This window comes from Pipra filicauda, unplaced genomic scaffold, assembly GCF_003945595.2.
Source record: "Pipra filicauda isolate LSUMZ 115617 unplaced genomic scaffold, ASM394559v2 scaffold81_size6448238_pilon, whole genome shotgun sequence".
Lineage (NCBI taxonomy): Eukaryota > Metazoa > Chordata > Aves > Passeriformes > Pipridae > Pipra > Pipra filicauda.
The window spans coordinates 5,666,519-5,726,313 of NW_024104998.1; the positions used below are offsets into that span (position 1 = coordinate 5,666,519).

At 37.7% G+C, this 59,795-nt stretch overlaps 1 protein-coding gene across 1 annotated transcript; it reads left to right on the top strand.

The window, feature by feature from the left end:
* The first annotated feature begins 4,345 nt into the window (after positions 1-4,345).
* ALKAL1 (ALK and LTK ligand 1) lies at positions 4,346-40,936 on the top strand. The gene is made up of 6 exons (XM_039390426.1): positions 4,346-4,501; positions 5,340-5,683; positions 31,439-31,492; positions 34,945-35,025; positions 37,282-37,358; positions 40,281-40,936. Exons 2-5 carry the CDS (start codon positions 5,350-5,352, stop codon positions 37,344-37,346), a joined length of 534 nt encoding a protein of 177 aa, XP_039246360.1. The 5' UTR covers positions 4,346-4,501; positions 5,340-5,349; the 3' UTR covers positions 37,347-37,358; positions 40,281-40,936.
* Positions 40,937-59,795: the final 18,859 nt, after the last annotated feature.

Sequence of the window (59,795 nt, forward strand, 5' to 3'; positions counted from 1 at the left end):
AGAACAAAACCTTCACTACTCAAAACATTTCAGGAAAAGTAAAAGAAGGAAGAAGGACTTATTTCACAGTCTTACCAAACTCTGCTCCTCCAAGTTTTCTCCCCTATAACCTCTTTGCTTCCTGCTGAACAACTTGTAGGTTAGTTTTCAGGTTATGGCTTAAAATCTATGCATCAGAACCTCCTTCATATTTCCAGCTGAGCTTTACAGAGCACAGGTACTCCAAAAATTACTCATTATGTCTTAATTGCAGGAGCAAAATGCGCCCAAACACAAAAGATGGTGACTTTGTGGTAGAATTTCTTAATGATAGGGCCAGTAAAGACCATTATACCTTTGTAATTAAAAATACTTAGATATGTTGAAGTAATAAAACTAATCTTCTATGATGATCTTTATTCTATGGAATAACCACTGTAAGCTGCTCCCTAAAATTCATTTAAGAACAAACCACAATTCTCTGATGTGCAAAAAATGTTCAAAAAATGGCGTGAAGGCATGAGATGCACTAAGTTTTTAAGTTAAGATATAAATAAAGCACACTGATTCTCACATCTCTCTTAGGAACACTGTTTTGCTTCTTTAACTGCATGGCCTTCCCCCGTCAGACAGCTCACTAGCGTGTCCTGTGCCTTAAAAGCCACTTGCAAAAAAATCTATATATTCATAGAAATAAATGACTGTAAAAGGTATTCAAAAGACCATTTGAAGTAGGATCCAGTATATTAGCCTCAACAGGCATATACATATACGTATATGTGTATGACTATGTAAAAACTCTGATTTTAAGGAAATAGCGTGATCTGAAAACCAGCTGGAATCCCCCGTTACTTATCAGAAATTGCAACAGCCATCTATAAATTACTGCCTTGGCTAATACATTCATATTTTTGATTTTTCACTTCCGCACCTCTCCTTTAGTAACAATCCTGCATTAAATCCCTGCTGAACAAAGTCAACAGGAAAATTCCCATGAAATTCAATAGAATAAGGTTTTCACTGTTTTTCTTCTTGATTTAGGTGAGTGACCATGAAAATCTTTGGCTGACAGATTTATTTAGAGATGGCAAGACACCTAAATTTCAAATCTTTGCTTTAGCCTGTGTGCTTTGGGAATACATTTAGATAATTTTTAAATTTCAGTGTAAATCCTGAGGTAAAATGTCACTACTAAACCAACATTTACCAATTTCTCATTTAATGGATTTTTGATGAAGTGTTGAGCTTCACGAGAAAAATTAAAAGTTTCTTACTGAGCCCTGATGACATAGAAAGAGTTGTCTCTGCCTTGAGGAGCGGAAAGCACTAGATCATCTCTCTGAGTCCCTGTCAACCCTATGATACTTATACATAACTAGTTTGATTTTGACTTCAATCAGAAAGAGCTGTGGCTAAGACAGATCAGAAAATAAAAAGAACATGCCACAGGAAAAATAATGTTATTTACTTGTTTAAATCCATTAGCTACAGGAAGCAAATAACCTGACTTATTTAGGCTCACTGTGAACAGGTTTTCTGTTCCTCAATAAGATACTGAGTGCAGTCTTAAGATGATCTCTTTGATGTAGATCTCATGCTGAGGCTCTTTCTCTATATAATGATGAGGAGGAGCACTAGAGCTACCACCAAAAGGGCCAATAAGAATGGGTTTTCATCCTGCCAGAATTGCCTGGGATTAGTAAATCATCCTCTGGATGCAGTCTGATTGTTCTTCTATCAATAGCTCTCTGATGAATTCAAGTATCAAAACAATTTAAAAAGAGACAAGGCTTTGCAAAATAATAGAAAACAAATCTTGTTTTTGTTTGTTTCTAAAAAGATCTTTAAGGTTCTTGGGCATAGTAAGAATTTGAAAAAGCCACTTAAAACTTGTGATTTAGATGTGCTGTGGTTCTAATTGTTTTTTTTCATTTTAAGATTTGTCCCAACTCCCACAGAAGTGAATGGCAATCATTACACTAACTTCAGGCCTGATAAATCTGCCTCTCAAGCTGCTCCGCAGGGACACTCCCTTGCTTTCTTGACTTCTTGTTTATTCTTTTGAAAATACCAAAGGATAACATACAGAGAAAAAAAAAAAAAAAAAAAAAAAAAAAAAAAAAAAAAAAAAAAAAAAAAAAAAAGAAAAAATCCCTGGTACAAAATGAAGCAACCAACATGTCTGTTTGGCCTAACCTAAAACTAATTAATAAAACAGGTCATTGTCCTCTGAGTGGATATAATGTCCATCCAAGGAAAGAAGGATGCATCTCTTCCAAAAGAGGGAAACAAGTAACAGTAAGAGGTAAAGGGCAAGGGTAATGGCTCATAATGGTAAAGGGCCTAGTTGGTTCCAATACAAAGCTTTAAACTCCTAAATAATCAATATGTAATTAAAGAAAAAAATTGAATGGCCTTAGCATCTGTAGCAGCATCTGTATCTTGGAAATCCACTGCATATGGGTGACAATTTGATAATCTTTGCTGAAGGAGTTACAAACTATCTCAAAACAGCAGCTCTGGCATGTTGTCCATCAAGATTGCATAGTCAGCTACAGCAGTTTGCAGACTTAGATCTTCTTTTGGGATGTGGGGGAGAAAAGAGGGACTATTCACTTGCCTGTTGCAATGCTTTTAATTCTTATGGGGACTCTGCTATCTGACTCAAATCAACACCCCATAAAGACTTTGGGGTTTTTATGAATAGCAAAATCATTCTGTCTTGACAGTGCCACATAGATTTCCTTCCCATGTGACCTGCTCCCAGGGCTAGTAGAGGATACAAACCTAATCCATGACTAGTAATGAAGGTGGGTAGAGGACCTTGAGTTAAGATAATAATTTGGTAAATTCTGGACGAGAATTCAGTTGCATTCTGTGGTGGCAATATGTGTTTCTGAGGGCGAAGTTAAAGCAAAGAAACAAAAAGCAAATGGAGAAACATTGGGATTTATTTTGGGGCTGGTTAATTAATATGCTGCTTTGTTTCTCAGCTTATTACTGCTCCCCTTTCTCTCTTCACTCAGCCTAACCATCAGCTTCACCAAAAAAAACTCCTTATATGCCCCCATAAAGATGTAAAAGCAAGAAATCATGTAGCGACAAAGAGAAGGAACCTCCCTTCTGCTAACCCTGGCAATCCACAGGTCAGACCAGTGTATTTAGTGCAGTACACTGATCTCTAAAAAAATTGTGTGATCAAACCTTTTGTAAGCCTTCATGTAACTTCAACTCAGTTAAACTTGGTTTGATTTCTGATTTTTGTGGCATCACTCACCCACCCTCAGAAGTGAGCGAGGATGACCCAAGCATAGGAGGATGTGGGGAAGAAGCTGGTTCCCATCACTAGCAACGATGCAGTCCCTGTGAGATACAGCCCAGATACAGCCTTGATTGAGATAACTAGAGAAGGATATGAAACATGGAGTTTTGAGAAAGAGACAGAGTTTGTAGGGAAATGTTATATGCCAGACAGATTCAGAATAGTTTAAATCTCCTTCAAATCTAAATTCCCCATTTTCATGTCTTCAAGGATATTTCAAATCTTTTTTTCTTTTTCTCCCACTCTTATTAAATAAATATCTCCATGGTACCTTCTGACAAAGAGTTATACTTGCAAAATCTGTCATAACGTAAAATATTGTCTGGTATAATTTAAAAAATATGTATTGGCTTTCAGTTTACCAAGACCATTCTCTGCTCTCTGAAAGTTGAGATCTTATTCATTAATTTTTTGCTTATTTATTTAGGACTCTAGGAGGCAAGTTTTTTAACCTGTGGGTTTATTGGTTTCACTAGGTCAGTACCTTTTTTGCCAGCTTTTCATTAAGTCTCATTGTCAAAAACTAAAAAAGCTGTTTTAGAGACACAAGCTTTTACAAGGCCCCCAGTTTGTGAATTTGCTCATCAAATTCTACCGCTACCCATCAAAGTCTACCACTGGTAGACTTCACAAAGTCTACCACTTTCCTTGCCATCAAAACAGAAACAAATTTATACACACTTCAGACTCTGCTCATGGCTTCTTGGTTCAATAAGAAAACGGGGGAATAAAATAGTTCCCTTGTACTCCCAAGGGAATCCTGCTAAGTTAAAGCACATTTTAATCTCTTGAGCCGGCAGCTTTATTAGTAAGCGTTTCCCAATCTTCAGGGAAATCTAATTTCACAAATAGATCAGAGTCACTTCAAACGCAGCTTTCAGTTGCCATCCACCGGGGGCCAAACGGGGAGGAGGAAGTTTGTCAGAAAAGACCTTCTCTGAGCCCAAGAGTGATTACCAGAGGTTTCTCCATCGACCGCCACCCACCTAAAGTCGATACTACTCAAATGAGTACGCCGGTGCGGACTATATAAGAGAAGCGCATGGCCCTGGAGGGCGCATCCCCCATCTCCGGGCGCAGCACCGAGCGCCCCGCTCCGCGCTCGGCGGAGCCTCCGCGGGGACAGGGGCTCACCGACGGCGGCACAGCACCTCGCCGCTCAGCCCGCACGCACTCAGCCGGACTCGCCTCCGCCTGAAGGTAAGCAGCCGCCTGTCGGCTCTCTGGAGGGCACTTCGGCGTGGCGAGTCGCTGCCTTGGCAGCGAAACCCTGGTCGTTCCCCGGATTACTCCCCGGGTTTGCCGTGCACCCCGGCGGCGGCGGAGGGAGGGAGAGCCCGGAGCCGTCGGGGAGAGCCGTCTCCCTTGCGGCTCCGATTAACTTCTTCGCCCAAGAGGATTTGCACGGGAGGCCAAGTATAAAACAGTTTGTAAATAACAGAATTTCCCTCCCTCCCCCTTAATCCTACCCGTTTTCTATAATTAGAATAGCTTACTTAGGGGCATTAAGCGCCGCTCTCGAAGACCCTGCCTGTTGTAATTGTTTTTGCCCTTTACACCCTGATTTGCATTAGTTCCGATGTAACTCGCCCCTCACTGAACTCCGTCCAGTTGCCCGTCCGTGCGCTCTCCCTCGAACACCACCGTGTGGCACAACCCGGGGGCGGCGGGCGGGTGGGAAGGCTGACCCGCCGGCGGAGCAAGGAGGCATCCACAGGGGCTCTGGGGGCAAATGGAGCCCAGCAAATGCCCTGCAAAACCCTGTCCCGCGAATATGTGCGGCGGGATTAATATCCTTCCCTTAATCCGTGTCTATAAACGCACCCTCTGGGGAGCCGGGCGAGCGTGGCGGGTCTGCCCGGGGGCTGCCGGGGCCGGGCGATGTCGGTCCGTCGGGTCCTCGCACCGGGAGGGCTGAGCCTGGACCAGCGTGCGGGAGCGGCGGGCGGGGGTGCCCCCGGGCGCGGCATGGGGGGCGGGCGGGCAGGGTGCGGGCCGGGCCCGGCGCTGACCGCCTTCGCTCTCTGCCTCCTCCCAGCGCCGCAGAGATGCGAGGGGCGAAGAAGCGCCAGGCGCTGCCCGCCATCGTGCTCCTGCTGCTGGCCTCGGCCCCGCCGCCCCCGGGCGCCGAGGGCAGGACCGTGCCCGCCGCCGGAGCTGAGCGGGGGGCGCTCCTCGACATCCTCCTCCAAGCCCTGGGCGACGACGGCCGCCCGCTGCCGCCCCGCCCGCCGCGGAGGGACCGGGTGATCTCCCGGCGCTACAGCGGCGGCGGCGCCCCGCAGACAGAGCCCCGCGCCGCCGCCGCCGCCCCTCGGCCACCCCTCGCCAACGCCGCCGCCCCGCCGCCCCCGCGGCTCTTCGCCGCCGCCCGGCACGGAGGTAAGAGCCGCCGCGCTGTCCCGCGCAGGGAGCTCCGGGGTACAGCCCCCTGCAGATCCCGTCTCTGCCACCTCCTCCAGCGGCCCAGCCCGACGGCTCCTTCTGCGGCGCAGCCCGCTGCAGGAGGGGGCGGGCGAGTGGAAAGTAGAGTGTGGGGGTGTGCGCTCCCATGGCCCCGGGGCAGCCACGACGGGGGCTCTGCCTTTGCTGGGTTCGAGCCCCGTTGAGGGCAGCGCAGCTCAGCCCCGCTCCCCGGCTGGAGCTGTGCGGGGTATCCGAGACGTAAGGGAGGAGAAGGTAACTGGGGCTTCAGCATCTTCTGCCGGCAGGTCAGCTGCGGCCACCGTTGATCTACAAACCCTCAGAGCAAGCCTTCCAACTTCCCTACACTGCAACGCAGCACTGAGGGAGTCCCGTTTCTCCTCAAATTTAGTACCATTCCTCTGATTTGCACAAAAGAGGAAAAACGACTAATCTGAGACATAGCTGTCTGGACTTACTCCTTTAAACTTCCTCTTCAACTTTACTGGTTCCCGTGTGATGCATTTTTCTAGTTTTGCAGGGCAGGTGCTGAAGATCCAAGGGCATGGTGGCTTGTTTCACCTTTTGGAGGATGCTCAGACTGGGGCAGGGAGCCCCAGCACTGGCACAGGCCAGGCTGGGCTGTGACAGCAGGGAGAGTTCAGGGCCAAGCGCAGCTGCCTAGTGATACTCAGATTGTCCTTGGCCAGGGGACTGCCACAGCTAGGTTGGATGCAGAGCCATGCAAAAGCTTTTCCTACTAGAATGGAGCTGCCTGAGGAGGTTGTGTAGGTTAGGATTGTGCAGTTCAGAAAAAAGGAGATTATAGTGACTGTCCTTGGCTGTAGCCAAATGTTTTATTCTTGTTGTCTGCCAGAGACTCTACTGGAGAGAAACCAAACTGAGGGAACCCGAGGAAGTTCTTTTTTTTAGGGATTTGTGTCCCTGGAGAGCACTCCTCTGGCTGATGGCTGGTAATGGGTGAAGTTGAGATGCAACCCTCCACAAGTCTCGCTGGTAGACTTGCTCTTTTCTGTTCAGTAGTCTGTTTTAAAGGAAATCGAACCCCATTTTGGAAAAACTTGAAGTTGGATGACAAGTTCAGAAGTTAATAGGTGAATAACTGATTGTTAGTGCAGGCATTAGTGCAGGGAGATTGCTGCTCATTGTATGGAAACCGGGCTAAAAAAAGATTTTATCAATCAAAAAGTAATCACTACTCTGGCCCTGGAAGCTTCTCAGTGTGATCTACCCCAGGTACAGGGTGTACATCGGTAAGGGGTTGTAGTGTCCCAGTGAACTTCAAGATATTCTTGCTTTTTTCAGACTGTTAAGTCTCTGGTAGTTATGGAAAACCAGCCCAAACCAGATTGCCACAGATTTGTGTGCTGATTGGAAAAGGTGCTGCTGGTTCTCCGTGTGACTGGTCATAAGTGTTTACTTACTGGGCTCGAATTTTATATTTGCTGTGGACAAAACCTCAGTCCAGGAAAAAAAAAGTAAAATGGTCTTTACAAGGCAGAATATATGAAGGCTTACCTGTGTCTTCTTTTCAAGTGAGTGAAAGATAGAAAAGTATGAATCTGAGAATTGCTCTCATACCTATACTTTGCAATACTTATTGCAATAATTACTAGTATCAGGTGGCTTGAGGAAAAAGTTTGGTTTGGACAACAGTGTCTCCCATTTGAGATGTTTGCTTTTAACTAAATATTTTTTTTTTAGCTATAGAAAGTGTAAATATTTCATAATATTTATATAACTTTGAAGGGGAATTTTCTTGAATCCATCAGTGCTATACATTGTAAGGTTTTGTTTTCGATTAATTGTTACTTTTAGTAACAATGTTACTAAATACTAATCCTCTTCCTAAACAAAAGGAACAGCTGAACATCCTTAGAGAAATTCTCCAGTTGTCCCCGGCATGGGTGCAGTGTCCTATGGGCAGCCACAAAGGTACCTTTCTCTTCAGCTTAGAAAGGGCAGATCTACAGTTTAAATAATAGTCACATTTTCTTATTCATTCAATTTTTAACAAGCAGCAAGGATACCAATTAGTACCTATCATGACGATGTGTGCTTGTTTTTTTTTGGGCTAGAGAACTGTGACAAGGCTTTTCTTACAGGTCATTAACTCTTTTCTTATAACTCTTGTCACCAACACATTAGTGGCAGCTTTTTACTCCGGCTGATAGTACCTGATCATCAACTGAGAAGAATGGCTTATCTTCCTCTCAGTCAGGAAAGTTGTTGCATTCGGTTGAGTACTCAGCCAAGCATTGAAAACTGGAGTTATATATTTAGACTGTCTGTAGTTGCTGAAAATCAATCCCAAGCATCTGATTTAAAAGACAGTTGAGCAGCTCAATTGTTTCTTCTGTTTGAAACAGAAAGCATCTGGAGCAGTGCTGTGCACAGAACACAGAATGCAAGGCTAATATCTTCTGTGTGTTTCCTCTTTTCTGAGTGTGCTACTCTGTATTATCAATCAGTTGAATAGCAGGAGGACTGAAATGCGCTTCCCCTCCTCTTCTCTCATTCCCTCATGCTAAAGACTCACTTGAGCATTAGTCTAGCCACATCATGAGCTAACTCAACCCACTGAGCCACATCTCCACGCACATCTTTCTTTCATTTCATTTGGGGGCTTGGCTAATTATTTGTATAGTGAGAGAGCTGGCCTAGAGTGCCACTGGGTGAATTCTAGGAGCAGCACAAGGCAAGTGATTAGAGCACATGACCAGGGGTGAGGTTTGAGAGTGGGTGGGACCTCTTCCTTGGACTTAGCTCAGGCCATAATGGAAAAGCACAGCAATGATTCCAATTAGGCAGGAAAAATAAGAGCAAAACACTAACTGTCAGACATCGTACATGTACCTCTCATTTATAGATACATAAATAGGATATGAAAGCAAGAGTGTTTGGTCTGTGATGCCCCATCTGGATGTGGCTTGCAGGTGGTTCAAGGGCAAGTCCTGGGCTAGAAGTATGTCATGGGAATAACAGTTATGCTCTTATTCATGTGGTTTTGTTGCAGGGTAAAGGGGCATAACTGAAATAGGATGGACACTCAAACCTGCCCTGCCATGTTGGGGCATTGAGCTGCTGTGACCTGCCTGGAAATGACTCTTTAAGTCTTTCTTCCCCCTTAATAATCAGGGATATATTCTGTGTTGTGTGCTTAACCATAACAAAATTTGTGTCATAGTTCTTATAGGACCCAGGAGGACACCCATATATGCAATACAGATACCAGTTTCACCATCACTTTAGCTGTCTTAACTTCTTATCTCTTTTATCCCTACATGTTCAAAAGTCTTACCTCACACAGATCTGTCCCTGCTTTTCTTAGTGACCTGAATAATGAGAGTGAGGACTTATCTGAAGAGTACACTTAGAAGAAATTCCAACTAACCAAAAAGCAATCTTCATCTTTTGCTAGGATTTCTGGTAGGATGTCACTAAAAATACAGGTCGTTCCTTTGAATTATTATATCTAGTGGGGTTAAATTTTCTTTCATAACATCCTTTACTTGCCTAATTTCCATGAAGTTTCTACATTTGAGTGTGATTTTTTTTTTTTTTTCACTAGGAAGTGTCTCAGAGTTTTTAAGCTTAGTGATGAAAGCTCCTCAATGTGCAATCTTTTTTTAACTATCTCCTGCTTCTGGTGTATAACTGTGGTCAGGTTTTTATGAAGAAGATGCTATTTTCACAAGGAGAAGATTTAACATCAGGTTATTTTTGGATGTCACGCCAGGGAAACTAGAATAGTTTTTCTTCTTCTCAGATTTTTCTTTGTTACCTTTATCCAAACACTTTCCATAGAACCAGAATAGCTTCCATGTAATTTGACTTAAAGAAATCTCAAGAAATAAAAGTCTACATTAACTGTTCTTTTCATACATATTCCCCATCACAATGGAGAAAGGAGCTATCTAAACTTAAAAGGGTTAGGTGCCTGAAATTTCTCGTTATGCTAGGAGACCAGCACGTTTTAAAACATTCATTTCACAACATCTTGAGTGGTTAATTTTCAAGCATGAAGGAATGAAGATAAATAGTGCTCTCAATTTACTAGTATGTTCAAATTAGCCTCCTGAGAATATCTACTTCAGATTCAGAATAACATGTCCTAGAAGAGAATTTGTCTCTCAAAGTATTTAAAGTTTGAGGTTACGTTTGAATTCAGTTTTATGTCAAAATTTCTTACACTTCATCGGCAGAAAACTGTAAGTTGTCCCATGACATGGTTCTAGTTTAACAATTATTCATAATGAAATAGATTTGAAAGATATGTTTGAGGTTTATTTTAGTTTACAGTTGAATCAAAACAATGTATCTGTATGTAAGGCATGAGAAATGTTTTGTTCTTTTTGCTCACTTGAAAAATCTCCTGTAAGTGTAGTGATAGTTACAGCTGGAAGTCCCTAATTCTGCAAGACCTGTTGTGCCTAATACCAAACTACTTCTGTGAATATAATTACAGATCTGGAATAAAAAAAGGAGACCACTGAGGAACGTAAACCTCTTCTCTAGGAAATTAAAATGTATGGCATAACGTAACACAGAGTTCTTTATAATACTTATGTCTCGTACAATTATTATTCCTATTAATAAAATAGCTTTTTGTTTATTTATTTATTTTAGTATATTTTGTTAATAGGAATTGCTGGGATTTCAGGCAACTTAAAAGTAGACGAGAGTTAATAAAAATTGCTTTCTCCAAAATCACCTTTTACCAATACAGACATTACTTCAGAAATTAGCAAAATAGTAGATGAAATTGATTTAAAAGGATAACTGTTACATTAAAAAATCCAAGTCAATTCTGTTGAATTGTAGTAATCGCTACTGATTCTACAACTAGTTTTTGAATAAATTATTTTTACAGTGAAGTTAGTGGGTAGGCTTTTCTGGAACAGAACCAGGAAAACGTATTCTACTTTCGGATGCTAAATATAATCCATATTCCAAATGTTTTTCTTTATTTTTATTGAGACACACAGGGCATGCAAATAAGTTCTGAATCTATATATTCAAGATCTAGTGATTAAAAGAAAATATATCCTCATAAATTAACAAATGGAATGAATTGTACTGGAAGCAGTGAAGATGCCATAGGGCAATATAGTTCCCAGGCCAGTGGTTACTGAGGAAGGATTAGAGGGGCACTGAGTATCTCAACACATCACGAGGTAGAAATATAAACAGTCCCAATGAGTTCAGTGGAAATAGCCATTATCTCTGCTTGCACCAAGATTAGGTGTCAGCCCTACCCAAAAAATACAAGTGGGCAGGATAGATTTTTGTTTCATAGTGTTTCATTTGGGTGAGGGGAAAGAATCACTTTTCATTAAATATCTTGGTAGTATTTTGATCTCAAGCCATCCTCAAATTTTCCTTGATAAATTCTCCTAAACAAGTTGATACTGTCCACTTTTATTGACCAATTACTTACTGCTTCCTGTAATAAATACATAGTTTCACACATCTATAAGTTTACTTCTGACGTGCGTATTTGCAACTGTATTTGTATTCATAAGAAAATTTTGTCTTTTGCGTAATTTTTATAGTTTTTAATAGAATGAGCCTTGATTTTGCTGTCTTTCATTCAGATCAGCTGTTCTTTTTCATCTGCATTTCCTTCCAGAAGGTGTTACCTTTGTACTAGTTCCTCGACCTGTAAGATGTCCATCATCTCAGTGCCTCTAGTTTGCATGCTGACATTTTTAATTTCTAATTTATTTAAGTCCCAAACGTTGCAGAGATTTTATATTCCTTTATATCCAATTCTACGCAAGTGTTTGGATCTATCATCATGGTTCCTTCATGGTTATGATGCTTTTATGACCTGTCACACCGCTGCTATGTTTCTTTCCTTGACTACTTGGGGTTTTAGGTGTATTGTGCATTATGCCTTTTAATAGCAATACTCCATATCTGGCAAACATAATTGCGAGATAGTAGAGCCAGGCCATTGAAAAAAGGCATCTGAAATCTAGGATAAGCCAGAAGTCTTCCATTTCATGGTGGAGAATGTCAAGCCTATGGACCAACCCTGACAGCTGATGGGGGAGCGAGCAAATATAAAACATTTGTTTCATACATGGAGGCTTAAAATACATTGAAGTCCATCAGAGTAGTCCATCAAATGAAATGATGACACTGGCTCTGCAAGGGACTTTGCTCTCATTCCCACTAATTAAAGTGATGGGAGCTCGATATCTGAGAGTATTGACCTGACATTGTGCTGTCATGGTACAAGAAGGGAGAAGCCTCACGGAACTGCAATATGCCGAGCAGCAAACATTTCAGATGGCAGTGTGCCATTCCAGGAGCAAGATAGTATGTCAACGTGTGGAAGGGCTGTTTTGTTGAGCTATTCCGTTAGTCAATCTGAGGAGATCTTCTGGGTTTTGTTTTAATCCTATTTAATATTCTTATAAAAATTGTATTTAGCATGACAAGAGACACAGTTACTAATGCATACAGCTCTGGCCTCAGAAAAGTGAATGTCAGAATTTTCACTGTATTACACCAGGACTGGGCCTGAAGTACCTGAAGTACACCCAAGGACTTCTCCAATATGCAGGGAAGTGAATAACAAAGAGGACAGAAGTTTTGTTTCAAAGTAGATCTGAATGCCTAACTGTCTCTAATTCAGGAACAGTATGCATTTTGATTTAGTCTAGTTCAGCCCTGAGCTTGTGAGCAAACTGAAGAGTTGATTCATATATTTTGGGGGTGGGGAGTTTCTTACTTTAGGCACAATTTGATTTTTCAATCAAGAAAGAATGGCGGGTCGCTGTGTTTTACTGGTTTATGTTTTCAGGTGTTAGTCTGCCATGGAAAGCCTCTGAGAGATACAAGAATGGTAGTGCACAGGTGTAAGGCTTTGTAATGCATTTATTGTTTCATAGGTAGCCTTTCACCTCAAAAATACACTATTTCTTGTCTGGAGATGTTGATTATTAAATATGCATGTATACAGGGAGAGAGATTTAAAAAGACTAAAAGTTTAACTATACATACATCCATATAGGCACACACATTCCTCTTTTAATTAATAGGGTTTGAGGGCAATTTGAGCGACAATGATGCAGTGTTTCAGACCACATGTGATTTGAAAGTTACAAACGTGCCTTATAAAGGTAAATTATATTTTCCAAAGTGCTTAACACCACATAAAAATAATCGCATAGCAGTAGTCACTGTGCAAAGCTATAAGAAAAACCTCATAATCAATGAGAGACACGAGAAAGGTGCACCATCTATGAAAACAACTACTGGAAGGCTGCAGAGAGAAAGGGGAGAGTGGTTCCATGTCTGAAGTACATGTAGTGCCACTGTCCTCATTGAGATCATTTTATTCTTAAAGAAGATCTCTCCACGTGACCTGAAAATAGTTTGTAGGAGGGGGAAAATATCCCCCTTAATAACACTTACTTGTTTTCTAGAGAACTAAAATTTGCTGTGGTGCTTGTCTAGTACTTTTCACTAAAGTAAAAAAAACCCAAACCTTAAATGTGACCATATCTTGTGTTAATGATTTGCAAGACTTGTTGTAAAACGAATCAAATAAGTATGCTATAATAGCCATGGTAAATATCTTCTTTTTCAGTACCCGCATTTGGCTGATATTGTACTGGCAAATAAATTTTGATAATTTGTTTCTTACATCTGGTTTTGATGATGAGAGAGAATAATTGAGTAGATTGATAAAAAGGAATATAGTGGTTTCTGAATGTATGCACACAAGAGCAGTGTTACATGGGACGAGATATATGCTCTTAGTTGGAAAAGCACGTGTTCTTGGGACATTTTTTTCTTTTGTTTTGACACCTAAGCAATTACATATAGTCCTTGCCCATGAGGCCATGACTGAAACTTAACTCTGGTGATGAACATGGGTCAAAACAAAACTTGCAAAATGACTGGAAATCTCGTGAAGATACATGATAGCGTTTTGCTATAAAAAGTGCAGCTTATCTCCCGTGACAGCTTCAGCTGATGGTTAGGTTTTCTATTCAATTTAAGGATGAATGCTTCATTTTGTCACTTGCGAATTAGGGGTTATTATTTCTGTGGAAATCCCACAGGCTATTTATTCCTGTTTTTAATGTCGGTCAATTGGAAAACAGTTGCTTCAGTGAGGGAATTGATTAACTATTGATTACATACTGAGGGCACAATTCCTTATCTCTAGGTTATAAACAAGATTTTACACATGAAGGATGTAAGCATTTGATTGATTAGTGGCCATTTTTATATTATCCTATATTTTATTGTGTCTGCTGTGCCAAAAATCATTGATGTGCGGTGGTCCACTGATTTCACTAAAACAGTGCAAAAAAAAAAGGTGTTTGTGTAATACAGGCTTTAACAGCAGTGGAAAATGCTATTCAGAGTTAAAAACTGGCTACTTTTTGATTCTAATACTTTGTTTTTCAACATTGAGTTAAAATGTACGTAGTCAAGCGAAAACCACTCATGGTAAAGGCACAATTTTGCATACTAAGAATATTTAAACTTTCTTTATAAGTTGGGTTTTGTGTTTTTTTTTTGTTTAAGTCTATTAGGTCATTCTTTGCCAACTCAAGTAAATTGCTTAGATTGCATTTTAGAACATAATATCTTACTACATGATTTGAAATCTGTCTTTTGTTTAAAGAAAACAATTTAATGCAAATTAAATTTGCATCAGCAAAGCAATTGTTATGTTCCTTGCATGTTTTAGACAGCTTTCAGAGTGACATAGCACAAATCTAATTAATTATGTTCTCCTTTTCACTTAAGGCTGTAAAATAAAGGTGAAAAGCAGATTAAAACCCTACTGGAAAACAGTCAGAAACCTTTTTTCCCTTAACCTTTACTGTTTATGATGTGTTTCAGCAGAAGGAACCTTTGAAATGAAGTGTTAATAAATGCATCCTTGTCAGTATATGTGGTGGTACTGGATATGTGCACTGGATTAGTAAAACCCTTAAATCCCATTGGATTAAAATAACTAAGGAGATAGCTGTGGTGTTATTACTCTAATCATGATAGAGTAATTACTTCTTTGTCTCTTAATGACATAGCATGCCTAATACATGAGAGACTTCTCTGCTATCATTGAAATTTCAGTTTAGGAAATGGAAGGAAAAAGATATTCAAACTTGTCTTTTACAAAGTAGAAAAATATTTATGACCAAAACATACTAATTTGAGGATTTCTTGTAGTCTCCAGAGTAATCTTCTGGGGCAGAAGACAATCTAGAGCAGGCTAATTGCTTGCATTTGATTCTGTGGGCCTAAAATTTGAATGGACCCATTGGTTGGTACTAATTTAGCAAGATACCCCAATTTCTGCTTCCCATTGTTACATGATCAAATTCCAAGTTTGCATGTAAAGTTAATATCTACAGATTTGCCCCTTTATTCAGTAACAAATCACTTTTCAGGGTATCTGGCAATTTTCTTACTTTTGGAAGTGGGATAACTACAAAATAAATAATTCACGTGGATAAGACCTGCAGAGTCTTATTTGCAGCAAATTTGCAACCGTATGTACTTCTCATGAACAGGGTGACTCTACATCACCTGCATGGTGGAGTCACTCCATGTGTATATATGTGATTCAGCTGCATGGGAACATGAAGGATCCCTTAACTAGGCTGTAGTCAGGGCTTTCAAAATCCTTGAAACAGATCCAAACTACATATTATGCTGAAGTCCACTGACCCAGAATTGAGCAGCACCTCCGGAAAAGCCCTGCTTCTCCTTCTTTACCTTTGGATGGGATAGCTTATTCCTTTCCTGTCAGAGTAAGGAGTGAAAAAAAGAGAAAATCTATATATTAAGTTGTGTATATTACAAGCAAGAGAAGTGTTATCTTAGAATAAATAGAAAACCTCTCGAATAGTAGGAGTAACACTTTCTCTGCAGTTACACTTCATCTCAGAATATTATAACAATGACAGTGGTATTAGAAAATAAGAGAAATGTTACACTTGCTCAGTCCCAGGATATGGAAAGATTTCTGGTATTTTAATTTAAGATTTTTTATTAAGCTTATTCTGAATAGTGCCTTTTGGCCCACTGAAATATATGTTTGCATGTATTTCACACCTGTTTATGATCTTTAAAGATAAAACCTCCAATATTAGTATGCCTAAGTAGCTCTGTAATAAATGTATCCTCATGTAACTATGAAAGGGTAAAATGACCTTAGCCTGAGTATAAACCTGGCACACGATCACTGGGAACACCTTTAAAATAGTAGTTTAGCATGAAAGACTTATAAGAGAGAAACCATGGATTATTAATCTATTGTGATAATTCTGTATCTATTCTAATTTGGAAAGAAACAGAAACATTTCTAAAATAAGCACAGGAAATGTAAAGTACAGTTAAATATTACCATTTGCACAGCAATCAACCTGGAGCCTATTCATATTTCAAAAAAGAACAGGGTCTAATTGAACTCTGGCAAACTCAATTCTATTTTCTTTCACACCAACAGAGTTTGCCTATATTTGTCAGTGCTGAGTTTGGCTTGTGTGCAGTTAAGCATATGTCATCAGCTTTCATTCAATTGATTCCACTAGTTCATATATTGCTTTTGATGTATTGCAGCTGTTCGTGTGTTTAATTTATGCAAATATTCCAGAATCTACATTTATTAGCAGCCATGATAGCTAAAACAGAGCACTTTGCATAGAGTCCTGCAGAATTGCAAGATATGAATTTCCTCTTCATATTTATCCATGTGTAGTGTCTGTATCTCATTCTAAGAGTGGTTCTGCCTTCAGTCAGGAGCCCTCCAATAACTTTCCAGGCATAATTTGGAGTCTCTGGATTCATCTCAAATATCTCCCTTGATAATTTAGTGATTTCAAGTAGCTGAATAAATGGAAAGTGTTATCTGTTACAGAAAAAAAATCAATAGGAAAAGATAGCTTCAGTAAATAATACCTTGAGTAGTTTTACCAGTCTTACCTATATGTCTCATTATTTTCAGTGAATTATCCTTTCAGTGAATTAGTGTTGTAATACATCTTTCCTTTTGGAAACAGAGAAGTACATATTCACAGCTTAGCATTCAAAATAGCTAGGGTTTCATAATACCCTACATTTTCTCATTTGTGTTGATGGATATGCTATCATGTTTATTAGACTCTCTTTAAAAAATAAAGAGAGTTCTTTTGCATAAACTCATACCTCATATCTGTAATTTTTTTGAGATTTTTTCATTTACTTCTCAAAATAAATATGTTTTCAGTGTTTTCCGTGTTCACATCTCTGATGGAGGAGAAAAGGAAAAAATGCTTTTAAATTATGCACATAGTGCTTTTCTGTATGTATGTTCCAGATTCTCATAATGCAAAACATAGTTGGTAAGTAATTTTTTACATTTCAAAGGAAAACTTGACAGAATATGATAATCTAGATCTTTATCCATTCTAGTTCTAACTATTTTCTAGAGTGATCCCTAACAGTATTAGCAGAAAAGTAATCATGTACACTATGTTTAGCTTATTTCTTGATCCCACAGAATTTTCTGATGGAAACAAGGATTTACAGAGAGGAAAAGAAAAGGAAATCCATGCTTCTTAATGTTCTTTTGCCAAACAAATATAAAGGTCTCCACAGGCAAGGATTAACTAATACAAATATGCTTTTTGAGCAGCTATTGAAGAATTACTAATAAACATAATTATAGCCGAGTTCAAGATATTCAACCTTGTAAATGTATCCTGTTATAATGTCATTACAGTTGGTTGAAGCCCTAGGAGAAGCCAATGTTTCAATCTCTTTGTTCACGTCTTAATGAATTATTGGAAAGTGGCTGACTAGAAAGCATTGAATCAGAAGGGGCTGCTGCATTCTGAATGTTACTCTCTTTGATGTTGTTTACCTCCCAAGTGGATTCATTTCCTTGGCCAACAATCTTGGTATGTGAAGCTGTGAGCCTTCTTTGTTGGACCATTATATTCCAGCGCATGTCTGGAAGACAAAGTGGTGTGGTAGGTAACTATCTAGCGAACGTTGTGTTTGTTGGAACTCACACCTTAGAATAGAATTCTCCCCAGATATGGGGTATGACTATATTGTAGCTAAAGGGGATACAATGAAATAAGTATGCTTGGATGCCCAAGCAGGCATTCAGTTTCTTTTTAGACTAACCACACTTTCCACACTTACTACTCTTTTTTTTTTTTTTTAATTTGGTGAATCTTCTTGCTACCTGCTTCCAGTTGCTTCTGAAATCAATGCCTCTTCAGCTGTCCAAGGCAGAGTCTATAATGCAAAAATACCTGTTTGTGACACTGAGACCGCTGTGAGCCACTGGGTAAGAGTTGTGGCCTACACTATGTACCAGCACGTACTTCTGGAGAGCTCCAGATTTTAGGTAATCAAAGAAGAGCACAGGCATAAGGGATTACGATGTGAGTGCATCTCGAGACTGGAGTCAAATCCTTGAGTAATTCCTTGACAATGTGAATGTATTCAAAGATGTGGATGAAGTTTGAGTAACATGCTGCCTTCACAATGGCTTAGTATTGTTACATTGCTTCCCACAGCAGTTGCTCACATTCGCCAGCAGATCAGTTCCACATTGTGTCATTACTTAAATTGAACTCTAAGAGCAGTGTTAAACTACATACTGATTTTTTTCATCTCCATTAAACTAATCTCACTTGACGATCTTTTCACTGGATGCATCACCTACAATAATGTAGAAAGAGCAGCCATTAACCATAGGGTTCCCTACTCAGGCAATGGTTGACAAACTATTCAGATTGTTAGGCTTTTTTCAGTCAAACCTGTCTTCAGGCTACCCTTTCACACAACCTCTGCTCTCTTGGGGTGGAGATGAGGTTTAAAAAGTTGGTATGCTTGGATTGAGGGTCTTTCCTTTAAGAATGACCTCGCACTATGGTTAAATTATTAAGCATGGCCTGCCCAGAGAGGAGTGACCCCGATTTCAAGGGTTCAGAGCTTCTGAGATGTCTCATTGGTAACATGCCTTGGACAGATCCTCATTTATATGTCACCTGAAATACTACAGAAGGAGCATCATAACATACTATGGTTTTACTTAAGTTACAATAGTCTAAGAATTATTTAAAATTAACCTGCTAGCTTTAATTTGAAGAGGCAAGTATGCAGGCTAAGAATATTCGGAGCATGGTAATGAGAGATGTAGCCAGGCCTCTTACTCTTTCACGTAAGAAGATGGTGAAGACTCAGAGTGTGCAATGGAGGGAGAAATAACATGAAACCTGGTTTTGCCAGAGAGGTAAAGACTTATTCACGCTGGGAGAATCTCCAGCTGGGAAAATCCACAGTTGTTATAGCCTTTGTGCCACCAGAATAGAAAAAAGGGTTGGCTCAGAGAAGAGAATCTGGCTCAAAGAACTTAAAATAAATATCAGATGTCAGAGCTGTGACTTAATTGTTTAGCTAAGTAGATCATGTGAATTACACACAGATTGAGGACCTGGTTTTGCTCCCATTGAAATCAAGGAGAACAGAATCAGGGCATACTCTCCTTCTAGTGTTTTTCAGCCCTCAAAATGTGTTATTTGAGAGTACACCAGTTCCTAGAATAATTCCTTGTACCAGTTGGGAATCCAGAGACAGTGTTACCTGAAAACTTGAAAGGAATTTTTAGTTACAATCAAAATTAAGTGGAGCTGACTGGCAACCAGGAAGAAGGGGATCGTTTTGGGAGAAGGCTTCACATGTGTACATTTTGAAGTACATTTCCATTGCCTGGCTAAGATCCTTCACATAGTTCTGGTGACAAGGTGAAATATTGGTAGATAGGTGACAGAAAGAAAATTGTTTCTAATGCTAAAATATCTAAAGCCAATTTACAGACTGACATATATTTTTACAAATTCTGACTGGATGATGAATAACTTGATACAACATGTAACTGATGGCATTATAAAGGAACAGAGCATAGAAAAATTATTTGGTATCATATTTCTGGACATACTCAGAAGATACTTTAGGAAATATTTTGATTTAGATAGGACAGTTTTTAGGTGCTGATTTCTGCATTTGTACCACGTCTAGGGCTCAGCTTTCCGAGCTCATGATGATAATAATACCATTACAGCAATTTTTTAACCAGCAGTGAGGTGTGATTTCTTTTTCTGAGAAATGAAAATACAGTGTCTAAGCACTTAGTGAGTAATTACGTTTCCTTCACAAAAATCAAAGTTTGAGGGGAAGAGGAGGAACATAATATTCCCAGTGTTGTAAAACATGAATAATTCACAGTAGACAAAACTATCCTCCCCATCCCCTGTCCACCTATCCTGACACTTCAGACATGATTAAATGTTTCTTCTGTAGCTCTAATGAATTACCTCCCTCCAGCCTCAGGTTATGTCCTTTCCACAGTTCAGTGCCCAGGCTTGGAGGAGCCAACTCTAGGTATAATCTCTTGCCCTTAAGAGGAGGTTGATCGAGAGGCTGGCAACCCCTTTCAGGCCGTAAATAGTCATTGCTCTGCTGAGGTGGGAAGGCCTCCCTGGAATTACTGTTCATGCCGTTAGTTGTCTTCATAGCAACGATTGCTAACTACTCCTGTCACTCTCTGTTCCCTCTCGCAGCTCAGCAGAGACCAGACAAGGCGAGGAGGCCAAGCAGAGCACAAGGGAGGGGAGAAGGCAAGAGTAGGGCATGGGCAGGAAAGAGTGGGTCCTTCCCATGGATGTGAACAGATCTTTATCATCCTCCCCTGATTGCAAGTAAACCTTTTCTGCTGCTAAGACTACTGGAGGGACTGAGTTCAAAATTAGTTTTCCTCCATAGTTTCTGAAGACTTGACCTAAGTATGGGTAAAGATGGGAATGATAAATAGGTGTCCCTCTCCTCTGCCTTGTATCCTTTGTAGAGGCTCCAAGTGATACAAGAGGAACACCACAATGATCCTATGCTTGTTTCTCTTACTTTTGTTCTCTTACCTCTGGATGCATTTTCCAGCCTCCTCCCTTGTACTGTTATAGGTGCTTTCACTTTTGTAAAATATGGTAATGTGGATCACAGAGAGTGGGAAACTGAGACAACTTGAGCTGTTGTGGTGTCTCAAAGATGGTCCTTTAAGTTCAAGTCAGAAAGTTGGGTTAAAAAGGAAAGAGATTCTGTCTCCTTCCCAGGTAGCAACATAATAAAACGAAAAAGAGCAAGGTCAAGTGAAATCATTATGTTTGTTTTGTTTGCTCTTACTGATTTGATTTTGTGAAAGTTTCTGTTTAAAAACTGAACTGAAGCATAAAATCTGGAGACAAAAGTTTGTCTCAGAGGATTTTGTGTCACTTCATCTACCTCTTCTTACATGAAAGAAGGCAGGTTTCCCGCAGGTTGTGCTTGAGATGGACTGTGGTGGCAAGAGTGTCATAATACTAGAGCATTAGCACAGGATCTTTGTCCAGGGCACTCTGCTCTCAATATGTCCTGTGAGGTCTAACAAAGATGCACAAGGATTACAGAACTAAAGGTCTTCTTTCTTAAAAAAAGAGGACAAACTTCACTTTCATTCATTTTGTATGACAGATGAATGGAGAGAAAACTGCAGCAGTGAGGAAAATTTAGAATACAAATGAGCACAAATTTAGAGTATAAATTTAGAATACAAGTGAGCACATAACGCCTTCTCAGACAGCAGCACAATTGTAGCTCTGGTGCTTCAGAAAGAAAAGCTTGAAAAAAATGGACTGCTTTAAAAGTTATCTGTCTCATGATGTACACCAAAGTTCAATTGATTTTCATAAAAACATGGGTGTTTTACAATCGAAAGAACCCAAAAAGGGGCTATATAATGGACATTTTTTTCATAAGAACTGGCTGAATCAGTAGGTTGTTACTTATGGATTTACCCCATGCCAGAAATGTGACAAGGAGCTTGAGACATTTACTTTCTAATGCCATGTACTCCTTTGTAATGTAGTAGTAAGTAAATTGAATTAATTCAGAAACTGTCTTCATTTGATGTTTTGCAGTAAACAAGGAATGGGGAAGTTAGGAACAAAACACTATAGCAAACAGATATATTTCTTCTAAAGTTAAAAGATGTTTTGTGTGGGTCACCTCACCATCATGTGTTTACAAGCTTGGCTTGCTTTTAGATAATGTGTGTCATTTAATCAGAAGGACTTCATGTGAGCGGTAATAGTAGGGATTAAAGGAGAAATTCCTCCCTCATAGGCTATGACCCAATGGGGATAATAGCACGTAAAACGTAACTGAGATAGTGATTTGTTGAAACTGGTATTTCACAATTGGAATCATTTGGTTGAAACTTACTGGAATTATTAAATCCATCCATCTTCTATTTCAGGCAACACATCCAAGAATCTTGTTTATAACCTTTTTCAAAGAACTGGAATGTACCTAGTTAATGTAAGACTTGTCTTGTCTGTTTATCAGTTAGTAGAGATAAATAAATATCCCTCTATTCTTGAAGAAAAGTCCAAGTCACATTAGCTTTTTGTGTTACTATTTATATTTTATTATAGTATGTACAGCATCTTCCATACTATTTATAACAGAGTGTTGCTAAAGTTTACTGCCCCATCGCTCAAATAAAGTTATAAATCCAACTGAAATTAAGTGTTTCTAGTTTGTCATCTATTTCCTTAATACCCACCTGAAGGTCTCCATAATTACACTACAACTGAAAAATATTTGGGTGCAAAATGCCTTCCATAATTCCCTTGCAATTACATTAATGGGGTGTTGATAAGCGAAGGGGACTATACAGCCATTGTGAGAATGGAATTTGACCCTGGTCACTATAAAAACACAGCACTTCAAACTAAATTTTAAGATTATTTTTAGAAATCCTAAAGAAATAATACATGTTCCATTCTAAGTAAAAGGTGAGTAATGAGAAATTTGAAATACTTCAAATCTATTCACATTTGTATTGTGCAGAATGTCAATCCATCAAACAAATGTTATGAGGACATATAAACCTACAGACAGAAACTAGGCATGATGAATTAGGAAAGCAGTATGGCTTTGCTCTTTATATGTTCTTAATGTGATAATTTTCTTATTTTACTACCATTTGTAGGAGGTGTCCTTATCTGTTTTTACTGTCAGTTTTAGAAATACCTTTGTACAATACTTTTTGCATTTTTAACAATGTTCAGTATTTGCAATACTGCAATTTTGGTAGAACCAAACAGATTGCAGTTATGCCCCTGTGAATGCCCTGTGGATATTAATCCCTCTGGGTTTAAGGGAGCAAGTGATTTAGATAAGGCTTACAGAGGTGAGTAAGAGAGATAGGACATAGTTGAGTAGACTTTCTGGGATAAGAATGAGTGGTTGGCACTACAAGTGATAATTGTCAGAGCAAAGAGGACAAAAATAGAAATTGTGTCTAAATGCCAGACTGAGATTTTGGAAGATAGTATTTCCTTTTATGCCCATCTTTAGCACATTCAGGAGTAACACTGACTTCTTTACTGTAATGCTCTTGCCAGTGCTGACTGACATGGTAAACTTTATTAACTATTATGAAAGAAGACCCTTTTAAGCTTTCTCTTTGGGGTCATACCATTGTACTTTTACACTGCCTGATGTCACAGCCCACTTCATTACTCAAGTTCCTGGTGAATGTTACAGAATAATAATTTAAGTTTTATATATAAAACACCAGATATTGTATTTGTAACTAAAACTGTGAGAATTTGAAGATATATCAGTTTATCAGCATTTAAAAAGAGTATTATTTGCCATGCTCACATCTGAAAAATATTATTGGAATGAATACCAGGGAAAGTAAACGTTAAGTCATTAGTTTAAGTATCCTTAGAAGCACTGTTTCAAATCTGGACAAATAATTAAACAGGGAAGCATTTGTTAGACACGTGAGTAGAACTAGCATTTTAGGACTTGACTAATGAGGTACAATCATATATCACAATGTACATTCCAAATATTCTCTATAAATAAAGTTGTAATGCCAAACAAAAACTTTATGGACAGCAAATAAATCCAAAGAGACTTGAATACTGTTTATGTCTACTCTCTGAGAAGATAAATGGACCAAATCATTCATTATGAATTCTTAATTGCCCTCCATTTGTAACCCTTAAGCTCTAGAGTACACTTTGTTTTGTGGGAACTGAAAGGGCTCCCATAAGAGAGAGTAAATGGCAAGCCTAGTAAACTCTCAGGTCTCAGAATTGGAAGGTATGCATGAGTATATTCAACATATTCTACATTCAGTAGATGGCAGTGGTATGCAACTGTAGATTAATTCAGGATTTTCTCTTGAGCAGACACTCTCAACTCTGCGAATCCAAGCAGTGTTGATCTGGGGGTTTATTTGAGGCCTTTTATTCCCCAGAAAATATTGAGATACCAGATAATTCTTCACCTGCCAGAGCAGACCGATAGAAAATGAAAAAAATTACTATATTGTAATCTTCACTACACAGCACTTGGAGAAATCTGGTAAGTTTTGAATTTCAAACAGTAATATTACACACAGAAAGGAATGTGTCTGTCTGGAGCACTGACTCATTTTCCATCTATGCTTATTATGTACACATCAAAGTCTCAAAACAAAAGTATTCAGTAAGTGGGAACTGTGTGTGTATTACTTAACAGGAGTAGTAACACAGTGACTTCTTGGAATACTTCACACAGAAATAGATATTTTCCCTTGCCTAAAGGAATGAATTGCAGATCTACTGGGGGAAGCATGGGGGCGGGGGGAGGGTGCATGTAAGCAAAAATAATTACTGGGAAAGAAATTATTATAAAGCTTTTAATTGTGAAAAAACTGGAAGAAAAAGAACAACAAAAAAGAAATACAGTTTATTTCTGTGGTAGAAATCACAGATGAGTAGTCTAAGAGAATTAATTACACCATTTAAGCAGATATTTTCTCATATGGCAGCTATTTCTAACACAAATAGTAGAAAATGTTTAATGATTTATGACTGTTAATGATGGAAGGAGTTTCTCTTTGTTGCAGAAAACAATGTTTTTTCTTGCCTCCCTATGGGAGGCTGCAATAGGGAAGTCATTAAATACATTAATCTGTGAGCAGTTGTAATACAACCTGAACTTCGTCATAAGGATTTTGAACACTTACAGACCCCAGAATCAACTGGTCGTCCCTTAGTAGGGAATGCAAGTGTCACACATTTTCAACAAAGAAGTGCATAATCTGTTTCTCTGCTGTTTCAGACACTCCAGGGGGATCCAGAGAAACATTTCAATCTATGTTAGTATGGCTGTTGTATGCAGAACAAAAAATAATACCATTCTGGTAGAAATGGAATAGCAGCATAGAAAAAATAGCATTTCCAGCCGAGCCAAAGCTGCTGGAAGTCCTCAGTTTTTCAGGTAATAAAACTTTATCCAACCATGGGCCCAGAAGTAAGAGTTTTGTGCAATCTGGTCACAGCCAAAGTATAATAGTGAAAGTAGGAAATTAAGACCTTATTTGGTTGGGGTACTGAAGAAAGAAGTGTATGTTAATTGATTGAACTATATTTAGTGTCATCTGTTGCTGAGGGCTGTATTAGGAGCAGTTCTCCCAGGTGCTGTGTAACCACAGTGTAGAAAGTGTCCCAGATAGGGATTGAGATCAACTCCCTCAGACAGCTGCCCACATGCTTCTGTCTACCTCTGGCAGGAATACCCGTGTCAGATCTGTAAGCACATGCTTGATTCTCTATTTATTCACAGGGTATTTTATCATCTGATCCCCACGTATACCACTGTAGTCAAACACCTGTGCTTTACTCCACCCTACACCAAACTCTTATCAAATGAACATTAACTTTTTTTTTTTCTCCACTAGGATGCCTTATTTTACTGTTTGCTATTTTAATTTTTGATTTGGGGCAAAACTCTTTTTTTTTTTTAACTGAGAAAGTACATCTCTTCCTAAAATTTGTAGGAATAATTACATATGTAGATGAAATCATACAGAGAAAGGAAGGTTTCTGAATATCTTTTTTATTGCTGTGGTTTTTTAAGCATTGATTTTGTAGGATTTCATGTGTATTTAGGACAATCATGCTGAGGATAATTTCATCCTGGCTTTGCAATGTCATTCCTTTTGTCCATCTTCCTACCATATCATTTTACTTGGGTATTATTCTCATGTTCTGGTCGAGTTTCATCTCTGTTGCTTAAATTCTTTGGAGAGTTTATCAATTTCTTTATGAATTAATATTTGAAAGATTTTACTATCTTTTTTTTTTTTATCAACAAACATTTTATTTTTGTGCAAACTAAACCATCTTGACATTGCTGAAAGTATGCCTCCTCTTACTAGTGTTTCACCTTGTGGTATAGTCACACTAAACAAGGGTTGCCACCTTTAGGCACTGTGGAGAATTTGTTGTAAAGAGAAGCTCCATCTAAATCAATGTGACTTGTCTATGTAAGTATGCAAGACAGTTTTGATGGCAGTGTTCCAATATTTGTGGAAGGTTGATATTTCAACCACTGCAAGATTTATTCATGTACTGTGAACAAATACAGCCTTTGTATAATTTGAAACTTTGGAGAGTCTTGTCCTTTAAAAGGTTACTTTTATCTAAAACTCTAGTAATACTTATTGTGTTTTAAGCAGTTTCATGACATGAAATGATCTAAAAAAAATTTAAAATAAAAACCTCCACATACTATTTTCATGTTAAAACATTTTGGAAACCTGCATCTGGATTTATAATAGAAGAATCAGCTGCATCTTACCGCTGAAAGTTTTCTTCTGCTATTTGACAGATAGAAAGAAGAAAATACTTAGCATTTATTTTCTAAATGCTGTAGTTATAAAAAAAAAAAATTAAAGAAAATATGTGGGAATTAAGATTTTTGTAGGATTGTATGTGTGATCATTGTGCAAAATTTAGATAAATCTACTTTAGACTAGAAAAAATTTCTTATTAGTTTGGTAATGCAAGACCTGTTAAAATTTATTGCTTTGTATTAAAATTAATTTGACTCAAGAGGACTATAAAGTAAGAGACAATGTAAGTAGGGAAGAAGAGCAAAAAGTAAACAAAGAAGAGTAATTCTAAAACATTGTTCTTGCTGACGAATAGACAGTTACATTAATTCAAAAGGGCTTTACTTGAGTGAATAAAAACCAAATCAGATCATATAATCATTTTAATAAATAATAAGATACATTATCATTACTATTGACTATCTCAGAGGAAGCATTATATTGTAAATAAATTTCTGCAAGATTAAATTCATTCAAACCACCTAACTGTTAAGTAACATCTTGAAGTGCAGAACAACATAAAACCAAGAAACATTTGTTATTCCTTCCTGTGTCAGGTCATTTCAAGGAATGTTGTACAACTTAACAGTGGATATTCTGAATTTACTATGAATATTCTGGAAAATAGATAATTATTAAACCTGGTAAAAAATGTTAAGTTTTAAATACCGTAGTTGAAGTGTGTTGTGGAGAGCACTTAGCACCTACATGCCAATCTGACAAATGTAATTTAGGTGGCAGACAAAGGTACAGTGATAACTGATGTAATTTCTGGGTTTATGTTCTATTGGACACACATACACCTCTGAAACATTTACCTGCCATGGAGAAGTTTTCCATGAATACTTCATAAGTTGATTTTTTTTCTTCTTTTATTTAAGCAATTGAGAAGAAATGGCTGTGGATTTTTTTTGCCTATTTTTTTTTAAGATGTGTAAATATTTCTACAAAGATATATTCTTGATGAAGAACTTTTTTCCCCTTATTTAGAAATCTTAAAGGACTTTGGTAATGAAGCAGAGCCTGGGCTCTATTGTTTCACATTTTCTGCACTCACCTACTGTACAGTGAGACTCTGTAGATCCCCCTGGTGTAGGCCTGAACTAGGCCAAGAATAGGTGTCGTTTTTGCTATCTGATGGACGTTGCTTCTCTGAATAAACTAAAAATACACAAAAGCTGCCTGTTGGGAACACAAACAAATTAAGATCTTGATTTTTTTCCACCATAGTGATGTCACCAAAGGATGTGGAGATTTCATGTCCCAAGTCAACAAACTGTTGTGTGGATTTGGCATATTTCAGGGCCACAGCTCGTTACTTTTACTCCATCAGGACATGAATTTTCCTGGCACAATTATGGTGTAATGATACTGGAGACAGTGCAAACCAGGGTAAAAATCAGCACCTGCTGTCACAGCTTAAAACATAGAGAAACTGAGGACACAGAAACGTGAAAAGACTCATCCAAGGGGAAGCAACTATATCTTGTGTTACAATCTGAGGACATGCTTGAGACCAGGCTGTTGTTTATTTAGTCTTCCACCTCTTTTCAATCGTGCCCAAATTACTGAAAAATTAAACATTCATGTCAGCTGTCAGGTGTTGAATAACAACTGGAAAGCTTGCATAATAATTTTCTAGGGAATTAGCTTTACAATAGTGGTTTAAATCAACTTCAGAAAGTTTACAACAAACTGTGAGAATGGGGAGATGGAGCAGCCGTTGCTCACTGATTCTTAGCTCAGACCTTGCTAGCTCTTCCCATCATCCCATTTATCCCAGCATAGGGAAAAACTCAGGCAGATCCAATCGCCTCTTACCTGAAGCTGTGAGACCTTCTGTGAAGTGTCATCTTGATAAAATTAATAATATGGATGGTTTAGAATCAACTTTGCTGTATAAACTTAACCATTCTGTCTGTGAAGCAGAGCTGGAAAAACCTCAAAATTTGTCTTGTCCCTAGATTTATCCTTAAATATTCCTACTATTTTAGGGAGAAGATCCAGTAGGCAGATCTGTCCTTGCACAATTTAACAGTCATCCATGGCCATTACTGTCTGTGGAAGGGGTGAGGAGTTGGCAACATTTTGCCCCAGATGAGTAATTATCTAGGGATACACATAGAGGTGCTAATATCAATAAGAAATAAATCCTTGAACTAAGGTTATATTTATGGTTATAAACTGAGATTATGCCCAGAATTATGCAGAGGGTCAATAGCACAAGTGCCTTTTAACTTAGATATACTCTCTTTGGTGAGCAGAGCAGATTTTGTAAGCCTGGGCACAAGAATGCCACAGTCTAAATATTCACCCAGCTGATTAAGAACAATGTTCCTATATCCCATGGGGTATATACTGACTGTATTTTACTAGTTTGTGTAATATGGTCTTGAGGAAAGAATGGATTGGGTAAACTCTCTCCACTCAATACTTCCTGTTCATGTGGATTTCACACTTAAAACATTTTATTCTTTCATTTCCCTGTTTCTTTTGTAGTTTTACCAATCTTTCTTATTATATTAATGTTTCCACTTTTCTTTTGTGAAATTAATATGTTAAAGGAATTTTACTTGCATTGTGAGGATGTGAGCATTCGTTGTGAGAATAGATATTAAGCTACCTGCCTTAGTAGATGATAGATAACACATGAAATATGACTGGAGTAAGTAAGAGCTTGTTATAAGCCAGGAAAAACTAGGTCGGGGCTCTCTCATGATGCTTTATAAAAGCATCCTGTATGGACTTGATATCCTACTTCTGGCTGCAATGTGATCAGGAGTCAGTGATACATATTCTATTGAAAGATGTTCATTAGTTTGATTGAAATGCTAAGTCCTTTGAGACCTCAGCCTCACAGTTGTGTACAGACAGACTTTGTCTACATTGCTGGAAGATGGAAGAAAATGACTGTGCTTGTGTTGGGTAATTCATAGTTCAGGGGCTTCAGTCCTCTGCCATTAGAGCCAGCGGACAGAAGTGTTCCAGTAACCTGCACTACCCGTGATTCTTGTACAAATGAGCTTAGGTTGTTTTTGTGCAGGGGTGGGGGCTTACTGGTTGTGTTTGATCAGCAAATGCACTGTATTATTAAGAAAACGAGCACTTGAAGAAAGCTGAAACATGGGCCTACATTGAAAAGCTGATTGCTGCCCGGAGGGACAGCAGCCACAGCAGGGGAGCAGCAGGCACGCAAGCAGTATCACTCAGCTGCTTTTCAACACAAAACTGACCTAGTTTTCCCTTTTGGGAAGGCAAAGCTGGGCTGGTGTGAACCTTGGGCCAGTGTGGGTTACTTGTGGAAAGGAGACTCTACAATGTTCCTTCTCAGGCTTACCCACACGGCTACAACTGCAATTTTATGCTCGCAATGCCAGAGCATCAAATCAATTCTCCCATTTTACCTTCTAGGCATTAAGGGGTGGGGGTTTGGCTGTATACAAATTTTTCCTAAAGAATCGTATGGGGCAAAAGGCAGCTACTGTTCTCATAGCAAATTCTATGGACTTTGAAAGGGCCTGTGTCTAAATGTTCTTTGTCAGAGCAAGAACGGCCAGTTCCTAGCCCAACCTTCACCAAGCTGCGGTTATTCGTCAGAACTTGCCTACTTGAGGCATCTCATTCGAAGTTCACACAGGTTGTTTCCCCATTTTGCCTATTCCATGTCATTTTAGGCTACCTGACATTTTATGTCAGTAAAATTCTAAGTTTAATGGAGAAGGGATGGCATTTCTTCTGTAATAAGGAATCAAGTTAGTTAAAACTGATATTTTTGAAGAATCTGAAGAAAAGTAGGTCTCCTAACATTGCTGAGTTGCAATAAGGCTTGGGCATTTTAGCTTAAAATCCCAGCCTAAAAATACACTCATTTGACCTCTGAGAAACTGCCTAAAGCCAGTGGTAAGAATTTATCTTGGCAGATAACCAACATCTTCCTATACTATGAATGAAAACTTGCAATCTTCTGATCTAAATGTTAATTCAGATGGGGAAATGAAAAAAAGTAGGAGAATAAAAAGATTTAAAATTACATTAGCTGTAAGGAAATATTTTTAGTGAATAAATATGTTTAACTGCAGGTCCTAATGCTGTGAAGTTAATCACGTTCCCTGTAATACTGCTTAGAATGGTATTTCTTTTGAATTTGACATAAAATGCAGCTGTTATATACAGTAACTGTCTGCAGCAATAATTACAGTTACCCAAGAATTTTTAATAGTTTTTCAGTTGAGAATTTATGTGGCTGGAGGGGCATGTTCTTAGAATGTTTACTTGCATTGAAATTTTCTGCTATAAGGCAGAGGCAGCATCCTATTGAAAAAAAAAGAAAAAGTGACTTCAGTTTTTGTATTACCTCTAGTTTGTGTTCTTCGTGGTTCCTGTGGCTGTTCTGAGGCTTTTACTGTCTTGCACTTTTAGGAAAAGATTGCCATAAATGGAAAGGGAGCAATGTTAAAATTCTCAGCAGTGTTCACAGGACAAGAGCCATTTTTTGACTACTAGTGCAACAAAAATATGCATGGCCCGCGTGATCTTTAGTAGACTTTTCTCTTCAGGTACTTGTTATTTCAAACCCCAGCAAATGGTATTTAATGTGTGTTTATATTTTTACATGATTTGTTAAGGGATTTATGTATTTGTCATAATATGGTAATATATTTGTATTATTTGTGGTCTTTCAAAACTAATAACCCCAATCAGAACTAAGATGAGCAGAAATTACTGTCAGAAAATCTGATAGTGCATTTTAGGATGACCATTTGGTATTTATCTGTGAATTACCTGAAATACTTCACAATGTTGTTTACACGTCCACCAACCCACCCACAACTATGAAAATTAATTTCATAGTCAGTTTGGGAAGCTATTTGGTCTCTTTACATCAGACATCTTGGCACAATATGCTTTCAGGGCTTTTATTGTAATTTCTATGCTACATAAATGCATCTTTTTTCTTCTCTTCTCAGAAATTTTTCCAAGAGATTCCAGTCTAAAAGACAAGTTCATAAAACACTTTACAGGTAAGGCAGATGACTGCTCATAATTTTCCTACATGTGCTTATTCTAAGTAGCCACAAGAGTCACACCATTATTTTTGTTTTGAGGCTCGGCACCAAGTCAAACATTTTTGAAGTTAAATATGCATATACTGGGACTAGAAATTTTTGAAAAACTCTAGTTGACTAATTAACTGAATTAACTAGCATCAAATAACTTTCAAAACATGCTAAGTTAAAACATTGTTTAAAAGCTTTTGTTTAATTTTTATCATCCTATTGATGCTTTCCATTATTTTTTCACATTCAGTAATTTTAGAACTTCTCATTGGACTGCACATATTTTTTAGAAACAGAACTGTATGTCCAAGCAAGTTTTCACCACGTCTGGGAAGCTATTTTGCATCTGTCTCATAATGTATACATACAGGTGCTTATTTTAACAATGGAAACAAATAGAAAAAGGAAGGATTAAATCAGAGTAAATAGAAAAGAAAGATAACTTGTTGTTTCAAATATAAAAGTTTATGATGGACTTGAAAACTAAGGTGGAGTTGTATAATGCACTTACCTTTGGGACTTTCTTTGTAGCTACTGGAAAAAATATTGTACCCTATGAATATATGCAATAAGAGTTGCCAATGGCAAGGTGCTTCCACTGATACTTTACTCTCCAGTTCCAACTGTTCTGTAATTCCGGAAAATGAAGGTCTCAAAATATCACACTGCAAATCTGTTGGTGATTTTCAAGTTTATTAGTAAAAATAAAAGATAGAGAAATAGTTGGCAGCTGGAGCATGAAAAAGAGAATTGGAAATAATTATGCATTTCCTCTTTGCTGGAAATTTCAGGCAGTCTTGACAAGAAAGGAAGGAATTTGTAGTCTCTTTTGCATGGGGGAAGTGTACTTAAATCTTTGGGATAAGCAAAACTTTAAGGATTTTTTTGCCAATGACTAACTGTAACCTAAGAGCAAGTACAGGAAATGTGCCAGAGCCAGTAAACAAGAGAATTATGAACCTGCCCATTTTCAGTCCATATGAGAAAAAAATTTTCTTAGAGGTTCAAACTATGCTATGCTGTGTAGTGAATATTCCTCTCCTGGGGAGGATAGACAAGAAAGATTTGTTTATGTTAGTACATAATCCATTTCCTTTTAATTTTTAACTTTAGAAACTCCTCAGCTACCATAAAAAGCTCAGTATAAGAATCTGGGGAAGCTAAATAATGATTACAGAATGAGTTTCATTACTCAAAACCAGTGAAAAACAACCATGAGTTTTACCGAATATATTTTGAGAGTACTAAATCATAGAAAAGAGAAAAAAATAATTGAAGGCCTGTCTCTGTAACCATTCATTAAATTAATAATCCTTTTCTGCATGAGTAGTTGCCATCAAAATTGCTGAAATTATTTGACTAACATTAGCTGGAATGAATAAGGAAAGCAGGATCATTCTAAAATACTGAAGGTTTATTTGGTGGCTCAGAATTTCTCCCTACACCTCCAATCATAATCCTTCTTCTAGCAACTTTCTTTAATTAAACTGTTCAATTATAGTCCTTCCTAGGTCAACAGTTAGGACATCCTAGACTAATGAAGTTGTGAATAAAAGGAGAGAAACTGAAATCAACATTATCTTTACAGTCCATTATCTTTACAGTTTCAGAGTTAAGAAAATTATTGTATACCTCTTGTATGCCAAGAATAGTAGACACATTTTAAAGCCAAACAAGAAGCATATGTAACAGTCCTTGACTTTAGGAAAAATCATAAATAATCTTGTGAGTCATAAAGCAATCTATCAATTTAGCTTGAAAAACCAGCTGACACAGAGTGCTCTGTAAGGCACAAATAAAATCAACAGCCTATTTTTGATGACAGGGAAGAAAGCTAGAAAACCATATGTTGTCTGAAGGGACATAGAATTTCTTTAGTGACAAAAGCCAGTGTTGTCTCAACATAGTCTGGGTAATTTCAAACTACATACTTTTTCTTGAGCCTAATTACTCAGACAAAAAATGGCAACAATATTACAGTTCGAAGTTGCAAAGGCTACTTTTTCAGTTTATTGAAAACCTTATTTGTGGCTGAAAAAATCTAATGAAGTCCATGTGCTTCTGTAAAATATATGTAATCTTCAAGTGTGTTCACTGTCATAGAGAGGAATCTTCTCTTGAGCTCATGGCAGTTTGGCTTCACTATACAGAGAGAATTAGCTTGGTATATTTTACCAGGCTAATAAACCACCTTTCAAGCTATGAAATAAGTAAATTTTTGCCCAGAAATGCTTACTATTTCCTCTGACAGGAAAGTTAGATGACACAGTGTGCTCCCTGTAGATCTTTTTGCAGCATTGCCTGAAACAGGCTATTCTTGTTCAGGGTTCCTATTTGTGCTGAATTTAGATTTAAATTTAGTCTTAGTTAATATCAATATGTCAGTGTTTTCTGTCCAGATCACAGGACACTCATCCCCAGCTGTCAGTGATAGTCTTGCTAAGCAGGTTACAGGATGCAAGTATTACATTTTTGCTCTCTGCAACTTCAGTGTCATCAGTAATACTTTCCCAGGGCCATCAGCAGTTATGGAAGGGCTCTTTGGCAAGTTGATAGCTTTGACATTCTATAATGTTTTTATAGAATCATAGAACCATAGAATGGTTTGGGTTGTAAGGCACCATACAGGTCACCTAGTTTCAACCCCCTTGCTATGAGCAGGGACACCTTTCTTATCAAATATTAGCGTAAGCAGATGACACTCTATACCCAGAGGAGGGAGCAGCACATTATATCCTGGGCACATAGGGGTTTACCTAATCCAAAAAATGAAACACATCTTGCCCACTGCACATCTACATCCTTTCTTACTAGGATTATTTTAACAGATCAGGTTCCTAGATGTTATTCAGCTGTCATGTTTTTTTCCTCAACACCCACACTGTATATTAAGAACTTCAAAAACCATCTATGTGCAAATTAGAAGCATTAGTACATGACAGTACTTCATTTTTCCAGAGATTAGAAACTCATATTTGCTTAAAATGTTGCTTTTATTTATTTTTAGAAGTAATATCTGCATTCCAGATGCACTGTTACTTTTAAATAAGACTACTGACAGCTACTGAGTCAACTAAATTCTATTGTAGTTGCACCTTTCTATTTTTCACCATATAAGAAATTTTACTGCTACTTTTTAATTACTGGAATTTCAAGGCTAAGCCAGCCCATCATTTCCACGGGTCATTCTTCTGTTTCTCATATCATGACCATAAAGGCATTGCAATAATATTTCTTTCTGTTACTTCAGTAACATTATTATACCTGTTGCATCATAGTTGCTTAAGGCATAGTAAAAGACTAAATGCAATTTTAGTCAAGAGAAAAGGAACTTAATTCTATGTGTTGTCATTCATTGAAGCTGCAGAGCAATGACACCAAGAGCTTGTGGTTAATTCCTGATTACTTTCAAACAGGGCCAGTCACATTTTCATCAGAGTGTAGCAAGCACTTTCATCGACTGTATCACAACACAAGGGACTGCTCAACGCCAACCTGTAAGTAGCAAAGTACCTGCTAATGCTAGCTGTGATACTTGTTTAAAAGCAGCCAACTTTTTCTACTGTTTGGTGTCCTGGTCCTTTTGTAACAGTTGCTGTTTAGCACTATGCTACAAAACATACCCAAGGTCCTCTAATATACAAAGATTTTCTGTTAATACACTTACCTTCAGCTGAATATCATGGAATTCCTTCAAAGTGAGACTGAAATAAATGAAAGGAAAACTACACTCTGAAAAAAACATAGGGCATGCTTAGGCAGAGGGCAGATATGAAGCCATATTTCCTTCCTGCTTCCTTTAGCTTTACTTATTAACTTGTACAATAAGATAAAACTGAACCATTCTTTACCTTCTCTTAATGCTCGATAGTATGGTTATATTTTGGGGTTTTAGCATATTTTAACTTGTGAGGATAATTTTCTATTATATACCCATTTTTAAACAACATAAAATCAATTGATGTGTCATTTCTGTTATTGATACTTTCAGTTCTTACCAAACAACATTCTCCTATGAGATCTACAAGAAACTTTGCTTTAACACAGCCTGAATGTAATTTTGTCAGAAGGACCGAAAAATAAGTGTTCCAAGATGTTATTGAATGGATAAAACAAACAAAAAGAAACAAAAACCCCAAAACAAAACGTAAACCCCTTAAATAGAAATTGCTTACACATTCTCTAGTGCAATGGACAATTCAAAGAAAGTGAGTGAAAAACACACAATATCTTTTATTTAGAGAATGTGAGTCTCATTAGTGATTTGTAAGCACAAACTATGGACCAGGGTGCTTTAGAAGCTTTTCAGTATTTAACATGAAAGAACAATGACACTTTTTGACTGCATTACTTAGAAGCACTGTTTGTGAGCAGCTACAATGCTCTCTCATCATGGCTCAGCACCTCAGAGGATCCAACCTTTGAAAGGGGATGGAGCAGCCCTCATCTCCATCTACCTTTACACGTATCAGAAGCTGGAATGTGCATGGTTGATCCTCAAAAGTATACATATAACTTTCTAAGGAGGCATGAGTAGGCTAGGCATCTATCTATTACATGATGCATAACAAAAATAACAAAAATATGATGCAAGTTGCATGTTGTATGCTTTGATACATGGATCCAGAGTATGTGGATATTATTTGGATTCCTGTGTATTGCCTGAGTGCTTCACTTTATTTGTAAAGAAACACAATCATATTATTTCTCTTCTAATTAAATAGTTTTTTTTAAAAAAAATTACAAACAAGACTATGATTAGAATGGTGTGAAGAACTTATGTTTAATTTATTAAAACAACAAAAAAAAAGCAAAATAAAAAAACAAATCAGAGTGTTTTTTCTCCCTTATATTCACAAAACCCAAGGCAGACACTGAGTTACATTCAACCTGAAATGTTCTGTAGTTCTAAAAGGGAGAACTAAATCTTCAGAATTGTCTTCACCTTTTCCAGCACTCAGGTTTTAGAGTTGCTACCAAGGTTGATCATAGCCCAGGTCTTTTTTTATCTCTTTAGGGAGACTTGTTATTTTCTTTCAGAAACACCTCAGACACCATAGGTTGTTTGAGGGTGAGTTACTTCCTCTCCTCCTGACATGGTTACATGTAAAAATACATGTTACATGGTTACATGTTAAAATGCAAAAATATTCCCTGAGGAATTGAAACTGGGTTAGCATTCAGTTTCTTGTTGTTTGGTATAGTTTATATTAAGTTTTATTAAAATATCTATCAAGTAAGAGAATAAAATAGTGCCTAAGTGTTTCTTGTTATCACAGTCAGAAAGGATGGAAGTGACTTAGGGTCTTGAACCAAGTGGTGGTTTGAACCAAGGGCGCAAGAGGGAGGGATTGGAAGATTGGAAGTGAGAGACTAGTATCTCTAGTCTGATGATTAAGAGATGTACGGATTTCCATTAGGGTTAATACTAAGTGAAACAGCCTGACTTCCTACTGTGTCATGGACTGCTAGTTAGAATAGCCTCCCAGTTAATGAGTTAAATTTCTTCACATAAAATTGGGAGTTGAACCTGATCTTCCACATCCTAGAAGGAAACCACCTGGTAGAAATTTACCTTCCACCATCACTCACATTCCCCAGAGCCTTGGCTGGGACGAGGTACAATCTAATATTGCATCTTGCACACATAATTTCACAAATTCCCATCAGATAACAGTTTCACTGTGTAGAGCATCTGAAATTCTGTCTGGCAACAGAGATTCATTATTACTTTGGGTAATTTTGTTTTATAGATTACAAAAGGTGTGCAAGGTTGCTAACAAGATTAGCAACGAGCCCTTTGTGTACACAGTCCTAGGATGTTTGCTATGTAAGTATCATTTTCCCCACTCATTTTTTTATTTGTGGAATCGTCTAGTGGTTCACTTCACACTTGTAACATATGTGCATACAAAAATGTGGTATTAAGAGAGTGCTTTGGCATTGCAGGACTCACTGGTTCCTTGTGGGAATACATAGAAGCACAGATACTCTGAAAGGCCCCACTGTACTTTCCTGTAAGTCACTTGTGACACCACAGTCCATAATTATGCATTGGGTGACCTCTTCCTGTTCAAAATTTCAAGAAGGAATCTGGTTGGTGAAAGAAAAATGCTGAAGACTTCATCAACACATTTATTTAAGGCCATTCTGCAGAGGGCTTTTTTGTTAAATCATAGAAGAAACAGAATGTCTTTGTCTCAGGTCTACCAGTGCAATTTTCATAGGTAAGGGGTCACTTCATTAATCTCCAGGACCCCTTTTCATTCCCAAGTGGTCTCCTGAGAATTTCTGTAAAGTTAATGCCACTTCATGGTGATGCAAACACATTGCACATAAAGATGTGACAAAGCTAAAGGCTTCACTTAACAGTCTGTGGAAGAAACCAGTCCATTCTTGATTATGAATAGCATGTTAAGTGTGTTATTTAAACAGCATTGTCACTGGCATAAGGAACATCTTCAAGTGAACTGTTTTCTCCTATTGTTTGAATATCAATAAGATCGTTACACTTTCAAAGGTTAATTTGAAAAACAACACTATTATTTCTGACCAAGAAAATGTATAAAATCAATGTATTTAATTTATTTAAATTTCTTTAAAGATTGTTTCTTTTCACCACCTCTGCCTCACAAATACTGCAAGCTTGGAGTTTGGGGGAGTTGTGTATGTCATTTCTTCCTGCATTAAGACTTCAATTCATGTTAATCAAGAATAAGAAAGGAAGAGTAGGATATGAGTCAGTGTTAGCTGAAATGATTTCCAAGTGGAGGTGGGATTCATTTTGGTGGTTGTGAGAAAATGCTTTAAAGAATAGGGCAATATTTCAGTGTTGAGAAATAAATGACATAATTTCTTTCTCTTCCTCTTTTCTTAACTATTTTCAATCTGTTTGGACTCTTGCCTTCCATGTCTTGCAGATGCTTATGAATATATCAAGGGCACTGAACTGGAGATTGACTAGGGATCTCATTACTTTGCCTGAATCTCCTTTTCATGACTAAAGGCAGGAATCCTTTTCCAAATTCCCTATTAAAAAAAAAAAAAAAAAAAAAAAAAAAAAAAAAAAAAAAAAAAAAAAAAAAAAAAAAAAAAAAAAAAAAAAAAAAAAAAAAAAAGCCTAAATTCATATTTGTTTATTAGTGTTCTCTTTCAAAACTCAACTTTCTCCAACATCCTAGCACACTTTTCTTTTCTCTACTTTTGCCTATTTAGTCTGCGTTTTCCCCTCATCTGTATCTGTTTACACCTCTGGATTCATGTATCAGGGCTTTCAGAAAGATTTCTGGGTGTTCTAATGCTTTTTTTCTTTTTCTTTCAAGAGGATGAGTCAAAGATCTACCTACATATCCGCACTACAGAAGCATCTATCTCATTCTATTTCCATCTTTAAAATACAAAAGGATCAAAAGTTGCTAGGATTTTCAAAGCCAGGTGTTTTAATTTGCCTGCCAAAAATACACTCAAAGACATGACAAATGGGGAGGGGAGGTTTTAAATGGTAAGCATTGCTAGCAGATCATGTGGACTGTGTTCACTTAAACTTGTATCTAGGCTGGCTTTCTCTCTACTTTGTTAAAAATAGAGAAAAAATTAAAGGAAAAGTAGAGCTATGATCTGAGTGTTTCCCAGCTGTCTCTGTGCTCCCTCACCCTGTTCCTCCACCAAGCAGAGTGGTTAGTTTTCACTATAAATAAAACAGCCTCAGATCTTCATGTTTACTCATATCCAATACTTCTTGGAATGGAAAGATTTTCCTGAGAAGGATGAAGGGTAGCAGGAGTTGCTCTCTCTTCCCTCCAAACAGAGAGTGAAGCAAAGGAGTTACACATGTTCATCCCTCGATAACACAAAATTTCTAGCATGATTCTGTGATTGCTTCTACTCCATCTTTTGGCATGGAGAATCTGTTTTTCTCACCACCCTCACACTAGCTTAGAGAGGACAGGGTCATAGATCCTGTTACCTGTAAGGGAATTTGCCTTCACTTAAACATCTGAGAGAGACCTGAATATTCTTGGTTGCCTTGCAAAAGGTTGCTCTCACTCGAAGAACTGACAGCTATTTTCAAGCGTTTCTCCTGCCAGTACTAAAATAGACTGCCTTTTCCTCATAAAAATGAATTACGGTGCTATTATGCAAATCTTTTCCTTCCTCGCTTTGAATGGCCAGGTACACAAAGGAGACGTGGTCTTTTTCTCTTCGTAATGAAGTTTTGCTTGGGGAAAGCCCATCATCTTCCCATGGGATCTGGTAGCGCAGGCTGCGGCGCGATGTTTCAGCACCATGGACAGGCCCGGCGGGGGGGCGCGGTTCCGGGCCCTGGGCATCCTCTGGGATGGCTCCCGGGCCGGGGTACCAGGCATATGCTGCGGCACGTTTCTGCCCTTATGACTTTTGGAGGTTTGGGTGGATTTGATTATTTTTTTTTCCTAATTCAGATCTTTGCAAATGGAAGTAAAGCCTTTGATAAAACCCAGAATATAGAAACGCACGTGACTATGTGCGTGGGAAATATCCCTGCAAGATGGAGCAGCACAGACCATTATCTGTTAAACCTCTTGGCATGGACACTGAGGATTTGTCACGGCAAAACCCATTAGTGTTCAGGGAGGGCAAGACTCACTGGCATTCTGGAGTTAAGATTTATGCAATCTGCAGGAAACTGTGATTTATGAACAGAAATAAACTAAGCGTTCTGCCTCTCTGGTTTGAAATTAGATATAAAATGGCATGTCCTTTTCTCTTGCAGACTTTCTACCAAGGAGAGAATTCTGATTTGCCAAGAAAGTGCCTTGAAATCTTCAAAAAATGGAGAAGATGTCTTTTACCTTTTTGATTTACAACATTTTGTTACTAGATGCATTTTATTTTCATATATTTGTTGGACATTCCATATTTGTGTGAAACATTATTTTATTTTGTAAATTTGTTGCCTGTAGTTCAGACAAACCAATTATTTAAATACATTGTATATAAAGAATACTAATGATATACTGATTAAATGTTATAACCATATGCAGGGAGCTGGTAAAATTTTGCTGTTTCTCTTGTTCCATTGTATTTACATTGTTCTGCTCAGGCTCTTACTCTCATTATTTGCACTAACTTGAAATGCAGAAGTCTATGTAACTGAAATCTGAATAAGCTGTAAGTGGGGAAGTTTTACTTGCCATGGAAGATATTTTATATTATGAAGCTTTGTTAATATATACATATATATTATTGCACATTGGAAAAAAATTTGCTCAGAAATGCACCTTGCTTTCAGGAACATTTGTATGACTATTCTGGATTTTCATCGGTTACATTTGTACTGGCACTTATGGAAAGAGTTGCAAATAATGTAAATATAAAGACTGGAAAACTGCAATGCAGTTTTGGTGGAATAAAGAACATAAAAATAAACTATTTTACAAGAGGTTTTATTTATTTACTAAGAGGTCACTTATTTAATATATAATTTTAATCTGTTCTGGTGAACTTCAAATAATTTTCCACCGAGAAATTCAAACTTGTGGGTTTAGTATTTTACAGCATTTAATTTTCAAGTAGTAAACTTTATTCAGCCATTTATTCTGCAGCTGAATGAGGTGTAAACAAAAATACATCATGCTCCCACAGTGTGAACAATAGAAACCATCGGTGAGGATGAAAAGAGGGTAATAAAATAGTCCAATAGAAGAGAAAATGCTTTAAAGAATAATATCATAATGCCAAGGGGTATAATGGATGAATTTGGCAGGTGACACATCAATCTTAACTATTTGGGAAGAATCCAAACCACAACTGCTACATATTTTTTATTTAAAATCGAATTGCGTTGGTAACATTTACTATCCATTTGTCTCATGTCTTTTATTGCAAGATTATATGATTGCTTTACAAAGAACTAAGTATGAAGTGAGGTTCTTATGGTCAGGCCCAGAGTAATTGACAACACACATTGATTACTGTGCTCAAATCACAGTTCTTGAGATTTATTGACCGTTCAAAATAATCCCTTCAGGTTAGATGTTATCTCTATCCTTTCTCTCACTGTGGGCTTTATGAGTCCCTTAACTTCTATGGCCAACACTTTTCTGTGTACAGAATAGTGGGAAAATTCTGCCCTGGGATTTTGAGTCAAATAACAAATAGCTGCCTTATTATCCAAAGGGATTTTCCTTCATGTTTCTATTTTACTCAGTGTGTTTCAACACCGAAGTTGTGCAGTGTCCTCTGACGCACTAGGCCGTCCAACCCACAACTCTTGCAGGTACTGTGATGTTCTATTTGGGCAAGAATTTCTTACAGCACCTGTTTCTAACCAACTCCTTAGTTATGGCCATTGAAATAGTTACTCCCTTTGTAGTCCCAGCTAGAAGGTTGTCCTGTGCTATTTTTATTTGTGATTAATTGGGTTGGTTTTCAACCTTTCTGACATCATGTTCTTTTGGTAAGAGCAACGTTTTCAAGTCTCCTTCTAATCCGTGTTGGAGGCATTATTCATGCTGAAGGTACAGTAGCATATGGGAAATCCTAGTGGTTGAATAGTGAGATGGATATTCCTGTTTGTGAGTAAAATACTACATAGAAGGATTATCAGCCAAAACACTTTAGCCAGAGAAAAAAGGATAAGGCTTAGAACAGACAATCAGAAATTCCAAGAAAAGCATTTGTCTTTACTCTTGTTTTATATTTCTACTCTGGTGTGCTTACTTCCCAATTTTTAAAAAAGTTTCTTCATTCTCTCCTCAAGAGACTGAAAATAATGAAAGTTGAAGCAGAGAAACTGTTGGGGGTTTTTTGGTTGTTGTTTTTGTTTGTTGGGTTAGTTGGTTGTCAGAATCACCTTCAACACGGGGACTGGTCACCTACTGAGAAGACTACTAAAAGTGATGGCAGAGTAACATGAATGTAAAACAACAACACGAATAAGTGCTCAGATTTTATCTAAAAAATTTTATAAATGGCTATATTGGTTTTCAGCTGTGGGAGAAAATGGGTGAAGTTGAAACTTGTTGACCAGACAGACGAATACAATGGGCACAGGAGATATAGGAATCCTGATTATTTCAACCTAGCCTCAGAAATAAGCACCTCACAGACATTCCTTTTATCCCACCTGATCCTCCTTCTCCACCGTGGGATCTCTAATTCACCTGGGTCAGAAGCTTGCATTGGTCAGCAGAAACAGAGACGCTGCTCACAGATGTGTCACAACTACCCAACACAAGGTCGTTTGGCACGAGAGACTCTGAGCTGTGACAACTAGTTGGTGCAGAAGACTAGGATCAGTGCCTGCCACGCTGGGAAAGAAAGTATCTGCCTAACATATGTCCCACTGCTCCCATCATCCCATAGTCAGGGGCTACCTGCTCTGGATCTGAGCTGGGAAAGATGTTTAGAAATAAAGGAGGGGTACAAATAAAGAGTGAGGGTAGGCAACACTTAATACTATGGAGCATGGGATTAAATTCCCTATGCTGATAATTGCTGCTGGCCTAATTCAATTTCTTTCCTCCTTCAACCATATAATAGCTGAACTTACCACCCAGTCTTGGATACAACCTCCTCACTGTCTCCATGATTATGAAAGCCTTATCATCTGCTCACAGAGAGGTATTAAAAAAAATCAGATATAAACCATTATCATTAAAAATGTACCACAGAAAGAACAGAGTGTAACTTCACTGTAAGACAATAATTCTTAAATAATTTGACAGACAAGTTTATACCATTTGATAGCATGCACTTTGCTTTTTGACCCAAGGATGTGTATTTTTTTCAACCATATCAGTGTCACTTTACCATCCATGTAGAGTTTTATTAATGTAAGTACATTACATAATGTAATGAGTGTAACTAATTTAACTTTGGTGCTCATTTGTCCTTATCACTCCCATAATTCTATGAAAGTGTGATAATTTTGCCCTTTGCTTTAGTAGCTGATTGAGTACTTGCAATATCAGAAAATTTTTGTGCCCTCTTACTAAAGACATTTCTTCTGAAAAAAATAGTCCTGTCATTAAAACTGCTGTCCAGTTTTACATTGAATATGGTAAGTTTTGCATTTTATAGATGAAGCAACGAGTTCAAGGAATGATTACTAACTCATTTATTACAAATAAAACTGGTATCTTTATTTGAAATATTCTCTGATGGTAATACACTCTTACTTATGAAGCACATTTTGCAGTAGTCTTCTGTTCTCTGCAGTATGAACTCCATTTATCACATTTGACTCTGTTCGAACACATTTTCTAAATAGCACATAAAATAAATGTTTCCAATTTATGTAAATGATATTTCTTTTCTACTAACATTCACTTTAATTACGACTGAACAATGAACTTATGTTTTCATGGAAATATCTCACTTTGAGATCTTAGGAAATGTTGGATCAAAGCCCATCATTAAATGTGTGTACAAGATATGACTTTTTTCATATGTAATGCTTTATGATTATCCAGATTGAATTTATTATTTTCATCATTGCCCTGTCACTCATCTTAAGGTCTATTGGCAAACTTCTACAAGTCAACTTTCATCTTTGATACCCTGACTTATCATCAACAACATATTTAAGATTGATAAATTTTTGATCTTGCTTCATAAGAGGGGACTATATTTTGCATTTGGTCATAAGAGAGCGCTAAGAAAGTGAACAAACATTTCGAAGCCTGGTTCTCCCAGTAAATATACCTCTGCCTTACAATGTCCTCCCTGCTTCAACTAGAAGATATCAGAAGCTATATAACTCATGCATTTTCTGCACAGCACCTTGAATGTTTAGGTATAAATCTTGAACGTATTCTCCATAGCAACTTTGCGCATTATTCAGACGAAGGGATAGGGACGTATGTATTTATTCCCTCCCAACGTGCTTTTGGTTATATAAGACAAGCTGATGTTTGCCCCCACAAATTTCCTGAGCTCATGGGGCCAGCACCCAAACTGCTGCTTTTGCTATTTGCCTTCATTCGGTTCCCGGGTAGGACTGTACCAACATTTAAAAATTGGAGTGTGGAGATAAGCTGTGACAACTGCTTGCATCTGACTGCACAAGGAACTCAACAGGATATATACCAGTTCTGTCTACACTACTGATAGAGCTCCTTCATGCCACCTGCCTCAGTGCTACAACATTCCTTCTGTCAGGGAGCCTGGACCTTGCTATTTCTATGTGGTTAGCTTCCTGGGAATGTGGTAGAACTGGTACTCAGTGCTCTTTGGTAATTTTCCTGACACCTGGAGTGAGACAGTACAAGAAAAAAGCCATAGATCCTCTCCTTTAGGATCTATGGCAATCAGGAACTGGCAGGGTTTAACATGGCTGTTGATTTGGAGAAAATAGCTTGCATGGGAAATTCCTGTGAGAAGATCAAAACTGCTGCTAAAAATGGCATGACGTTAATGTATAGTATGTGCAGGGAGGATACTATAGAGCACAGGATAAGAAACAAGGTGCTAAAAGAGACACAGGCACTGAGCATTTGGATTCCACACCCTACTGGCTTATGTATGGTGTACCTTATACCTTATTCTGCTGATCTATTGAAACCATAACCTGTACCTTTACCTTTTTAATACATATACTGATATAATTATTGCCTCTTATGTTGTAAGTTCATTTGAAGGTTTTATTAGCTATTGTTTTCCAACTAGCACTCAGTATAGCTATATCTTTAATGATCTTCTCGTCTTTCATTGGACACAATAAACTTATGTCAATTATGTGTTAAATCTTAGTGGGTGGTGCAAGAAAATATGCTATATGGAAATGCTACTGAAAGGTTTTGTATCTTTAAACTTCTGTGAACTTGAGCTATTTAGCACCTTCAATGGGAATAATTTGTCCTCACATGATCTCCACATCTTTACTGCCATTCCCATACAGTGCAAATCATTAACTCCTCGTCATTATTCACTGTCTGAAAAATCTATATGATAACGTATTCTACAGGAGTTGGTTGGGGGACAAACTTCAGGATGATGTTTTGAAATGTTCTAAACCCCTAATTAAATTAACTGTCAGATTCTGAAACAGTTTTCTAATTGAAGTTTTTAACAATTTTATTATGGGACTCAATTATATTTATTAAATTTTGTTATTTAAAGGATTATAAGATGCCTTCCTATAATAGCTTAATTCTGCATATTATGAGGTCTCTCACATTCCTATACCACAAAGAAAGGCAGTAAATGACACTACTGACATCAGAGGCTGAAGTTTTCAATATGGGAGAGAAGGGTCTTAAATTTCGCCTGCTCTTAAAGAGTTCCTTCTTGTACCTCTCTTACATGAATTGTGCAGCTGCCAGGGCAGATTAAACAGGCATATAGTGTATTTACAGGTGATAACCAAGCACAAAGTATAAAAACAGTGGTTCTGAACACTAGAGGTTGAACATGCCCAGTCACACCCAAACCCAGTGTACACAGCAGACTGACACAGCACATAAGTCACTGGCTTATATTTAGTTCTCACCTGAAAAACAACAACGTGTTTTTAATTTTATATGGGACTGAATTGTTCCTACTGAGACTGGATTTTTTCAGTTTATGGAGTTATATTGCATTTTCCCCCAAAAAATAATTTTGTCCATGATACTGCTTGAATTTTTGCAGTTAAACCATATGCAGGCTCACGGCTGATGAGTGACACCAAAATGAGTTCCCAGACTGAGGGAACTACCTTGTTCTCCACTGTCCAATATCCTCAGGCCAGAAGGGATAGCAGTTCCTCTGGTCCAACACAAGTTTAACGGAGAGTATCAGAGTCCTTGTGACTGCTTTGCTCAAAGGTGGCTTTGGATTGAAAGGTTTTTCTAGTAATTTTTTGTTAAGGCTTGAAAGCATCAGTGATAGTGACAAACTAAGAGAATATTCTTTTCAGTTTTAATAATCACTCACTTTGAATAATAAGAAGAAGCACTGATTGAGTCACACTCAGTCTTTTCATTACAATACTGATTTTTGGAGAAGAAGTAAGGTGCTCGGAGATTTAGTAGCAAGATACAAAGCAGCTTATTTCAGACATGGCTTCTAGTTTATTAGAGTAGAACTGCACTAGAGTATTGCTAGACTCAAAGAGATCCTGGAGACCTCACAGTACAGTGAAGACTAATGTGCTTTGAAAGAGAAGTAATCTTTGTTTTCACATGTATAAATTATTATTGGAAAGAATAGAGATGAATTCCAGACTGGCTTAAGTTTGAAAGGAAGGAAAGATGGTTAGAACTCCCAAAATTAATTTATATGCCTTTAAATTTGTAAACAGAAATGAAATGTAGATACCAATGGAAAAACTTCTCTGAATGAGTCAGGGAAGAGGAAAGAAACCGATGTTCTTGACAGAATGAGTGATCATGGAAATGCCAATAGCTCCTGGAGATAACTAAAATGTCAAATCCAAATAGAAGCCATACTAGGACACTGGAGGGAGAAATGTAGGGCAAATTATGGAGTCCAAAATAGCACGAATGAGTGACACAATATATCATGAATACAAATAGAAAATTTAGAGTGTACTTCTCTTTTCATAATTAAAAACCCCAAAAATAAACAACACTGTAAAAGCTTTTCCAGATATGCAAGGCAATGGCAAGTTCTCACATGGGAACTGTCAGAAAGCTGTTGTCTCAGGTGAGGTGTAGGCTCAGTAACATGCATCCTCTATCCTCTTTTGGTAAATAAAACCCAATTACTTAATTTGTTTTAATTTTTCCTTTTCCATCATAAAAAAGTGAATTATGTTATTATTTAATATTAGTTATATGTGTGGTGCAAGGACAGGGAAGAGCAGAGAAAAAGGTATATGATGTTTTCAGTAGACTCTCTAGTGGACTAAGGAGTGCATATTCCAAGGTTTCTTTCCAGTTGGTGCTCTGCCCAGAATAGAAAACCCTAAACCAGAACCACAGTATGTGAGGCTGCTTCAATAAATCTGGCTTATACAAGTGTTTAAGTTTATTAAGACTTCACTGCCTGAAAGCTGCTTGGAATTATTGCTACAGCTGGATTATAACATTCTCTCATTGGTCCAGTATTCTTTCCTCTATGGAAATCTCATAACTTATGTCTACTTCATCATGATGATTGCTAGCTTTAAGCTAGGGGAGGCACATGTATGATAATATTTTTGTCATGTGGAATTTTTATTTTTAAATTAACATGAAGTCTAATAATAACTTGCAACATGATATTTGCAAAATATCTCAAAGAAGATAAAATAAAAACTTCCACTAAAAGAAGCTGTCTGTACACTATATCTGTCGTTCCTAAATAATATTCCTGTCACTTGTTAACTAAAGGATATGCAATGGTAAGAAAATGACTGGGAGGTGACCCTGACTCACTCTGAGATTTAGCACTTCTCCTCACTGATTAAAGTTAGATTAATTTGTTTTATGTTTTGACATCTAATTATATGGAAGAAGGGACCTTTGGAATGGGGAGAAAATGAAGAGACTTGCACAGGCATTTCAAAATAAGTAACAGCACAGGTTTTAACTAAGATATTCTGATCCCCCACATCTTGGAAAGTGAATTCTGGTTTTAGGTTTCATGGTGTTTCTGTGGCTGTAGACTTCGTTAAAAATTATATACTCTCTACCTTTTTACCAGAGCAAACTCGGGTATGTAAATAAGCAGAGAAGTGCAGTTTGTTTTAACAGGCTGAGAGTCTGGAAAAACATATTAGAAGTGGGAGTAGAACAGGTCTATTCACTTCATTGCTTCACAGTCTATGAAATCCTAACTGACAATGACTGTATTAGGGGCCAAATGTGAAATAAAGACTCTGATTTGGTTTCCCCCTCCCACCTCCCCAAATTCTAGACATTCATCCATCTGAGTTTTATGTGCTACATTGGGTGAATTCAATCAGCTCTTTTTGAAGAAGGCGCTATGTGCTCTTTTCTCATTTTAATAAACTTTATTTTTTCCACAATCTCACATATTTTGCTTTCTATGTTCTGTATAATCTGCATTTTGTCTTTTTAGACAGATTGCAAATAGCTAACAGACTGATCTGAAAGGAACTGCCAACAACAACTCATTATTAATTGGGAGAGTTGTTGAAAAGGAGCTACACATCAACTAATGCTTTTAAAGCTTATTAAATATTTTTGATTTATTATTTGGAAGTATGAAGTTATTGCTGGTAACATCAAGTTAAGTAATCACAAAAATGTAATCATATGGATTATTTGATGTCCAGACTGATTTATAAAACAGGTCTGCTTTAATATTGCATTAAGAAATTGCATGAAGAAATATGGAATACAGACCATATATACAGAATGAGGAATTACTTCCTGAAAACTCTGGGAAGAGTTCTATGTTCATATTAGGTGTGCTAAGAAGTTTTTCACTGAGAGAAAAAAGTGCTGCTACCTTTGTGATATGTTGCATCACAGTGTTTAACTTATCTTTATGCCTCCATACCTGTATCTCATCTGTATAGCTCCATGATATGTAGATATGTTGCATAAGTGGAGAGAGAGCAGAGAAGGAATACAAATGTCTGGAAGTTGGAAAGTGTATGTTAGAATGACAGAATTAAAGGGCTCGGTCTGCCTAGTTGATTTTTAAAGGCTACCAAGTAATGAATAGATTTCCATGTTTAATTACTTTCCCAAGGGTAAGGCACAAAACCACTTCATAAATTTGTATGGAAAGGTACAATAAAGACCAAAAGCTGGAAGCTGATGCTATGCAGATTCAAATTTGGAATGGCCCTAGATCACTAATGATCTGTGAAAAAAGTTAATCTATCGAGGTATGCTCGATTCTCTGGAAGTAAGTAGCTAAAACAAAGACCCAACACATAAAAAGTTGGATAATCTAATGATCCTTTCTGGCTTTAAAGCCTATGCCTGTCACTCTGCCTGTTTCTCTCTAAATAAGACTTTCAGAGACTGGCAATGGCTATACTCTATAATTAGGTAGTCCTGTAAAACATTATAGGCTCAGTTGTTTACGGCGTAGTGCTAATAAAGCCAAGGTTGTGGGTTTGATCCCCAAATGGGCCATTCATTTTAAGAGCTGGACTCCATGGTCCTTGTGGGCCCCTTTCAACTCAGAATATTCTGTGATTTGTACAGGTAGGTAAGTATGTCTGTGATTTTGTACCCCTTTCTGTAAGAAAACGCAATTTTATTGATGTTGTACTTATAGCATACAAATAATCTTGATATATCTAAAATCTCAGATGCAAAGGCACTTCTACCAGAAACCTCTTTGTTATTCCAGGATAAAGAATAAAAACTATTTTGAATTATTCTTTTCCTCCCCTATTCCCCAAACTATTACAATTAAGGTTGTTTCTTGACAGCTTTTTTCTAGCACAGGACAGTCACAAACAAGCCAACATCCCTGCTATATGACTGAGTTAGTAGCTTATGACATACCACATAGTTTTGGCTTTCCCTCTTAGTGACTGTGTATGTGACAGGAGATCTGATAGAGGAAACAACTGTTTTGTGTAACTTTACTTTTTCTGAAGTTGACAGAACACAATGGATTTCTTTTCTTATTTAAAAATATTTAAAACACTTCCATGTTTTCCCAACATTATTCTAATGCTACACTTGATATGTGTGTTTTGTGACTGACTGTGAACAGCTATGTGAGTCCTGTATAATTACTATGGAGAGAGAAATAGAAAAGACAAGGTCTCTCCAGTGTGATCTAAACTACAAATCACCCTGGAATGCTTGCTGTACCATGACATTAAATTATTTGAGGATTAAAATCAGGCTATGACTAAAGAGTCCAATTCAATAATTCTGTAAAAAATAAAGTTTTCTGATATTTGTTTTTTCTAAGCATGCTTTTCCTTAATGTGATATATCTAAAAAACAAATGTACAACAATTTTTGGGCTAACTGGTCACTACAGGAGAGGATCACCAGCAGCATTAAAATATTGCCAATAAATAGCAATGAAAGGTAGTATTTTGTGCACTGAATTTATATCTGTCACCATCGCATTGACAAATGTTTCTGGTGTCTAGTACAAAAATAGAGAAATAAGGGAGTCATGCTAACACTATTTACTTTGGCTGACGTGGAATAGGCTATGCATCTTCTTCCATGCTGAAAAACTTCTACATAAAGGTCTGCTAATGTCTAGAACAGTTCCCACAGTCTTGGCTTGTGATGAAAGTAACCTTCTCTCTGTGTCCTGCATGGCTTGCTTCCCATTTGGCCAAATTTGAGTCCCTGAATGCCAGAGATCTGCACCATATGTCCTTTGTATATCTGAATCATGACAAGGATCAGCTGATATAAAACATGAGGAAAGACATGAAGGCCATGTTTGCAAAAACCTGGTGACTGCAGGGGGCAGATTTGCACTAATTCACATCAGTGGTGTGTGTCTTCAAAGAATGTGAAGCTACAGTTATATACAGAAGAAGAGCATTACATTAAGCATTATGTTTATGCCAACTGGCACTCAGCAGCACTTGCCCACAACGTTCACTGTGCCAGACCTGTTCTGCAGTAGTAACACATGTACTGTGACACTTCGATCCTACGGATGATTGAATAGATCCTGATTTGAGAAGATGTGTTACTCTGTAGCACAGATGTGATTTGAAAACCAGTTACTCCAGTTACAAAAATCCAGTGGTCTGGAGCATCAGTGTTGACTTCAGTGTCTTATGAAGAATATTCTGACATGTTAGAACACTGCAAGAACAAGGAGACAGTCAAAAACAATAGCACAGGGTAGATCTTAGCTTATCATTAAGCAACCTTACATGTAGTATATGAGTTGTTCCATACGTGTCTTTTAGTAATCTCTGTGGAACTTGTGTTTCTCTGTTGTACACGTCTGGTTGTGTGCCAGAGCAATCAGAATTGTCTGAGGACACCACACAGTGACACTCTCATGTAAGAATCACAACTTTTTGCTATCCAAAAAGTGGATAGCAAAAAAACCTGTGGCTTCATGTGGTGTAAATTCTTTACTTCCTCAGAATACACCAATGAAATTCTAGTGAGCTGCTAGAAAGAATATATAGTACGTTAATTGAAGTCTTGTATTTCCTTAGCTATTTCCCATTATTTTCTTTTTGGTGTGGCTAGGCAATGCTAAATATTCTAGCTGCTGTTTCCAAATAAAATTCTGTTGTCAGATACCACTTGTGTAATCTGGATATATCTGGGCAGTGCAGGGTACTTTTCTGTTATATATTAGCAGAGATGAAAATATTGGAATCTACTTTAAAGATGGCAAGGAATTTTAGGAAATTAACTTGTACAATAGACAGAACTTATCACCCTGAGTCTTTGTTGCCAGGTATCTTTAATCAAGTATAGGAAAGCCAAGTCCTATATCTATGTAGAAGAGTTACTGTTCAGTATCAAAATGGTACCTGAACATGGTCCAAAAATTTCTTTAATCTGACAGTGTATCTAGAAATTATTGTCAGTGTAGTGGGTGCTCAAAAGGAAGCCAGTTCTCTGGTAACTGATTTTCTGGAAAATCCTTTGTGTTCTTCTGAAAAAGGAGTAGTAGCATTTGGGTTTTGTATTTATAATAATCCGTATCCCTTATTTTATCTGTTTGATAGTTCTCTAGCTATAGACAATCTTTGAAAACACAACTTATTTTTCTGTGCTCCAGATTGCAGAAAGAAAGAATATTATGCAATTTGAGTGCTTTTTCTTGTCCTCTTTGTGTTACTTGTTTAACAATTCATTATGATTTGTAAGACAGTAAAATTACTATTTCCAAAGTCCCTAGACAGTTTAACTTAAACTTTCAGTAGCGTCACCTAACTTGTACATTCTGACACCACTTAGTTACTTTTGTCACTGGCTGCTTTGCCCAAAATCAATTAGCAAGGCTGGAAAAATAATTTGAGAAGTGCTTCTTTTGTTTATATTTCTAACCCCAAAACCAATGCTTCAAATTCTATACACTGAGATACTCGTAAACATATTCTAAGTAGCAGCTTCGCTGGAGTTGTTGAGTTTGCTCCTGGAATTTGGTCATGTATTTAGGGTTGAATGCATCTCAGCTTAATTAAGAATAAATTTGTCTGATTTCCCTTCACAGTAAAAAAGGCACAAAGTTGGAGACATTCCGTAAGTCTACATAAAACTAGAATCTACATTATAACTCTAACTGGAAGAGCTTGCTCTTTCTGTTGATGTGTAGGGAGTTTATAAAGAAAACTGTATTCTGTCAAACTGATGAACTTGGATAGCTAAATCCTGATGTGCACATGTAAAAAGAGATATCGGTGGTATCACAAGGATGATAATTAAGGAGAAAGAAGGAGGGCATAGAGTTTTATGGATTGCTGTGAAAGTGTTTTCTCCTAAGTGAAAGAAGTAGGGAACAATATCAAATGTTGTAAAATATGGAGCAATGGAGAAAATATTTTACATTTCTAAGGAGAAGATTATGTTAATGTCACCATTTAATACACTGGATGTAGCATAGGGCATGTTCCATTTTGGTATTCATGGGGTTTCTTTGGGGTTTGTTTGGTTTGGTATTTTTCTGTTTATTTCCTAAGTAAAAAAGCAGCTTTAAGCAGGTGAGGAAAGGATGAATGTGTCAAAACATGCACTGCCAGTGGGGTGAGAACTGGAGCAAGCAAAAAGTCTTTGGGACAGGAGTGAGAGACACTAGGGTATAGTGCAAGGAGGAGGAAAGAGGAGTAGAGGACCATGGCCATGGAACTTCCGGAGCCCACCTAAGACAGAAGATAGTTTCATTATTTATGATAAAGAGGTACTCTCAATGTATACTTTTGGGTGAATCATTCAGAAAATGAATCACTAGCTGAGCCCAGGCAAAATTCTTACCTGTTAAGTGAAAAGTTCATGACTGACACATCATGGATATTGACAAAATACAATACTTTTTGCGAGAATAGAGTTTGCGTTACCATAATCAATGTGGTCTATGTCAGCTGGTAAAATGGAAATAAATGATAGTGGATATCTGCTTAGACTAAATGGGTAAGTAAAACATAAAGAACTACGCAGAATTTTATTATTTCCAGCAGCCAAGCAAAGTTACATGGCACATTTTGATGTCATTTTGGCATGGAGTCTTAAAGACCAGGTGGTGTGTGCAAATGTGCTCAAGCCACAAGGTTAATTGTACCTTAAAATAAATACTGTTTGTAGTTTTTATTCCCATTTTTACCACCAGAAGATATAAATGTCATTGTTGTGGCTGTCTGAAATTGAGTATTTCTTTCTGTCGTACTAATCATCAGTCTCCACCTTTTTTTGTTATAACTTAACAAATAAACAAAACCAAAAGGAAGTAAAGATAAGAAGGTTGATTTTGGCTTCCTCAACCAAACAATTGACTTTACTGTCTCCTGAGGGCAAGCACCTGGGTCTTCTAACTTTCAAGAGTTTGAAGGGAGCACACTGCAGACAGGAGTTGAAATTGTGACAGTCTGCTTTGACTGGTTTGTGTAAAAGTTTCTGGAATCTCTTCCAACTAGCAGAACATCCCTACATCCTCTTTCAGCCCCTCTAGGGCTGCAGGGCAGTGGTTATGTTGCTAGAAGAGAAGGCAACTGAACAGGACGTGAGAAACTACCAGCTGTGACAGAGAAGGTAAGAGGCTGGGAAAAGCTGCTGGAAATGCCATGAGGGAGGCCCAGTTTTTACAGGTCATGAGAGGAGTGATGTGAGAGCCATCTGACAGACAAAGGAAGGGGAGTGCTGGGGACCTGCTGGCTACAGCAGTCCATCCTGTCCCACCGCCCCAGCCCATCTCAGCCTATGATGAGACTGCAGAAATGTCCCTCCATGGCACAGAGTGATGTTCCCCCTGGCCAAGCCATTTTCCACATGAGAGCTGCATGGAAAATAGCTGAAAAAACAGTCATGACATCTCCCTGCAGCAACAGCCTTCCAGATTACCTTGGCCTACAGGTTTACTTTGTATCCTTAGCATCCCTCATATCCTACTCCATTCTCCTCTGCTTTTCTGCATACTTATTCTTCAGTAATCTTGCAGATATACATAGAAATGTATGTACATATATATACACGTCTCTATGGTCTTGATCTGACCTCTATATTTCCAGACCTGATTTAATGTTGACAATAGCTCAGCTCTGAGAGACTGGTCTAGACTTTCAGAAGTTCCTTCCAGCTAATACCTCTGTGATTTTTACATTGTCTTATGTACCTCTATATTCAGTTTTCATCTTGCAGGTATTCCCTTGTACAGTATTTTTTGGCAGAAAATCCAGCTGCTCACAGAGAAACGGTGGTAAATTTTTTTCATGTGAACATTTTTCCTTAAGATGCTTATTCATTACAGTAATAAAGATTATTTTTTGATGAGAGGACCATTTTCTCTGAAATTACATGTGTACACCAGAATCTCAAATACCAGCTTTGGAATAGTCTCTGGGGAAGGAAGACGTTTTATGCTGGATTGACACTTTTCCAGAACTTGTGGAAAAAATCAGAGCTTTCCCAAAAGCCATGTGAAAGTCTGTTTTAGCCAGGTCAGGGAGGACCAGATCAGATAGACCTTAACTAGCTATTGAGGACATGAAAAATTGCAACTGAAAAGCTGTTTAAGTTTGTGAAACATCAGTTAAAATTTCAGTCCTGAAAGGATGTATAAAAGTTGGGGGTTTTAACTTTGAGGATAAATGGTTTTGAATCTGGTTCCATAGCTTTCAAAGTGAAACTGAAGAATAAGAAAATAATATATGAATACACAAATTTAAATTTTGTACAGAGGAAAGCAACTTTGATTCAAAATAGAATGTATCTCTTAAGGTTGATTTGAACCACAAGTCACTGATTGTCTTCTCTTTGAATTCAGGCATGGAAACTAAGCTTTGAATTAATATTATTATAATTAGTGGCAAAGATATAAATCTAAAATCTGCCTAAGTGCTGTAGGCTTTACTTTTTTCTCAGGGGTTTAATTATGCTACAATAAAAAATTGAGCTTTGAATAAATTAGTAAGATGAACATAGGAAAACAGCAATATTTCAAATATAATAAAACCAAGCTTTTCAATTACTTCAGGGGAAAAGCTACTCCTTTATGTCCTTTTAAAGCATTAAAAGGACATAAAATATCTTTCAAAACAGATACAGTAAGCCTGAGCAAGGCAATGGTCTATCTTTCATTTTCCATCTCTCCTATGGGTATTTATCCATTAGTGCTTTTCTTCATTTGTTGTCTTTAATACTAACTGTGAAGAACAGTAGAATACAGGCCAGCAGCTTTGGTAGTGTTCTTTGTAGAATAAGCTCTGTTTTCTACTAAAGGCAAACTTAGGGACTGGGGAAGACAGCTGAAATTGGAATCTCAGCAGTTAAATGAAGTATTATTGGAAAGACAGGAGAGAATTGCACTGACTTTGCTTTTCCTTTTCTGTTTTTATGTCTTTTTGCTTACTCTATCATGGAGATGATAAATTGCCATATAAGGTGAAACACACACACTTACTTTACCGTCAATAAGGAGGATGCAACGTGTGTGTTTTTCCATAGGGAGTGAATATAAATATTTGGGTACATTCTGCTAAGGCCAGCGTTTCTTCTGGCCTTTATTTCAGTCTTTTTTCAGCTTCCCAGCTTCTCTGCTTGTTCTGTGTCCTTTCTTTAGGATACCTTTGTTTCTCCTGTCTTATGCAAATGTGTATATCCCTACGAATGTATTGCACAGGAAATATTACCATGTCAGAAGCAGACTTTCTAGGAAGAGTCATGTGCTAAATCTGGCCCTAGAAGTATTGACAGGAAGGCATAAAGAGGCCATGAATATTTTCTCTGGCATTTTTCAGCCTCTTACTTTTCTTGCTTTGCTTCCTTCTGCAGAAGAGGAGTTTGAGCTACAGAAGATGGTGAAGTGTTTTAGAAACAAAATATTGTTAAAACCATTGAGTTATTCATCCACCTGCTAATATTTTTAGAATTTATATGAGCATCTTTTGTTTCGAAAGGGGGTAATGAGGTAAAACATAAAACCTAAAGGAAACTCATGAGCCGAATATACTGATTTTCATTTTGTAGAGATTTCTGCAGAATAATCTCCCAATGAATATAGTGGAAGTCTTACTGCTTGAATATTTAAGTACTAATTCAAGAAATATTTAGAAAAAAACATATATTGTAAGGAACACTCCTGCTATCAAAAAATGGATACCATGACTGAAAAGCCAGTGCTTCTGAATTAGACTTTGTTCTCAGAAGAATCTACTCTCACCAACAAAATCTTGCAGATCTTATCTCTGTTTCCTGCACCTGGTTTGTGCAGTGGACTTGAGCTGGATATGAGCCTGTGATCTGAGAGTTATTCAAAATAGTGGGTTATCAATACAATATATTATGTACAAAAATGTCTGTATGTGAGTTTAGAAAAGGTCCAATGAGCTGTACTTTAATTTCATTTAAAAGACTTTATTTTCTGTATAATAATCCAACAACAGTAGCTGCTGAGTGGGTGGTGTGCAATGTCAAAAAATAATCAAAGATAACACAGAGATCAGCAAGTCTAGGTGATTAGAACCAGAAAGAATAAATCCTATTAGTGTATTTATGATTTAAAGACAGATGGTGCACAGCTGAGCCGAGTAAGATTAGAAAAACACTATTGGCAAGCAATGTCTCTCTATATTTTGGTTAATAAGACATTCAAGATTGCACATGCTATTATATAAGAAATTTAGAAGATAGATAAGGTTACAAGCAGTAATTGTACACACTGGGTGGAAATAAACTAGTTTTTGTTTTGTCTAAAAGTTTTACATCTTCTCTAAATTTTCATAATTATTATCCTAATTAGGCTGAGCAGAATACACTAGTTTATACACTGTATAAACAGAATATTTAGTCTAAATTCTATTCAAGGTTATAACACATTAATATGCCTTTAAGGTTTTTCAGCTGCTTCACAAGACTCTGGATGAGAGGCACAAAGATGTTCTTGTCCTAAGCACTTACCTGACACCCCAAACCTTTCCTTTGCCTGGGGAAGACTAAATTTCTCAAGATGTTAGAGTTTACAGAAGAAAATTCCCAGGGGTGTGTGCCCATCTATTGCTTGGCATGTGCAGCACTCTTGAAATCTTGACAGAACTGGTGAACTCCATTAGCTTAAACAGCTGAGGGACTTCAAACAGAGGTGTCACACACAGACAAGGGATCTCATCCTGCCCATACTGCAATGGGCCATGCTTGCCTGTTGCATTCCAGAAGCTATCTAGGCATTAACATAGCTCTGTTGAGGCAAGATGTTTTAGTTTGGGCACAAAGCCATGCTGAATTGGATCTATAGCTTCCAGGCCACAGCTGGCTTGTGTCTGTGAGCTCAGAGAGCTGGCAGAGGAACTCTGTGATGTCTTCAGCTAATGTGTCGGGTAGATTTATGTTTCTCGGGACCCCATGGGGAAGAGAGGCATTCTGTTAGATAAGCATATAATGCTATTCCCAAATAAAGCACAGCAGGAGAGAAAAATATAGCCTATTAGGTCAGTTCTGATCACCCTAAGGTCCAGTCTGAAATCCTTCTATTTCTTGGGACGATTCATACTCATTGCCAAATTCATACTTCTCATTGCCAAGTTAGAGGGCAAAGTTATACGTGAACAGGGTTTCCCAGCTCTTTTGTTCGAAACTGTTCCATTTAGGTGTGGACTGACTGCACAGAGAAAATCCAAGCTCGTTCAGTGATGTAACATCCAGAGTTGCTGGTGTGGTGTGCTAGGTGTTTCACACCAAGTGGGAGAGCTTCACTTAGAGATTATGAATAAGCTCCAACCCAGAATACCTTGTAGTTTTTAATAGACTGCACATTACTTCATATGATATGGCAGACTTGCAAAACAAATTTAAAAGAAAAAGGTGCTAGAAACCCACTTGTAATTTCCTCTGTTAACATACAGGATATCCAGCATTCTTTTCATTTTAATGAAATAAAGTACTGCCTTCGATATTTGGAAAAATATTAAGAAGAAGAGAAGCTCAGTAGTTATTTCCCTGCAACAGGTTTCTATAGCTGAGTGGTAAATCTGTTTCTTTCCACCATGCCAACTCTAGTTAATCACCCAGGGATAAATTCTGCAACAGATGTTTTAACTTATATCAACTTAGCATATTGCCTCAAGGCTTTCATGCAAATTGTCAGTGTTTTGAGAACATTACAGTCCTTGAGTAAAAGCTCAATGTGGTCTTTATTAAACAATTTAATAGCAAATACTGACAAGATTGTTTGCCTTAAAACAGTTCAATGCAAATAGTTCTGTAGCAACCAAAATGACAGGCCCGGTTCTTTGAAGTCTTTAAACCAGTAACCATGTGATTTCTATTGCCTTTCCTAACGTGAGGACAGCACCGTCAACTCCTTTGTGAAATTGTCCATGAATATAAAGTACCTGACACTTCTGACATGTTCAGACTCTCCTATGGAGCTTAACACCCTGCAGCACCACTTAAATCTTGAGAGTTCTCATTCTTTGAAACTCTTTCCCACCATCAGGAAACTGTCCTTCACATGGTAGCATGGCTAATTCACAGGTTTCAAATGCAGCTTTGAAACACACAGCAGATTGGACCTAAATAGAACAGCGAACATTGAAGGTAGTTGGAGTAAAATAAATATAGCTTTTTATTTTAGTGTTGAAAAAGAAAAAAAAAGAACCACAAGTTCACATGCAAAATGCTTTCATGTGCCATTTGATCACAGACTTAAGGTACTCCTGGAAAGTGATGTAGAAGTATCCCAGACAAAATGATTTATCTCCCTTTAGTTGCACACTTAACACCTAAAGGAAGGGGAACTGTTATTAAAACAAAAAATTATACAGCTTGATGTTATGTTGCTTGACTCAAAACTCTTTCACCACTGGCATGAATCCGTGCAGTCCTTTCCTCCTGTGACATGCATTTATAGCTTTTTAGACATGAGACAGTCATCTATGTATGCTAAGCAGACATGACTCTGCAAAACCACCTTGCAATGTTTATGCAATGTTTTGGGAATCAAGCATCCATTAAAGCAGGATATCTGCAAGAAGAACTTGAAGAATCCTTGTTAGAAGAAAGGGAGTTTTTCTGTTCCTTCATAGTGTGTGATGGCTGTCTGTTTTTGAAGGATCACAGAGATTCAGCCAGCACATTGCAATAAACAGATTTTTGAAAAATGCATTAATTCCTGGAAGCCCAAAAAGCTACATTCTAAACTTCTTGTAAGGCAACAGCTGGAATGAAGTCTGTCTGGTAAGTTTAATAGATGGCGAAAGAAAAATAAAAGTGGCTGGATC

Coding starts and splice junctions, on each gene's coding strand:
- ALKAL1 (XM_039390426.1), top strand. CDS start 5,350: ATGCGAGGGGCGAAGAAGCGCCAGGCGCTGCCCGCCATCGTGCTCCTG. Junction 5,684..31,438: donor CGCCGCCGCCCGGCACGGAG/GTAAGAGCCGCC, acceptor TTCTCTTCTCAG/AAATTTTTCCAAGAGATTCC. Junction 35,026..37,281: donor GGACTGCTCAACGCCAACCT/GTAAGTAGCAAA, acceptor TTTGTTTTATAG/ATTACAAAAGGTGTGCAAGG.